The 62,090-nt window shown below is 44.7% G+C and overlaps 6 protein-coding genes and 1 long non-coding RNA gene across 8 annotated transcripts in view; 2 read left to right on the top strand and 5 right to left on the bottom strand.

The window, feature by feature from the left end:
* Window positions 1-4,687: 4,687 nt before the first annotated feature.
* Window positions 4,688-9,511, bottom strand: LOC133930326 (lipoxygenase 2.1, chloroplastic-like). The gene is made up of 9 exons (XM_062376963.1): window positions 8,987-9,511; window positions 8,451-8,731; window positions 8,123-8,360; window positions 6,963-7,322; window positions 6,787-6,872; window positions 6,537-6,647; window positions 6,128-6,435; window positions 5,736-6,002; window positions 4,688-5,626 (listed from the first exon to the last, which is right to left on the bottom strand). Exons 1-9 carry the CDS (start codon window positions 9,366-9,368, stop codon window positions 4,861-4,863), a joined length of 2,799 nt encoding a protein of 932 aa, XP_062232947.1. The 5' UTR covers window positions 9,369-9,511; the 3' UTR covers window positions 4,688-4,860.
* Window positions 9,512-11,970: 2,459 nt separating this feature from the next.
* Window positions 11,971-12,578, top strand: LOC133883547 (uncharacterized). Its single transcript, XR_009902912.1, has 2 exons — window positions 11,971-12,101; window positions 12,233-12,578. It is a non-coding gene; the product is annotated as an uncharacterized LOC133883547 (long non-coding RNA).
* Window positions 12,579-15,754: 3,176 nt separating this feature from the next.
* LOC133931123 (uncharacterized) lies at window positions 15,755-41,413 on the bottom strand. The gene is made up of 2 exons (XM_062377934.1): window positions 41,282-41,413; window positions 15,755-16,213 (listed from the first exon to the last, which is right to left on the bottom strand). The coding sequence occupies exons 1-2, from the start codon at window positions 41,411-41,413 to the stop codon at window positions 15,755-15,757; spliced, it is 591 nt and encodes a 196-aa protein (XP_062233918.1).
* On the bottom strand, window positions 16,893-22,333 carry LOC133931060 (uncharacterized). The gene is made up of 7 exons (XM_062377894.1): window positions 22,303-22,333; window positions 19,830-19,942; window positions 19,563-19,703; window positions 19,067-19,270; window positions 18,536-18,622; window positions 17,891-18,002; window positions 16,893-17,249 (listed from the first exon to the last, which is right to left on the bottom strand). The coding sequence occupies exons 1-7, from the start codon at window positions 22,331-22,333 to the stop codon at window positions 17,206-17,208; spliced, it is 732 nt and encodes a 243-aa protein (XP_062233878.1). The 3' UTR covers window positions 16,893-17,205.
* Window positions 25,082-29,887, bottom strand: LOC133930348 (lipoxygenase 2.1, chloroplastic-like). The gene is made up of 9 exons (XM_062376987.1): window positions 29,363-29,887; window positions 28,827-29,107; window positions 28,499-28,736; window positions 27,342-27,701; window positions 27,168-27,253; window positions 26,908-27,018; window positions 26,498-26,805; window positions 26,130-26,396; window positions 25,082-26,020 (listed from the first exon to the last, which is right to left on the bottom strand). Exons 1-9 carry the CDS (start codon window positions 29,742-29,744, stop codon window positions 25,255-25,257), a joined length of 2,799 nt encoding a protein of 932 aa, XP_062232971.1. The 5' UTR covers window positions 29,745-29,887; the 3' UTR covers window positions 25,082-25,254.
* A 177-nt stretch (window positions 41,414-41,590) lies between the features above and the next one.
* LOC133883290 (uncharacterized) lies at window positions 41,591-48,415 on the bottom strand. Its single transcript, XM_062322570.1, has 9 exons — window positions 47,736-48,415; window positions 45,929-46,069; window positions 44,699-45,103; window positions 44,414-44,518; window positions 44,147-44,287; window positions 43,640-43,843; window positions 43,109-43,195; window positions 42,480-42,591; window positions 41,591-41,835 (listed from the first exon to the last, which is right to left on the bottom strand). Exons 1-9 carry the CDS (start codon window positions 48,231-48,233, stop codon window positions 41,792-41,794), a joined length of 1,737 nt encoding a protein of 578 aa, XP_062178554.1. The 5' UTR covers window positions 48,234-48,415; the 3' UTR covers window positions 41,591-41,791.
* An 11,409-nt stretch (window positions 48,416-59,824) lies between these two features.
* LOC133883289 (FT-interacting protein 7) overlaps window positions 59,825-62,090 on the top strand; it is a 3,996-nt gene continuing 1,730 nt past the window's right edge. Inside the window, exons 1-3 of one of the 2 annotated variants that reach the window (XM_062322568.1) lie at window positions 59,825-60,084; window positions 60,920-61,033; window positions 61,127-62,090. The exon at window positions 61,127-62,090 is cut by the window's right edge and continues 1,730 nt beyond it. In XM_062322568.1, coding sequence (XP_062178552.1) covers window positions 61,209-62,090 — 882 coding nt within the window. In that variant the 5' untranslated portion in view covers window positions 59,825-60,084; window positions 60,920-61,033; window positions 61,127-61,208. Of the gene's footprint in view, window positions 60,085-60,140; window positions 60,648-60,919; window positions 61,034-61,126 lie in introns of those variants that run through there. The other variant, XM_062322569.1, reaches the window with a different exon arrangement.

Genomic DNA, 62,090 nt, shown 5'->3' with positions numbered 1-62,090 from the left:
GGTACTCCACTGCCCGCGACCGACGAAGTCCCTGCCACTTTGCGTGTCCAGCCAACCTACCTGTCTTCTCTGTCGGGCGGCCTCCCTCCTCCAGCTCCTATTCTAATCCCGGCAACAAAGGAAGCCTCCTCCTCTCCTAACCCCCACCGGCACGCCGTTCTTCGTTGGTTGAGAAACACCCGTCGCCTGAAGATTAGGAAGTATAACAAAATTTTGAATCATCTAGGTCCTGATTACGTGGCACAATTACAATTACAACAACGGTAACAACTGAACTATATACACGGTTCCTCTTCTTCCTCTCCCCTTCAAAAATGGATCTTGTCGTAATGGCTGAGTGGAATGGTCTCGCAGCAGTTCCCCCCACAAAATGGCGAGTGGCTAGGCTGCTGTTGCCAGAAGAACAACAACATTTACACTTTTGTCTTTGCGGACCGTCTTTGAGGAAATTGAGTCATAGCGAAGTATTCCATCCTGTTGTCTGAGCACAAATGCTTCCTTCAAATGATTGTCTCTTCAATGACAAAAACATTGTAGCGGAAACATGTTCTTCCTCATCGGTTTCGTGAAAAAAAAGGGGACAAAAAAGTCGATGTTCATTTTTTAGGAAGTCGGGGGGGGGGGGGGGGGAGGCCCCTAGCTATTTTCATTAGTAAAATTGAAGTTTTAGAAGTACATGCATATGCGAATGCAAAAGGAAAAAGAAAAGGAGGGAGTGGGGGGGGGGGGGGGTTGGAGACTTGTACTAGGCAGTGTAGCAGACGTAGGTGCAAAAGGCAACAGAATTGATGCTCGCAGGCACCCAAGAACTGAGGCCAAAATGTAAAAATAGATAATATATGTAGGCGTATTTGTCAAAATAGATAACATATCGACGTATTTGTAAATCTAGCACTTGTATTCAGCACATCAAAATCCGAAAATCCGATTTCGGTACCTTAAACACTGAAAACGGGCCGGTCCCACCTTTTTTCGGCAACTGATGTGCCGAATACGGAACTTTTCACCGTATTTGGCACCTCAGTTACCGAAATCTCCGTGTATTCGGTAACTGAGCTGCCGAATACGATGAATTTGGCAGCTTAGTTGCCTCTGCCGTATGCCACGCTAGCGAGAAGCTAGGAAGTTGAAGCGCATAAAAGTGCAAGTTTTTTATTTAATTAACGATTTATTTTGGGGGTACAAAAATACAAACTAGGTAGTGTTGGTTATGGTCGGTTTTTAGGTTGTTAGGGTTTTTAGGTTGTTAGGGTTGGCCAGTGTCCGTAAGCGTTGGTTAGCGCTTAGTTGTTGATTTTGTTCAATGTTTACTCGATGTTGGAATATGTGGAGTGCTAATAGGATGATATATGTTGTTTTGCAGTAATAGATAACGGATAGAGATATTGTGTGGAAGTACGGGGACAACTTGGCCCCATGGTTTAGGTGCAATTACAGTAGAAGAAAAAGAAAGGCGGTGGTGTCACAAGGTTGAAATAACATTTGGCAGGGCGCAGATTGAATGTTATAAGTTGCGATAGAGTGCCTCCAGATGTGTGTGATTACTTCAGGCATGAGCTTGATAGGGCAAGATATAAGAGGAAGGGAAGGTCCGAGCAGAGACTTCGGAGGCAAGAGGCAGCTGCCCACGTAGATTTGATAAGTGATAATGATGAGACGGAAGAGGAATATGTGCAGCGTGCCATGACTCAGTCTAGGGAGGAGGAAGAGTTCAGAAGGAGGGCAAGTGATTCCTACGAGCATGAAGGTGGTAGTGAAAATGCAAAAGGAGGCAATATTCTAAAGATGATACTTAGGAGGGCATCTTCGACTAGGGAGCTACCAAGTGTCAGGGATTACAATGTTACTGTAGCAAAAGCCCCTGTGCAGCAGAGGATTGACACCGGGTCATAGAGTGCGAAGGGAAATAATGCAAAGGCAGCTATTGGTTTGGCATGGTCCAAAGTTTTTCACACTTTAGGTATTCCTGGTAGAAGGGAGGATGATGCATTCTTTGTTACTGCAGTGAAAGAAACACAGAAATGGGGTGAGTGATAAAGTTTGTAATAAATTTTATTGTTGTTATATTTTTTTCTTTTTAACTTATGACCATTTGTTCTATAATAGGAGAGGGTGTCCAATTTTCAACTGGTCGAGATATAGATGGTAAGTAACTGGGCAAGAATGAGAATGTATTGAAGAAGATATTTGACAAGTGAAAGCTAAAATGACCAAAGTATGGTGTGACCATCATATGTGATTCTTGGACTGGACCAACACACATGAGTATTATTAATTTTCTTTTATATTGCAATGGTTGTATGCTTTTTCACAAGTCCATAGATGCGACAGGCTATAACCAAGATGACAAGTATTTGAACAAGGTACATTGTTTTGTTGAGTTGGTAGTGCAATTGTTGCATATTTATTTGGTTGATTCGTTTATCCAGGAGATAAGAGCAGTAGTCAATGATGTGGGACCTACACTAACGATTCGTCTGTACCTACACTAACGATGCTTGCCAACTCACATGGTGACAGATATAGTGAACTAACATAATTTTCAACGGCAGACTACAACAACGGGCTGCTAAAGTGGTAGGTGACACATGCATGAGAAAGAGGAAGAAGCAATTTGCGCATCCAAAGAAGAGTAAGAAGATTAAGGGTAAAGGCAAAAGGCAAGTGCAAAACGATGAGAGCATGGATAGTGCCTCAACGAGCTCAACTTACTAGGAGTCTAATGACAGCAACTCAAAGACAGATAGTGATGACGATGATGATCAAGGAGGCGGTGCTCCTCCATGTCCATCCTCTGCCGTTGCTCCCGTAATTCACTGGTGAGAGTCACACATATCATATAGGACGAGGACCATGGTGCCTTATTCTCTCAAAGACATGTCATACAGGGTGGCCATGATGGACCACAAGATAATGCGAGTTATTCCAACGACTATGGTATATAAAATAGTTCAGAATCATATCTGTACGACTATCCTATCCCCGACGAAAGTATCTTTCAACAAGGAGGCACAAGCTTATGATGAATTGAGAGCTGAAAGTAGAGTGAGAGAACAGAGTTGATGTATTGGGTGAAGAACCTCGAGTCCTCTTCCCCTGTCCTCTAAGACCTTATTTTATAGATATAAAAAATTCCCATCATACTTTTAAGATATTATGTTACAATTATGTGTATAAGAGGGTATTTTGAATATTTTACTTTTTACGTATGATATGATAATTGAGATACCGTAATCACTATAATAATACTATAATACATCGTTAGAATATCTCAGAGCTCAGACATTTTTCCCAACAGATTCGACAACCGAACAGGGACAAGGTGCCTTCTCTATATCGCACAAATGTAAGAAGAGGCTAGGCATTTCTGTAGCGTCGCTGCTATTGGAACATACTACTCACGAACCTATCACCATAAACAGTCTGTTCATGGCATCTACCTCCATTAGAACAGGACGGGCCAGCCGCCATCTACCTCCTAGAAAATGGAATAATTTATGGTTTGGCAGCGCTCAAACCTGTGGAACTAAATCAGCTCAATCTGGACAAATTCGGATGTGGAGGCACCTTCTTTTTTATTTTAAAAACTTAAATGCGGAGGTCGTGAACACTTTGGCCTAGCTATATTTCCGCCAAGCCTCCGTGTCCATCCCGGCATTGTCCAAATCCGCTAGTGTTAATCCAGTTCGGTGAACATACTACTTACGAACTGCATAACGGCTGCTGGACTTCGAACTGACTAACGATCAGTTTAATGGCAACTCATGAGCCAGTTAGCTACTGCCACGGACACATGTCACAAGCTAATTGGCCATGAACAGTACTGCCAACTAGAGCAGTAGAGCCCCAAACCCATAGCCAACAAAGATACACTGCATGGTTTACCGGTAAACGCCGCTTTCTGCGTGGATGAAGTTGGACAAACAGCGAAAAAACTCATCATAGAAGATGATGCTTTATAAAGAGATACCCTTCTCCCAAAAGTATGAAAGAAGAAAACAGAGGATGAGCCATAGCTCAGTTGGCAAGCCGTGCGGTTGTGCATGCCGTTCATTGCTGGTGCGTCACTCCTTCGTAAGAGTATGTCAGAAGAACTCTCTGACCTATTTCAGCCAAAAAAAAAAAAAAAAATTGAATGAAAAAATCTAAGAAGCATAACTTGATTTCCCGACGTCTCTCGTTCCCACGCCACCATATACTCACACCAACCTCCATCTCTGGTCCAAGTAGAATTTTACAGAAGAAAAGATGAGAATGGTTGTTTGCCTCGTGCATCTCCTTGCATTTTGACCTAGGCCTCTACGGTAATCCGTGGCCCAGGCGAAATACTTTATATTGCCCAGCCTAGTAGCAGAAGCGCAGCTCAGCGGGGAGGCGACCCAGGAGGAGAAACTGAGATCACGCGGCTCGCGAGACCTCGTGCAGTGGAAGAAGAGGAGGGAGCTAGCCAGGCCGGCCGGCGCGTGAGCCGCGATCGCGGCATTGCTCCCATGAGGCCATGATCCCATCTCGCAGTTTGCCGAATTGCGATGTGGCGCCGGACGAGGAATCGGAGAGGAGCCGCCTGGCTCGAGCTCGACCCAGCGTGTTGGTTCGACGGAAGTTGCGAGTCGTGGGAACTGGGAACAAGGGTGATCACCCGACTCCCCAGTGAGTGAGACGTGCTTTCTAAAAGTTGGAGCCGAAGTTCAAAGGAAGCAGTGGCAGAACGACGCCGACCGGGTTCTTTTATTTTCTGATGGCAGGTTGAGCACACTGCACAGCACCCGATCATCGATTTTTGCAGAATTATGGACACAACAAGCATATATAAACGGTCGACAAGACATCACCATCACCGATTTTGGGGCAGAGCTGAGCTCACATGGAGATGCTGCTCGGGATGCCCATCTCCATCACCGATTTCTTGTCCTTGGGGTCACCGTCGGACGGCTTGAGCAGCACATACGGCACCACGCCGGCGCCGTGCCGGTTCTTCCGGTTCGGGTCCTTGTTCCACTCGTCGATCTGCCCTGCGATGTCCATCATGCTCCCTTTGAACTTGTCGAACGCCGACTTGATCTGTCCCTCCGCGAGCCACGCCGGCTCGGCGTGCGTGCCCAGGTACTCCTCTCCCGGCGAGTGCGACGACAGGACGTTCAGTATCGTCAAGACCGTGACGCTCTGGTACTGGGACGGGAATGTGTCCAGTAGCACCTTCTCCGGATCCTCCAGGAACGCGCGCATGTCCTCGCCGCCCATCTCCGAAGGCATGTTCCTCCGGGTGATGGTCGAGCGGTTCGGGAAGTACCCGGAGAAGGGGTACTGGCCGAAGTTCACCGCTGCGTGGTGGCACGACGTGATCCACATGATGGTGGTCAGGACCTGGACCAGGCTCTCGTGGCTGTCCAGCTTCGGCCACCACGGCTCGTCCTTCTTGTCTTCGTGGCCTTTCGTGCGCACCTCCGTCCACCAGCTCTGGAGCTCCTCGTCGCAGATGATGTCCGCCGCGCACGGGTAGTAGTGCTTCACGTAGTCTGACGCCCACTCCTTGATGGCATCCCACACCAGCAGGCCGTCATTGGCGTACGGGTAGTCCTCTATGCTCAGCTCCAGCTTGCCATCCTTCCCTTGGACCGCCATGCCCCTTGAATTCCATCAAAGCATCAGATGACGATGTCTAATGAGCATTTAGGTGGAACGTTTCCCAACTGAGATCAGTTGGACTCGGTTCGTCATCATGTTAATTCCGTTACCTTCGGATCAGGTCGGCCGGCAGCGCCTCCATGTCGAACCGCCACAACTTGTCGTAAAACGCTGAGCTGAGCTCCATGCAGTACTTCCCCGGCGAGAAGGTGCTCTCGATGACTCCATTCGCACTGATGAGTAAATCGCGCCCCAGGACGTTCAACTCCATCGTGAACCGGAAGTGCGGGTGCAGCAACCGGTAGATGGGGTGCATCTGGCTCAGCTGCCGGTTCGCCGCGATGATGTACGGCTCAACGCAGCAGTGTGTCCTCAGCCTGACGAACACAGACGCATGCAATCAAACAACCGTTCGACGCATGCATGGATGAGCTATATTAATTATAGAAGCTAGCCTATGTGATGTGATCACTGCAGGCAATGCAACTTAGTCGTTAATTACCAGTGGCTAACAAGCTGGTGGTAGCCGGTGTCGTGAGCCAGGACATGGGTCTTGGCGAGCTGCCACAGCCAGGATCCTGTGACGCTGGCGTCCGACCCCGGCGTGAAGACCTGGCGCCACTGCGGCTTGGTCGGGGACTTGGGCCTCGTCAGCTCGATGGCGATCGGCTGGAGTGTTCCGTCCTTGGTCAGGAAAAAGAGCGTGCGCGAGCCGTACAGCGTCCTGTGATCCAGCTCGCGCACCGCGTGCACGTAAGGCAGGAGCATGTCGTGGTAGTCCAGCATGAACAGCTTCTTGTTCTTAACGGCCTGTACAATTATTACAGTGTCACAGTTGCCCCAATTAGTAATCATGCTTGTTCGTTATTTTGTGTTTTTGAGAAAAAAAATCATGCTTGTTCGTTGATCACCTCCTCAGCTGTCATGATCCCGTTTATCTGCTCTTCAATCAGCTTTTTGGTGATAAGAGACTCCCTCGAGCCGTAGGTTTCCTCGTCGAGCTTGCTGACAATAGGGAACTCCTGCAAATTTTCATGGTAACACGTACGCCGGTGACGATGGTGTTGAGAACAATGACGAAATATTCTTTTGGAGAAAAAGATAAACCAGTGGAGTAACGAATCCAATTTGAATCTAGTGTGTACGGTGACAAGAACGTGCCGTGACTAGTTGGATGCTCATTGGGTTCATCCCTGCAAGGGTTTCTCGCGCGAATTCCTCGTCTCTGAACCATGCAAACTTGTCCTCTGCAATCAATTTCAACACGCACTCGTGAGTCTGCAATTTTAACCAACGGGCACTCTCCTCCGCAATGAAGCATGGCGATCTCTACGTACTGTCGTGAATCTCCGGCGTTTCGAACTTGAAGACTCTGCGTATCTCCTCGACAACTTCCGCCGCTTCACCCTTGAGGAGGTGGTGCAGCTCCTTGTCGATCAGGGAGATGAAGAAGCTCGCCAGGTCCCCCTCTTTCTCCGGCGGCTGGTTCCTGAAGCCGTCCTCGAACAGCGCGTCGATCGCCGCCAAGGAGGGGAAGCTCAGGTTCTGGTGCTCCGACGTCTTGGTACTCGTGCAAAACGCGTGCAGCCCCGACAAGGTCAGCTTGGTGTTGAACGCCCGGTCCTTGCGCTCCGAGAACGCCTCGTCCCGGGGCAGGTAGATTTCCCCCTTGGCGGTCCGCACCTCCGACAACGGATCTGCATAAGCACGAAGAAGAAAATCCATGTATATAAATTCTATCCTGCGTCTAAGTATAGAACAGACTTACATTAAGTCACTACGACCGATTGAGCTAGTTGAATCTTCCGTGAGTTAACAAACTAAGAGAATCAATCTGTTGATGCTAAGTACACATCAAACTTCACTCACCAGAGCATGCAACAAAGATTTTTTTTTATTCGAATCGTTAAAATGCAATATGTCTAGAATCACATATCCGACTTTTGATCCGTTTGAAGCATATTATTGAAAAAAAATACGCTTAATAAAATAAGATTTATAAATATTATATTTTAATGAAGTTTTAGAATCGTTATACAGTTACAACATCGTGTTGCTTTTGTAATAACTGACATATCTCGTGGATCGTAATAATACTGGTTTTGGAATCGTAACTGGATCAGTTGCGATCCAAAAATAGTATAGTTACGACTATATATTTGTAATAATTTGTATGTCTTGTAGATCATAACTATACTGCTTTTGAGATCGTAATTGAGAGTGGGCACAGAAGTGAGCAAATTATAATCACATGACAAAAATCATATAATTACGACTATAAAAAAATACCCAAGTTACGTTCATATATATTTATTTATAATAAATAACGTAATAGTAAACTACAGTGCGTCTAGACACATAATAAATATACAATATATATATATATATTTTAGAAAGTAGTATATAATGCAGTTATAACATATCAATTATACATCAAGTCAGAAGTATGTACTCCAAGAGCACAAACTAGGATATCTTAGCTCGCTCGCGTACGTACCTGTCTTGCTGCGATGGCGGCCCGTGCGGCAGCGTCGCGGGTAGGGGTGCTCCTTTCCGCCGAGCACCGGCCGCTTGGTGTCGAGGTCATGGTCGGGGTCGCCGAGGTCGTTGTACACGTCGTAGTCGTAGATGCGCTCGGATTTCCTGCGCTCGCCGTAGCCATTCCCGCGGATGGCCTGGAGCTCGCTCTTGCGCAGCCTCTCCACGCCCCTGGGCGTCTGCGACGGGAGGTAGGACTGCACCGCCGCACGCGCAAAATGAACGAACCACATGTCAAACTCGATCATCTAAGCAATTTGACAAGTGTTTCGTTTGCCAAGGTTGACCTTGAGAGGGAAGAAGGTGCGCTTGTCGGCGGGGTTGTCGTTCTTGTAGACGATCCATGAGTTGCAGTGGAAGGTGACGGCGCTCGACTCGTAGCCGTCGCGGAAGACCTTGATGTCCCTGATAAACATGTCGCGGTGGTGGTCGTTCTCGACGTGCACGGCGCCGACGGTGCCGAACGAAGCCGGCACGGTGAAGGTGGCCTCGTATATGAAAAAATCGGTGCCTTCCCGGCGCAAGTACGTGGCGGAGCTGGAGACTGTGTCCCTCTCCTGCTCCGTTTCTGCAGAGAAGAGATATTCGAGTCAGAGGCCATATGCCGCTGCCTTTGTTTGAAATTAAAATGAATTCCAAGTGTTGCACTCATTAGCCATATGTTGCATGCTTTCCTACCTGGTTTGACCTCGCTTTTAATTTGAATCTGTTGTGGTCTACCGGCTAGTTCGGAATTGTATGCATGAGGGCCGTTCTTCTTAATTCAATTTAAGGGGTCAGGAAAGTGAACGCAGTAGGTAGAAAAGGGGCCGGAGCTTCTCACCTGGATCCAACTCGGCGCTGACAAGCTCAAGGAGTAGCCATTTTCGATGAATCAGATGTTCCCACGCATCGAAAGCATCTCCGGACAAGCTGATATCCTTCAAGTGCACCGTCACCGTGGCCTTCATCGTGATCTTCTCCTCGTGCAGCCCGTGCAGGGGGGTGATCAGTTCCGGGAGGGTGACCGTGCCTACGGCTTGCCCGTTGACCTCGGCCAAGCTGGTGCTGCTGCAGCTCACTTTGGAGACGGTGCGGCGAGTGCTGCTCCGTCTCCGGCGAGGCGCCGGCGCCGCCCACCGCCCTGACGAGACTGTGCTGGTGAAGGAAGAAGGGCCATGGCTCGGGGTGAGCACCGCACCTAGAGGTTGCGTTGCCGTTAGCATATTATGGCAAACTGTGTTATTACTACTTCGCTATACAACTTAGGCAAGGAAGGGTGGTGGATGATTGGATGGATGTTTGAAAGAGCGTGCACTGGGCGTCCAATTTATAGAGAAGACGGGGTAGGGTCCTGTAGATGGAACTCTACGCGTGCTAGTGTATTTCTATGTTTCCACGTACGCATGACGCATGTATATATACGTGTGCACACTAGTCACGGTCTCTTAGTAAATTGTCGCGTTACTAAGAGAAAATATTTGTTTTTAAGAAACAGTAGTCTTGTCCCTTACTGATTAAATATATATTAAAAAAGAGCCGAAATAGGTCACATAAACTCAAAGAAAATATGTGGTCTGTATTAGATCAATTAATCACACGGAAAGAATTGTAGACAAAACTAAAACAACGACATATAGTTGTGTGTAACAACATTTCTCTTTATTATAGTTAGATAACTACCCGTGCATTGCAACGCAAATAAATATTGAGCTTCATATGAGTTTTTTTTACTGCAACTGTAGTAATCTTTGATATATCAATCTTCCATCAAGCAATAACAAGCACTCTAGATATTCTCATGTTAATAAGAGAAGAAAATGACTTAGCCATGTATCATGGGATTAATCATCATTACTGCCTACAAAGATAAAGTCGATAGAACGCTGGTATATCGTCTTAGAGAACTATTATGTGGATTGATTTGCACGTACATATGGATGTGCGACGGAGGATACTCTACAGAGGATGGAATTGTCCACGCGCATACAGTTATGTTATTATCGATTGAAAAAAGTCCATCTACTCTAAAGTTTAATGATGCAGCCACATAACCCTATGGAGGAATAAAAGGTCTATTTAACACCCTAACATTGCGAAACCGGCTCAAGACACCATATATGGTGGCTTTAGATGTGGTTTCTTTACAGTGACAGCTGATGTGGCCGCCACATGGTGATGAAAAAATAAACAGTTGGAAATTTGTTTTTATTTTTTACCTACCATTTTCTTCTCCTATTCTATTTTCACCTTCCTTTTTATAATAGGTGATGCCACATGGTGGCTGCCACTTTTTTGTTTATTCTTAAATAGTGGGAGTCATTTTATGTTAACGACTAAGGGAAAAATAGAAAGGTGAAAAAAGTAATGAATATATACATATTTTTGACTATTTAAAACTTTTTTAATCATCGTCACTTGACATCCATGTTAACTGCTATGGTGACGAAACCACTTTCAAAACCACCATGTAGAGTTTATTGACCTAGTTTTGTAAGGTGGTGGGATTAAAATGATATTTTCTTTCTTCAGGTGTTACGTGGCCGCAAAATCAAACTTAGGGTTAGATGACTTTTTTCCTTACGGATTCGTTGACACCTTCTCCCAACGGTGAGGAGAGGACTCACTCCTGTGCTTTCTTGCTCCTTCACGGCCCGGGGACTTCATTTGCCGCGCGCTTCTGTTGCACATGGGCCGCGTAAAATGGCATGTGTGATCTGTGGATGAGGCCTGTGTGGATGTTGGCAGAGGCTGCAACGGCCAGAGGTTGGTTTGGCTGTATGTAACACGTCCTACGTACGTGCGTGTATCGAGGCGTGGAACACGTTACATGCGCCGCGCCACACAGCGATGTCGCAGCCGCCGGGCCAGCCCACCGGCGACGTACGTGCCCATATCGAGGCGTGGAACACGTACTTTGCGCCGCGCCACACAGCGATGTCGCAGCCACCGGCGACGTACGTGCCCATATCGAGGCGTGGAACACGTACTTGCGCCGCGCCACACAGCGATGTCGCAGCCGCCGGGCCAGGCCACCGGCGACGAATCGAATAAGGCATGCATGCACGGTGTGTAGTCATCGCTACCTACGTCGGGCCAGCGTACGTGGGACGGTGACGTCAGCCCGGATGACGAAGCTAGTCGGTCGGCCGTGCGTGTCAAATTCTTACACTCGACGTAACTTTCAGATTTTCACGAAAGTATATCATGTCATCTGCATAGAATTCTAACTAACATCGAGAACTTGGAACTTGGGTTCTGCAGCCGCCTGCTGGTGCTTCGTGTACCCCGTGCACGTACGCATGCACTCTCGCTCCGAGTGCTGGCTGGTGAGTGGATCGGAGTCAGTGTCACGCGACGCGGCGAGGTCATCGGTCGCCTCGTCGTTTCGTGGCGGGGGACCATGCCGGGTGGCGCCGGCAGTTAGGCGAGGGCATGCATGCAAATGCAACCCCATCGCGCGTCGATGGCGATGGACTTCACGCCTCACCGGCCGGCCGTACTATCGAAGATATCAAAATAGCGTTTGTCAGTATCAATTTAATAAAAATCGTGACTAAAAATGTATATGCGCCGGTTTTTAACTCTGCACGTGAACTACAGTGTAATCTAAAAAACAGTACTAATATACGACTATCAGTACCGGTTTGAGTTACAACCACCACTGATATAAACGGACATAAATTTTTATTTTATTTCACTTTTGGCTCATGTCCATCCCTGACTGATATTTTCTAGCCGCTCCTCACTCGTCCGCTCATCTCTTATCCGCTCAAACGCCCCCCCCCCCTCTCTCCCTTATCTCTCTCTCCACAGGCGCCATGGTAAGTGTCCGAGTCCCCTCATCCCCGCCTCACGAGTGGAAGCGCACGCACCATGGGCGGTTGCCGGATTACGAGGAGCGGAAGCACGAGCGCGAGGCGTGCCAGATGCACAAGCGCTCGCAGCAGGCCCGGGAGGTGGGTAGCGGGTGGCCCCTAATTGGAGAAATTGTGCCCCCTCCTTTGTCATTCTTGTGGTGTTCTATATGGTACTAGGATAGTGAGGTTAATGTTTGCAAGTGTGTTTGTTTGATTTTGTGGCGGTGCAGCTGCTCGGTGCTAAGGGCAAGAGGTTTGCCAAGAAGCGGTATGCTGAAAAGGCGCAGATAAAGAACATGTAAGTGATTCTCCTCGGTGAAGGCATCTACGCCTATGAGTCCTTCTCTAGGACCTGGCAGTGGTGCGTCGCCAGCGGGATCAGCACCGTCGTACATGTGGTGTCCTCCTCTGGGGTCGAGCAGTGTTAAAATGTTCAAAATAACATGAAATTGATTTGTTCTTGAGTTGATTTATTCATATGGATTAGATAAGAAGATTTGAGGCTGAGATAGAGTTGATTTGAGCCTAAGATGTGTACTAAAATATTTAAAATAATATGAAGTTGATTTGTTCTTGTGTTGTGTTCTTTGTGTTGATTTGTTTGTATAGATGAGATGAAAAGATTTGAGCATGGGTTGATTTGATTGTAAGATGTATTTGTATAGATGAGATAAGTCGATTTGAGCATACAGTGGTGATGATGATAGGAACATGGCGACGGTAGGAGCGAAAGTCGAGCTGGCTCATTTATTTTTGTTGGTTTGAGAATTTTTTGATTGTCAGGTGGAGTTACGAACCGGTACTAAAAATTCTTTTTTAGTGCCAGACTCAGACCCAACACTAATAATATATGACTACTAATGCTAACTAAAGAATGCTGAATGAAAAATTGATAATAACATTATTATTCAACCGATACTGTTATGCGGTTCTGCTGTACTGCTTGCCAGTTGCCACTCTGGTGGCCTCGTCTCGAGAGGACCATCAAGCTAGATCGGTCCCTTCGCATGCGTGCCAAATTTATTAATTTCAGCGAGTGCAACGTGCCAGTCACGCAACGTTCCAAACGTCCCCGGAACGATACATGCATAGTACCTACTACCTAGTGCATTCATGTTACACGACGGCGAGCTAGTTCGTATCACTATATTATCAGTCGATCACCTTTTTTGAACGGTATACTATCGATCACATGAGCTGTTGAGATTTCGGATCGGAGATGGCTCGGCCATGGTCTTTCCGACGATCCAATTAAGACGCACGCAGTCGGTGTTGAATGGTGCATCAAGGCATATTGTTTTCGAGAATTAGTATACGTACGCTCGTGCCTTGTGAGCACCAAGTACCGCCATAACATACGTGCCCATTATACCCAAATACATACTGCGTACGCAACGTACCAACTGGAGTCAAGGACCATGCATTCAAAGGTTGTAGAAAATATTGGAAGCGTAGCGTGCAACCTCCAGTAGAAGGCCGCGTGTACTTATATTGCAAAGCAAAAAAGATTACATCCTAATCTTCAAGTTTAAACGCTACAACTTGATCTCCAAGGAAGCTATACAAGTTATCTACTCCTGGAGATAGAAGAGGTTTAACACTTGGAGATAACAACAATACAAACTGAAGATACTAACTATTTCAACAACCTCTCTCAATCACAAAGTTCCAAGTTGAAATTACGCCTAAAACCTTCTAGTTGCCGAACAGTTAATGGTTTCCGAGATGAAAACAATATAAACCGAAGATACTAACTATTTCAACAGTCTCTCTCAATCACAACTTTCCAAGTTGAGATTCACATATATAGAACCTTCTAGTTGCTAAACAGTTAATGGTTTCGTGAAACCATCTGAAACCTGATCTTCATAGGGTATAAACCGTATATCCATAGGCTTACTTGACTTGTTCTTGTACATAATGATAATCAACCTCGGTATGCTTCGTTATTGTATGAAATATGGTATTGGCTGACAAATACTTCGCTTCAAGATTTTCACACCAGAGACAAAGTAGTACTTGACTGGGATATACCAAGTTCTCATAGCATAGTTTAAACCCAAATCATTTATGCCATCGCATTAGCAAGAGATTTATATTAGGCCTCTGTATTGGACTTTGATACAATAGCTTGTTTACGAGCATTCCATGATACTAGATTTGATCCTAGGAAGACTGCAAACTCTTCTATAAATCCAATTGTCGAAGACACCAATTTCTTGAGACTATAATAGAAAACCCAATTCGCATGTGTAGCACTCCGGGGCCACTACAAGCCTGAATGCTACAAAACTAACCTACAAGCATGCTGAACAAGAAAAAAATCTAGCAACACCTTCTCTGTATTTTGAAGTTTAACTGACAACATCATCACAGCTGGATAGATAGATAGATAAAAATATCATACTGTCATTATATCAAGCATTCTAGTAACTAGTACAAAACCAATCATATATGTCAGCCTATCACTGTTGGTTCCTAATGAGCCGACAGTGATAATGCTTTACTGTCGGTCCATACACCTCGTGAGAAAAATCAGTCAATATGACTTACCAACCAACAGTGACAAGGGGACTCCCTGTTGGCTGATAAATTAAGCGCAATGATGCCCTTCACTGCCGGTTTATAGTACCAATCGGTAGTGAAGAAGTGCCTGGACCTGAAATTTCATTCCACTCAGCTTTTGGCTCGCAAATCACATCCAGCTCTCTCTCTGCTTTATCTTCACGTCCAGCTCTTTCTTTGCCTTATCCACACACATCCAGCTCTCTCTCTCTCTCTTTGGGATATATATAGGACGATAGGGCGACAGTGATCTCCGATACGATCACGTACATCTAGGAGCATGTTGATGCTGCAACACTCGAGATTTTTTAGAGAAATTATGTCTTTTTCATGTTTGCGTGTTGCCTTCTGTATATGTATTGATAATGCATGATTTTTGTGTTTGATGTGAACAAAAGGGGAAAATGGGTTCATCTGTTCAAGGTGTTGATTTTTCTTTTTCGAGTTGTCACGACAACGGCAGAGCTCGCACGACGATGGCACGAAGGCTTGAAAACGCAGCAATGGCGGCAACAGTCGCAGCGGCAGCCGTGCCAGCTCGATTTCGAGCCGATTTGGTTTCTTTTTTTTTTTTTTTGCTCCTGGAACCACCTTCACTACCGGTTGTACAATTGGCAGTGAAAGAGGTGTGACTTTCACTGCCCCTTATATACTGTCGGTTCTAAAACCAGCAATGAAAACCAGTTTGGAACCGACAGTACATGGGTGTTCTGTAGTAGGATAAGATTCCGAACAACACAATCATACAACATTACGACTAAAGATTGTTAATCTGATATCACACATAGCTAATCGAAAGATAGAGGTGAATATGCAAAAGACGTGATGATACCTCTTCCGTGTGCTCGTCGTCACCTCAAAGCACACCTAGAAAGATAGCAAGAGCGAGATTAAAATAATCTCAACAAGTGAACTGCTTTAACAAGTTATTTAGCTACGATTAATTAGGTATTTATCTTTAACAAAGATAAGAAACTTAAACAGTTTAACGACATCTAAACTCTTAACTAAACATGACAATACGGCGACAGCAACAAGATATCATCCATGCACTGGCTTGATTCATCATATAACGGTTATCATCCAAACGACATTAATATACTTGCAATACGAAAAAATATCTATATAATTAAATTAAATATTGTCATATAAATACGTATGTATATATTCACATGTTATACTCTTTCTCACCCTTGCAGTGGGGTCGGCCTCCCGTGGCTCGGCGCGCGCCCGCCCACCACCCCTGACGTGAACCGTAAAAGAGGCCAGCACCTGAAGTCCGCCAGCTTCCCGGTGACCCTCGACGAGCCAGTGAGCGCGGAGGTGATGCGGCCGGGAAAGCGGCGGAGCCGGCAGGAGGTGGAGGAGGTGCTGGTGGTCGAGGGCATCGAAGCGGACGGCGCGGACTTCGTCAGGTTCGATGTGTACCTCAACGCCGTGGAGCACGAGAAGGTCGGGCCACCGGGCGGGCGGGAGATGGCCGGGAGCTTCGTGTCCCTGAAGCACCCCGGCATGGAGGGCAAGGTGGTGGAGACCAGCATGAGGGTGGCGCAGAGCGAGCTCTTCAGGACCTGGGCGCCGAGGGGAGACGACAGTGTGACCGTGACGTTGGTGCCCGTGGGAGGGAAGGCGTGAGAATCGGAAGCCTGCGAATAGTGTTCATGGCGGAGTGAGATTACAGCGTAAACAAACAGCATGTTGCGTTGATGATTTTCGGAGGATTCTCGTTTGCTTTGCACGCTTAGGTACCGTGAGAAGCCTAGTGAGTATAATGTGCTTTAAAAAGCCTGGTGAATATACTACATACGTTATGGATTGTGAGCGATGAATAAGCCCATTTGAGTTCGCCTCGAGTTCTACATTAGATGCTTCACACACCGCAAACTTAAAACAACTTTGCAAATTTCCAATCGCCTGAAAACTCATCGCCTAAAACAACAACGTAGCTTAAAATCACAACAATATACAAGTTGTTAGATGTTGATCTAATGGTAAAAAAAGTGACGCAAAGTAACAAATTCAATCCCAATGGAACTTTGACACGCCTGTTGGTGCTTTATAAGGCAAGACATCATATTTACAAGACACGTTCCATGCATTGCCGAAGCTAGGTCAGGTTAGAAACATACCGCACTGTAGTACATGCAAAAAATGCACGCACGCACATCGTGTATTTCTGGGCTTAGTTTGACTGCGATCGCCCTAGCAAACGGATCTGAATAAAGAGAATGCAGATACAGTATAGGTGTAAATGGCCCCATCTGACGAGCAAAAAATACATACTATTTTCCCCAAGAGAGTTTTTTTTTTTTTTGCAAACCCCCAAGACAGAATTGAGTAACCACTATTAGTAAATCTTATGAAGGAAATAAATATGAAGCCAACAAAATCGAAGATGAGTGCCTTTTGCACCAATCGTACAACCAACGAAAAGGGGAAGTGATAAAAAATAATTAGAAAAAAATAGGCGGTACATTTTTTACATTCTTCCTTCGACAAACACTACAGGCTGAAAGACCATGTGGAACCAGCACAGTCAACGTAAAGTCAGCTTGAATTTAGCGTTTCGACTTTGAAGGAAAGGAATTGAACCGCTGAAGGAACTTGGGTGAAGGATACACAATCTTGCAGATGCACATTATTCAATTTGCAAAGAGTAAAGCTGGCGGATATTGCCTGAAGCTGAAACAAGATTCGGAATCGTTAATAGTCACTCAAACATCTCATTCAAGCTCAAGTGAATAAACATTAATAATAGACAAGAATCCAACGGTGTAAAGTGGAAAGTGAAAAGAACCAATTGAAATTGTCACTCGTACTAAACTACTAATCACTGGGCTGAGTTTACAACTTCTGAAGTAGTCAATGAAGATCATACGAACCGACCTTGACACTTGTGAATTAATGTATTTAATATTTGAATGTATAATTCAGAAATGATGAAACAACAATCAAGCCTCTAACCATCTTAAGGATGTCCCCACAGTAGTCCTGCCCCAGTTTCACAAATCCAGAACTCGACAAGTCCTGAATCCAGTATATTTTCTGGGTGGTAGGTACTAGTGATAGCCGCATAATTTGTAAGCAATCAACTGCACAGGATAGGAAAAAATTCTAGCACGGAGCCACAACAGGCCTACCAACCAACCTTGACCCAATGTTACATGGTGAACCAACTAAAGAAAAACAACAAAACCTCAAAACAACTAGATAGTGAGATGTAGGGGACACAACAAAACTGGAAGGACACAGATAAGTAAAAATGAAAAACCGTACAAACACTAATCTATCATTGCAGTTACATGGATATATGAATAACTTACCATATAACCAGTCCTTGAATTGAGCATGAAGGGCACATGCCAATTCTTTCTTCCGGTTATCATCGATCTCCAGTTCCCGAATATTCTTTTGAATATCTTCCAGAGAAGCATGCTGAAAATGTACAGTAAGTTAAATTTCAGAAAGACACAAATAGTTTTTTCTACATGATATTGCTCAGGGATATGTTACTAGAAAGTACTAGACAATAAAATGGAGAGAACTCTAATCACGCTGTTGATGATAACATTGGGGTCATTGAATCCATCGATCCAACCTTATGTGTCCCACCTCTGGCGGGATTTATATATTTATTTCGTTTTAAATCATAATGCTGCTTAAATTAGAGTAGTCAAATAAGAGTAGTGAATAAGGAAAAAAAACTCAAACAAATAAGATAAATTTACCGACACGATCCTTGTATTAGATTGAACTTACATTCATAACTTGCATCTTTCTAGATCCTTAAGCGTATGAATATTTTATTCTATGAATATCGTTAAATATATAAACAACATATGCTTGTTTTAATCAAATCCCTCAATCTCACATAGTTACGTCAAAGATAACTGTCTTATATAATGACGCAATAGTCTCCCACACCAGAATAAGCCTGTCCTGACCTAAATATCGCTAGACATATATACCTTTTTCCTTTGGGATGCCCAATAAACTTCAGGTAATGCAAATGGATTGTATTTGGTAGGCCCTTGTGCCTCAAACCAACTAGGAATCTGCAGAGAAAATAGCTAGACTGTCACTTTTTTGTTGAAAGAAAAAAACACACAGCCATTTAAAATGTATCAAATGTTGGATTTTTATAAGCGCAACACAACCTATAATGATCCAGATTCAGCTGGGGGGATTTGTGGAAAGTAAAATGCTGTCAATTTATTAACCAACTAGTGACAACTAAGTATGCTAAAATGACTTCTTAATTCTTACTACAGCTGCTATAGACACAATGAATACTACAAGAAAAATGAGTAGTAACCTTATTAATGCAGATGCATCACATGCAATTGCCACACACCAACAAATTTAAACAAGACATCCGCTCAGAATAAGCAAGACATCACATGCAATTGCCACACACCAACAAATTGAATTCATGGAGTTTTATTCAATTCTCTTGCCAGGCTGCAATGATCTAGGAAAGTAACATACAGCTGGCGTACCAAAAAGTTTGTGAATAGATCTGGGTCTAGACAAGTGGCAGACTCGGACTGGACATCAGAAACCCCAGCAGGATGAGATAATGAATCATGTGGATCCACAACTCCCAATACAAAAGGTTGGTCCCACTTGTTGACATTAGGATCCACACCAGCTTGTGCCAAATGCTCCCCCAGTTGAGGATAATAAGTATTAAATGGAGCAACCTGTTACAATACAAAGTAAGTATTCAAGCTGTTGGAACTTAAAGTGCATTTGTTGCCATGTTGAAGCAGAGAACTTCTTCAAATCAAAATCAAACTTGGGTTCAATAACAAAAAGGCTCTGTTGATGTTGTTATTGTATACAGTTAGCTTCTTCCTGAGTATCTATATGACTATATCCTGCTAACTTTTCCCTTACAACTGTCCATAATGTTATTTATCCTAGTGGCATACACCGATAGTCCGATACAAATCATCTGATGAGGAAAGTTCACAGATGAAGAGCAAAACTCACTTGTAATTTATGGTTGTCCCCCACAATTAGTGGTGGGTGATTTACTCCCAAGTAAAAGATACATTCACGACAATTGGCAATACAAATTCGTTTCGAAGCTGCAATAATTTGCACTCGTTCACAATGCTCCACTTTTACCACCTGACAACACGGAACTCTTATAAAAAAATGCATTGGAATATAAAGTTATCCAAGAATCGCATACTCTTACATACTGTATACAATATCAAACAGAAATATATTGTGGATTGTAAAATATATACATACCTTACCAACAGCACCAAGAACAATGGTAGTGTCAGAACATCCATAGACAGTAGCATACTTAAGTGGGCCTAAAATGTAGACAACAGAGTTGCCGAATACGATGAATTTGGCAGCTTAGTTGCCTCTGCCGTATGCCACGCTAGCGAGAAGCTAGGAAGTTGAAGCGTATAAAAGTGCAAGTTTTTTATTTAATTAACGATTTATTTTGGGGGTACAAAAATACAAACTAGGTAGTGTTGGTTATGGTCGGTTTTTAGGTTGTAGGGTTTTTAGGTTGTTAGGGTTGGCCAGTGTCCGTAAGCGTTGGTTAGCGCCTAGTTGTTGATTTTGGTCAATGTTTACTCGATGTTGGAATATGTGGAGTGCTAATAGGATGATATATGTTGTTTTGTAGTAATAGATAACAGATAGAGATATTGTGTGGAAGTACGGGGACAACTTGGCCCCATAGTTTAGGTGCAATTACAGTAGAAGAAAAAGAAAGGCGGTGGTGTCACAAGGTTGAAATAACATTTGGCAGGGCGCAGATTGAATGTTATAAGTTGTGATAGAGTGCCTCCAGATGTGTGTGATTACTTCAGGCATGAGCTTGATAGGGCAAGATATAAGAGGAAGGGAAGGTCCGAGCAGAGGCTTCGGAGGCAAGAGGCAGCTGCCCACGTAGATTTGATAAGTGATAATGATGAGACGGAAGAGGAATATGTGTAGCGTGCCATGACTCAGTCTAGGGAGGAGGAAGAGTTCAGAAGGAGGGCAAGTGATTCCTACGAGCATGAAGGTGGTAGTGAAAATGCCAAAGGAGGCAATATTCTAAAGATGATACTTAGGAGGGCATCTTCGACTAGGGAGCTACCAAGTGTCAGGGATTACAATGTTGCTGTAGCAAAAGCCCCTGTGCAGCAGAGGATTGACACCGGGTCATAGAGTGCGAAGGGAAATAATGCAAAGGCAGCTATTGGTTTGGCATGGTCCAAAGTTTTTCACACTTTAGGTATTCCTGGTAGAAGGGAGGGTGATGCATTCTTTGTTACTGCAGTGAAAGAAACACAGAAATGGGGTGAGTGATAAAGTTTGTAATAAATTTTATTGTTGTTATATTTCTTTCTTTTTAACTTATGACCATTTGTTCTATAATAGGAGAGGGTGTCCAATTTTCAACTGGTCGAGATATAGATGGTAAGTAACTGGGCAAGAATGAGAATGCATTGAAGAAGATATTTGACAAGTGAAAGCTAAAATGACCAAAGTATGGTGTGACCATCATATGTGATTCTTGGACTGGACCAACACACATGAGTATTATTAATTTTCTTTTATATTGCAATGGTTGTATGCTTTTTCACAAGTCCATAGATGTGACAGGCTACAACCAAGATGACAAGTATTTGAACAAGGTACATTGTTTTGTTGAGTTGGTAGTGCAATTGTTGCATATTTATTTGGTTGATTCGTTTATCCAGGAGATAAGAGCAGTAGTCAATGATGTGGGACCTACACTAACGATTCGTCTGTACCTACACTAACGATGCTTGCCAACTCACATGGTGACAGATATAGTGAACTAACATAATTTTCAACGGCAGACTACAACAACGGGCTGCTAAAGTGGTAGGTGACACATGCATGAGAAAGAGGAAGAAGCAATTTGCGCATCCAAAGAAGAGTAAAAAGATTAAGGGTAAAGGCAAAAGGCAAGTGCAAAACGATAAGAGCATGGATAGTGCCTCAACGAGCCCAACTTACTAGGAGTCTAATGACAGCAACTCAAAGACAGATAGTGATGACGATGATGATCAAGGAGGCGGTGCTCCTCCATGTCCATCCTCTGCCGTTGCTCCCTCGTAATTCACTGGTGAGAGTCACACATATCATATAGGACGAGGACCATGGTGCCTTATTCTCACAAAGACATGTCATACAGGGTGGCCATGATGGACCACAAGATAATGCGAGTTATTCCAACGACTATGGTATATAAAATAGTTCAAAATCATATCTGTACGACTATCCTATCCCCGACGAGAGTATCTTTCAACAAGGAGGCACAAGGTTATGATGAATTGAGAGCTGAAAGTAGAGTGAGAGAACAGAGTTGATGTAATGGGTGAAGAACCTCGAGTCCTCTTCCCCTGTCCTCTAAGACCTTATTTTATAGATATAAAAAATTTCCATCATACTTTTAAGATATTATGTTACAATTATGTGTATAAGAGGGTATTTTGAATATTTCACTTTTTACCTATGATATGATAATTGAGATACCGTAATCGCTATAATAATACTATAATACATCGTTTGAATATCTCAGAGCTCAGACATTTTTCCCAACAGATTCGACAACCGAACAGGGACAAGGTGCCTTCTCTATATCGCACAAATGTAAGAAGAGGCTAGGCATTTCTGTAGCGTCGCTGCTATTGGAACATACTACTCACGAACCTATCACCATAAACAGTCTGTTCATGGCATCTACCTCCATTAGAACAGGACGGGCCAGCCGCCATCTACCTCCTAGAAAATGGAATAATTTATGGTTTGGCAGCACTCAAACCTGTGGAACTAAATCAGCTCAATCTGGACAAATTCGGATGTGGAGGCACCTTCTTTTTTATTTTAAAAAGTTAAATGCGGAGGTCGTGAACACTTTGGCCTAGCTATATTTCCGCCAAGCCTCCGTGTCCATCCCGGCATTGTCCAAATCCGCTAGTGTTAATCCAGTTCGGTGAACATACTACTTACGAACTGCATAACGGCTGCTGGACTTCGAACTGACTAACGATCAGTTTAATGGCAACTCATGAGCCAGTTAGCTACTGCCACGGACACATGTCACAAGCTAATTGGCCATGAACAGTACTGCTTACAAACTAGGAGCTTGCATCTGAGATTTTTTGAAATAATATTAGTTTAATAAAATTACATAAATAATACCTAAATTAGGAAAATTATAAAAATAGATGTTAATCGATACTCCATAACCGAGTAAAGAGTATACTGCCAACTAAAGCATGTTGACTTTTGGTATCTAGAGAACATGTTGTTTGTCGGTGTGCATGTAGCACCTTTCGGCCTTTCCATAGTGAAAAAGAGGCCATGTAGCATAGTCGGCTTTCGAAGTGTCGAAAGATTTTCTTTATAATAGGAGTGCCGATTATCTAATATTACACTGTAAGTTGAGAAGTGGTCTAATACGTCTTGCATTTACGTTCTGTACTAACTGATCTGTAAGTTGGAATACGTGGTGTCTAGAACGTATCTAGGATCCGTTAACCAAGAGGATCTAGTAAACACAATGCATGTTCTTGTGCATTACAGGGCATCGATCACCAGAGGCTAGAGCAGTAGAGCCCCAAACCCATAGCCAACAAAGATACACTGCATGGTTTACCGGTAAACGCCGCTTTCTGCGTGGATGAAGTTGGACAAACAGCGAAAAAACTCATCATAGAAGATGATGCTTTATAAAGAGATACCCTTCTCCCAAAAGTATGAAAGAAGAAAACAGAGGATGAGCCATAGCTCAGTTGGCAAGCCGTGCGGTTGTGCATGCTGTTCATTGCTGGTGCGTCACTCCTTCGTAAGAGTATGTCAGAAGAACTCTCTGATCTATTTCAGCAAAAAAAAAAAAAAAAAATGAATGAAAAAAGCTAAGAAGCATAACTTGATTTCCCGACGTCTCTCGTTCCCACGCCACCATATACTCACACCAACCTCCATCTCTGGTCCAAGTAGAATTTTACAGAAGAAAAGATGAGAATGGTTGTTTGCCCTATCTTGCGTGCCACTTCACTATCAAGGGAACCCTATCTTGCCATTTCGGCGTAGCCAAGCGCAGATGCTCGATATATATTGGTGTCGGTATATGTCATGAGTCGTGACCATATTTTGCTGTATGTCTGGCGGCAGGTTACTGTGTTCATTGGTGATTACACAATATAAATGCCACCAACCAGATGAAGTATCTAAAGATGACTTCAAGAAAGATAGGCACATGATTTTTTTTCTTTCAAACCAAGCATTTTTTTTTTCATTTCAAACCAAGAATGATTGATCCCTTGTCTCTCCTTTAATTTGGACCCCCAAAACAGGCCTAATTATCAATGTTGGCATAGGCCCCTGCGGTATTTTATAGCCCAATCGTAATATGTCCCGTTGCCTAGCCTTGTAATTTTCTAAACCCTATAATCAAGTACATTCCCATCCCATATCCATTGTCTTTTGTTGGTTCAGAAGGAAGATTCAACTATTGTTGGCTGTTGCAGGACACCCAAATCATGCATCCTTGGGTGCCACCAAGGCAGCCAGTAGTGGTTTTCGCCCAAGGCAGCGTCCACGGTTGCAGTATAACTACTCTCTGAAATAAGACACAAGTCCACATCCATTGCCATCACCGGTATACTGCGTAGTTACCAACTTCCGCCGCTTGCTAGCTATTGGAGAAAAGCTTGTGGTATACAACAAGTAAGGCCATCCTTCACCCAGAAGAATGAAGGGCAAAGAAAACCGGCGCAACTTGGATTCCTGGTGTCTCCCTTTCCCACATTGTTGTCTAGTCCTCATGAAATCTTCAGTCTTAGAAGTTCATAGGAAATGATAATTGTTGTTGCTCTATCAAGGCACTTTATTTCCGAAACCGCCCAATTTTGCCACTTGGGCACATGGTCGAGAGTTTGCTAGTATTTATCATGTATTTGTGTTGTTATGTGTGGTGACCGGGACCGGTGATTGTGCGAATTGGTGACTACACACAACATGAATACCACCAACCATCTTGAGGCTGACTTCAAGAACGGCAGCTGGCGCATGCTTTTCTCTTGAGGTGATCTCCTGCATCTCCTTGCATTTTGACCTAGGCCTCTACGGTAATCCGTGGCCCAGGCGAAATACTTTATATTGCCCAGCCTAGTAGCAGAAGCGCAGCTCAGCGGGGAGGCGACCCAGGAGGAGAAACTGAGATCACGCGGCTCGCGAGGGCACGAGACCTCGTCCAGTGGAAGAAGAGGAGGGAGCTAGCCAGGCCGGCCGGCGCGTGAGCCGCGATCGCGGCATTGCTGCCATGAGGCCATGATCCCATCTCGCAGTTTGCTGAATTGCGCTGTGGCGCCGGACGAGGAATCGGAGAGGAGCCGGCTGGCTCGAGCTCGACCCAGCGTGTTGATTCGACGGAGTTGCGAGTCGTGGGAACTGGGAACAAGCGTGATCACCCGACTCCCCAGTGAGTGAGACGTGCTTTCTAAAAGTTGGAGCCGAGGTTCAAAGGAAGCAGTGGCAGAAAGACGCCGACCGGGTTCTTTTATTTTCTGATGGCAGGTTGAGCACACTGCACAGCACCAGATCATCGATTTTTGCAGAATTATGGACACAACAAGTATATATAAACGGTCGACAAGACATCACCATCACCGATTTTGGGGCAGACCTCAGCTCACATGGAGATGCTGCTCGGGATGCCCATCTCCATCACCGATTTCTTGTCCTTGGGGTCACCGTCGGACGGCTTGAGCAGCACATACGGCACCACGCCGGCGCCGTGCCGGTTCTTCCGGTTCGGGTCCTTGTTCCACTCGTCGATCTGCCCTGCGATATCCATCATGCTCCCTTTGAACTTCTCGAACGCCGACTTGATCTGTCCCTCCGCGAGCCACGCCGGCTCGGCGTGCGTGCCCAGGTACTCCTCTCCCGGCGAGTGCGACGACAGGACGTTCAGTATCGTCAAGACCGTGACGCTCTGGTACTGGGACGGGAATGTGTCCAGTAGCACCTTCTCCGGATCCTCCAGGAACGCGCGCATGTCCTCGCCGCCCATCTCCGAAGGCATGTTCCTCCGGGTGATGGTCGAGCGGTTCGGGAAGTACCCGGAGAAGGGGTACTGGCCGAAGTTCACCGCTGCGTGGTGGCACGACGTGATCCACATGATGGTGGTCAGGACCTGGACCAGGCTCTCGCGGCTGTCCAGCTTCGGCCACCACGGCTCGTCCTTCTTGTCTTCGTGGCCTTTCGTGCGCACCTCCGTCCACCAGCTCTGGAGCTCCTCGTCGCAGATGATGTCCGCCGCGCACGGGTAGTAGTGCTTCACGTAGTCTGACGCCCACTCCTTGATGGCGTCCCACACCAGCAGGCCGTCATTGGCGTACGGGTAGTCCTCTATGCTCAGCTCCAGCTTGCCATCCTTCCCTTGGACCGCCATGCCCCTTGAATTCCATCAAAGCATCAGATGACGATGTCTAATGAGCATTTAGGTGGAACGTTTCCCAACTGAGATCAGTTGGACTCGGTTCGTCATCATGTTAATTCCGTTACCTTCGGATCAGATCGGCCGGCAGCGCCTCCATGTCGAACCGCCACAACTTGTCGTAAAACGCTGAGCTGAGCTCCATGCAGTACTTCCCCGGCGAGAAGGTGCTCTCGATGACTCCATTCGCACTGATGAGTAAATCGCGCCCCAGGACGTTCAACTCCATCGTGAACCGGAAGTGCGGGTGCAGCAACCGGTAGATAGGGTGCATCTGGCTCAGCTGCCGGTTCGCCGCGATGATGTACGGCTCAACGCAGCAGTGTGTCCTCAGCCTGACGAACAACCGTTCGACGCATGCATGGATGAGCTATATTAATTATAGAAGCCTATGTGATGTGATTACTGCAGGAAATTCAACTTAGTCGTTAACTACCAGTGGCTAACAAGCTGGTGGTAGCCGGTGTCGTGAGCCAGGACATGGGTCTTGGCGAGCTGCCACAGCCAGGATCCTGTAACGCTGGCGTCCGACCCCGGCGTGAAGACCTGGCGCCACTGCGGCTTGGTCGGGGACTTGGGCCTCGTCAGCTCGATGGCGATCGGCTGGAGTGTTCCGTCCTTGGTCAGGAAAAAGAGCGTGCGCGAGCCGTACAGCGTCCTGTGATCCAGCTCGCGCACCGCATGCACGTAAGGCAGGAGCATGTCGTGGTAGTCCAGCATGAACAGCTTCTTGTTCTTAACGGCCTGTACAATTATTACAGTGTCACAGTTGCCCCAATTAGTAATCATGCTTGTTCGTTATTTTGTGTTTTTGAGAAAAAAAAATCATGCTTGTTCGTTGATCACCTCCTCAGCTGTCATGATCCCGTTTATCTGCTCTTCGATCAGCTTTTTGGTGATAAGAGACTCCCTCGAGCCGTAGGTTTCCTCGTCGAGCTTGCTGACAATAGGGAACTCCTGCAAATTTTCATGGTAACACGTACGCCGGTGACGATGGTGTTGAGAACAATGACGAAATATTTTTTTTGGAGAAAAAGATAAACCAGTGGACTGAGTGGAGTAACGAATCCAATTTGAATCTAGTGTGTACGGTGACAAGAACGTGCCGTGACTAGTTGGATGCTCATTGGGTTCATCCCTGCAAGGGTTTCTCGCGCGAATTCCTCGTCTCTGAACCATGCAAACTTGTCCTCTGCAATCAATTTCAACACGCACTCGTGAGTCTGCAATTTCAACCAACGGGCACTACTCCGCAATGAAGCATGGCGATCTCTACGTACTGTCGTGAATCTCCGGCGTTTCGAACTTGAAGACTCTGCGTATCTCCTCGACAACTTCCGCCGCTTCACCCTTGAGGAGGTGGTGCAGCTCCTTGTCGATCAGGGAGATGAAGAAGCTCGCCAGGTCCCCCTCTTTCTCCGGCGGCTGGTTCCTGAAGCCGTCCTCGAACAGCGCGTCGATCGCCGCCAAGGAGGGGAAGCTCAGGTTCTGGTGCTCCGACGTCTTGGTACTCGTGCAAATCGCGTGCACCCCCGACAAGGTCAGCTTGGTGTTGAACGCCCGGTCCTTGCGCTCCGAGAACGCCTCGTCCCGGGGCAGGTAGATTTCCCCCTTGGCGGTCCGCACCTCCGACAACGGATCTGCATAAGCACGAAGAAGAAAATCCATGTATATAAATTCTATCATGCGTCTAAGTATAGAACAGACTTACGTTGTGTCACTACGACCGTTGAGCTAGTGGAATCTTCTGTGAGTTAACAAACCAAGAGAACCAATCCATTGATGCTATGTACATATCAAACTTCACAAACCAGAGCATGCAATAAAGATTCTTTTGATTGATTCGAATCGTTAAAATGCAATATGTCTATAATCATATATCCGATTTTCGATTCGTTTGAAGTATATTGTTGAAAAAAAATACGCTTAATAAAATAAGATTTATAAATATTATATTTTGATGAAGTTTTAGAATCGTTATACAGTTACAATATTGTATTGCTTTTGTAATAACTGACATATCTCGTGGATCGCAACAATATTGGTTTTGGAATCGTAATTGGATCAGTTGCGATCCAAAAACAGTATAGTTACGACTATATATTTGTAATAACTGGTATATCTTGTAGATCATAACTATACTGCTTTTAGGATCGTAATTGAGAGTGGGCACAAAGATGAGCAAATTATAATCACATAACAAAAATCATATAATTACGACTATAAAAGATACCCAGGTTACGTTCATATATATTATTTATAATAACTAACATAAGAATAAACTACAGTACATCTAGACATATAATAAATATATAATATATATATATCTCAGAAAGTAATACATACTTCAGTTATAACGTATCAATTATACATAGTCAGAAGTATGTACTATGAGAGCACAAACTAGTAGTACATCTTAGCTCGCTCGCGTACGTACCTGTCTTGCTGCGATGGCGGCCCGTGCGGCAGCGTCGCGGGTAGGGGTGCTCCTTTCCGCCGAGCACCGGCCGCTTGGTGTCGAGGTCATGGTCGGGGTCGCCGAGGTCGTTGTACACGTCGTAGTCGTAGATGCGCTCGGATTTCCTGCGCTCGCCGTAGCCATTCCCGCGGATGGCCTGGAGCTCGCTCTTGCGCAGCCTCTCCACGCCCTTGGGCGTCTGCGACGGGAGGTAGGACTGCACCGCCGCACGCGCGAAATGAACGAACCACATGTCAAACTCGATCATCTAAGCAATTTGACAAGTGTTTCGTTTGCCAAGGTTGACCTTGAGAGGGAAGAAGGTGCGCTTGTCGGCGGGGTTGTCGTTCTTGTAGACGATCCATGAGTTGCAGTGGAAGGTGACGGCGCTCGACTCGTAGCCGTCGCGGAAGACCTTGATGTCCCTGATAAACATGTCGCGGTGGTGGTCGTTCTCGACGTGCACGGCGCCGACGGTGCCGAACGAGGCCGGCACGGTGAAGGTGGCCTCGTATATGAAAAAATCGGTGCCTTCCCGGCGCAAGTACGTGGCGGAGCTGGAGACTGTGTCCCTCTCCTGCTCCGTTTCTGCAGAGAAGAGATATTCGAGTCAGAGGCCATATGCCGCTGCCTTTGTTTGAAATTAAAATGAATTCCAAGTGTTGCACTCATTAGCCATATGTTGCATGCTTTCCTACCTGGTTTGACCTCGCTTTTAATTTGAATCTGTTGTGGTCTACCGGCTAGTTCGGAATTGTATGCATGAGGGCCGTTCTTCTTAATTCAATTTAAGGGGTCAGGAAAGTGAACGCAGTAGGTAGAAAAGGGGCCGGAGCTTCTCACCTGGATCCAACTCGGCGCTGACAAGCTCAAGGAGTAGCCATTTTCGATGAATCAGATGTTCCCACGCATCGAAAGCATCTCCGGACAAGCTGATATCCTTCAAGTGCACCGTCACCGTGGCCTTCATCGTGATCTTCTCCTCGTGCAGCCCGTGCAGGGGGGTGATCAGTTCCGGGAGGGTGACCGTGCCTACGGCTTGCCCGTTGACCTCGGCCAAGCTGGTGCTGCTGCAGCTCACTTTGGAGACGGTGCGGCGAGTGCTGCTCCGTCTCCGGCGAGGCGCCGGCGCCGCCCACCGCCCTGACGAGACTGTGCTGGTGAAGGAAGAAGGGCCATGGCTCGGGGTGAGCACCGCACCTAGAGGTTGCGTTGCCGTTAGCATATTATGGCAAACTGTGTTATTACTACTTCGCTATACAACTTAGGCAAGGAAGGGTGGTGGATGATTGGATGGATGTTTGAAAGAGCGTGCACTGGGCGTCCAATTTATAGAGAAGACTGGGTAGGGTCCTGTAGATGGAACTCTACGCGTGCTAGTGTATTTCTATGTTTCCACGTACGCATGACGCATGTATATATACGTGTGCACACTAGTCACGGTCTCTTAGTAAATTGTCGCGTTACTAAGAGAAAATATTTGTTTTTAAGAAACAGTAGTCTTGTCCCTTACTGATTAAATATATATTAAAAAAGAGCCGAAATAGGTCACATAAACTCAAAGAAAATATGTGGTCTGTATTAGATCAATTAATCACACGGAAAGAATTGTAGACAAAACTAAAACAACGACATATAGTTGTGTGTAACAACATTTCTCTTTATTATAGTTAGATAACTACCCGTGCATTGCAACGCAAATAAATATTGAGCTTCATATGAGTTTTTTTACTGCAACTGTAGTAATCTTTGATATATCAATCTTCCATCAAGCAATAACAAGCACTCTAGATATTCTCATGTTAATAAGAGAAGAAAATGACTTAGCCATGTATCATGGGATTAATCATCATTACTGCCTACAAAGATAAAGTCGATAGAACGCTGGTATATCGTCTTAGAGAACTATTATGTGGATTGATTTGCACGTACATATGGATGTGCGACGGAGGATACTCTACAGAGGATGGAATTGTCCACGCGCATACAGTTATGTTATTATCGATTGAAAAAAGTCCATCTACTCTAAAGTTTAATGGTGCAGCCACATAACCCTATGGAGGAATAAAAGGTCTATTTAACACCCTAACATTGCGAAACCGGCTCAAGACACCATATATGGTGGCTTTAGATGTGGTTTCTTTACAGTGACAACTGATGTGGCCGCCACATGGTGATGAAAAAATAAACAGTTGGAAATTTGTTTTTGTTTTTTACCTACCATTTTCTTCTCCTATTCTATTTTCACCTTCCTTTTTATAATAGGTGATGCCACATGGTGGCTGCCACTTTTTTGTTTATTCTTAAATAGTGGGAGTCATTTTATGTTAACGACTAAGGGAAAAATAGAAAGGTGAAAAAAGTAATGAATATATACATATTTTTGACTATTTAAAACTTTTTTAATCATCGTCACTTGACATCCATGTTAACTGCTATGGTGACGAAACCACTTTCAAAACCACCATGTAGAGTTGATTGACCTAGTTTTGTAAGGTGGTGGGATTAAAATGATATTTTCTTTCTTCAGGTGTTACGTGGCCGCAAAATCAAACTTAGGGTTAGATGACTTTTTTCCTTACGGATTCGTTGACACCTTCTCCCAACGGTGAGGAGAGGACTCACTCCTGTGCTTTCTTGCTCCTTCACGGCCCGGGGACTTCATTTGCCGCGCGCTTCTGTTGCACATGGGCCGCGTAAAATGGCATGTGTGATCTGTGGATGAGGCCTGTGTGGATGTTGGCAGAGGCTGCAACGGCCAGAGGTTGGTTTGGCTGTATGTAACACGTCCTACGTACGTGCGTGTATCGAGGCGTGGAACACGTTACATGCGCCGCGCCACACAGCGATGTCGCAGCCGCCGGGCCAGCCCACCGGCGACGTACGTGCCCATATCGAGGCGTGGAACACGTACTTTGCGCCGCGCCACACAGCGATGTCGCAGCCACCGGCGACGTACGTGCCCATATCGAGGCGTGGAACACGTACTTGCGCCGCGCCACACAGCGATGTCGCAGCCGCCGGGCCAGGCCACCGGCGACGAATCGAATAAGGCATGCATGCACGGTGTGTAGTCATCGCTACCTACGTCGGGCCAGCGTACGTGGGACGGTGACGTCAGCCCGGATGACGAAGCTAGTCGGTCGGCCGTGCGTGTCAAATTCTTACACTCGACGTAACTTTCAGATTTTCACGAAAGTATATCATGTCATCTGCATAGAATTCTAACTAACATCGAGAACTTGGAACTTGGGTTCTGCAGCCGCCTGCTGGTGCTTCGTGTACCCCGTGCACGTACGCATGCACTCTCGCTCCGAGTGCTGGCTGGTGAGTGGATCGGAGTCAGTGTCACGCGACGCGGCGAGGTCATCGGTCGCCTCGTCGTTTCGTGGCGGGGGACCATGCCGGGTGGCGCCGGCAGTTAGGCGAGGGCATGCATGCAAATGCAACCCCATCGCGCGTCGATGGCGATGGACTTCACGCCTCACCGGCCGGCCGTACTATCGAAGATATCAAAATAGCGTTTGTCAGTATCAATTTAATAAAAATCGTGACTAAAAATGTATATGCGCCGGTTTTTAACTCTGCACGTGAACTACAGTGTAATTAAAAAACAGTACTAATATACGACTATCAGTACCGGTTTGAGTTACAACCACCACTGATATAAACGGACATAAATTTTTATTTTATTTCACTTTTGGCTCATGTCCATCCCTGACTGATATTTTCTAGCCGCTCCTCCCTCGTCCGCTCATCTCTTATCCGCTCAAACGCCCCCCCCCCCTCTCTCCCTTATCTCTCTCTCCATAGGCGCCATGGTAAGTGTCCGAGTCCCCTCATCCCCGCCTCACGAGTGGAAGCGCACGCACCATGGGCGGTTGCTGGATTACGAGGAGCGGAAGCACGAGCGCGAGGTGTGCCAGATGCACAAGCGCTCGCAGCAGGCCCGGGAGGTGGGTAGCGGGTGGCCCCTAATTGGAGAAATTGTGCCCCCTCCTTTGTCATTCTTGTGGTGTTCTATATGGTACTAGGATAGTGAGGTTAATGTTTGCAAGTGTGTTTGTTTGATTTTGTGGCGGTGCAGCTGCTCGGTGCTAAGGGCAAGAGGTTTGCCAAGAAGCGGTATGCTGAAAAGGCGCAGATAAAGAACATGTAAGTGATTCTCCTCGGTGAAGGCATCTACGCCTATGAGTCCTCCTCTAGGACCTGGCAGTGGTGCGTCGCCAGCGGGATCAGCACCGTCGTACATGTGGTGTCCTCCTCTGGGGTCGAGCAGTGTTAAAATGTTCAAAATAACATGAAATTGATTTGTTCTTGAGTTGATTTATTCATATGGATTAGATAAGAAGATTTGAGGCTGAGATAGAGTTGATTTGAGCCTAAGATGTGTACTAAAATATTTAAAATAATATGAAGTTGATTTGTTCTTGTGTTGTGTTCTTTGTGTTGATTTGTTTGTATAGATGAGATGAAAAGATTTGAGCATGGGTTGATTTGATTGTAAGATGTATTTGTATAGATGAGATAAGTCGATTTGAGCATACAGTGGTGATGATGATAGGAACATGGCGACGGTAGGAGCGAAAGTCGAGCTGGCTCATTTATTTTTGTTGGTTTGAGAATTTTTTGATTGTCAGGTGGAGTTACGAACCGGTACTAAAAATTCTTTTTTAGTGCCAGACTCAGACCCAACACTAATAATATATGACTACTAATGCTAACTAAAGAATGCTGAATGAAAAATTGATAATAACATTATTATTCAACCGATACTGTTATGCGGTTCTGCTGTACTGCTTGCCAGTTGCCACTCTGGTGGCCTCGTCTCGAGAGGACCATCAAGCTAGATCGGTCCCTTCGCATGCGTGCCAAATTTATTAATTTCAGCGAGTGCAACGTGCCAGTCACGCAACGTTCCAAACGTCCCCGGAACGATACATGCATAGTACCTACTACCTAGTGCATTCATGTTACACGACGGCGAGCTAGTTCGTATCACTATATTATCAGTCGATCACCTTTTTTGAACGGTATACTATCGATCACATGAGCTGTTGAGATTTCGGATCGGAGATGGCTCGGCCATGGTCTTTCCGACGATCCAATTAAGACGCACGCAGTCGGTGTTGAATGGTGCATCAAGGCATATTGTTTTCGAGAATTAGTATACGTACGCTCGTGCCTTGTGAGCACCAAGTACCGCCATAACATACGTGCCCATTATACCCAAATACATACTGCGTACGCAACGTACCAACTGGAGTCAAGGACCATGCATTCAAAGGTTGCAGAAAAATATTGGAAGCGTACGCGTGCAACCTCCAGTAGAAGGCCGCGTGTACTTCTATTGCAAAGCAAAAAAGATTACATCCTAATCTTCAAGTTTAAACGCTACAACTTGATCTCCAAGGAAGCTATACAAGTTATCTACTCCTGGAGATAGAAGAGGTTTAACACTTGGAGATAACAACAATACAAACTGAAGATACTAACTATTTCAACAACCTCTCTCAATCACAAAGTTCCAAGTTGAAATTACGCCTAAAACCTTTTAGTTGCCGAACAGTTAATGGTTTCCGAGATGAAAACAATATAAACTGAAGATACTAACTATTTCAACAGCCTCTCTCAATCACAATTTTCCAAGTTGAGATTGCACATATATAGAACCTTCTAGTTGCTAAACAGTTAATGGTTTCGTGAAACCATCTGAAACCTGATCTTCATAGGGTATAAACCGTATATTCAGAGGCTTACTTGACTCGTTCATGTACATAATGATAATCAACCTCGGTATGCTTCGTTATGCATGAAATATGGTATTGGCTGACAAATACTTCGCTTCAAGATTTTCACACTAGAGACAAAGTAGAACTTGACTGGGATATACCAAGTTCTCGTAGCACAGTTTAAACCCAAATCATTTATGTCGTCGCATTAGCAAGAGATTTGTATTAGGCCTCTGTATTGGACCTTGATACAATAGCTTGTTTACGAGCATTCCATGATACTAGATTTGATCCTAGAAAGACTGTAAACCCTCCTGTAAATCTTCGATCATTCGAACAACTTGCCCCGTGTGCATCAGAAAACACGTTTACCAAAGTAGAGTTAGACCTAATCTTGATTCAAGACTTAAAGTATCCTTAAGATATCTCAATATCTTTTTACAACTGCCCAATGCAAGGATGTTGGTGCATGTAAAAACTAACCAACCTTATTGACATAGAAGGCAATATCAGGATGAATCAACGTTAAATATAGTAAAGCTCCAACAATACTTCTATATCTTGTTAAATCATCACTGCCCAAAGGTGCTCCTTTAGTAACAGAATTTTTTTTAAAAGTTAATAATGGAGTACTGACCGATTTGCAGTGTTCCATAGCAACCCAACTCAATAAGTCAAATGCATATTTTTCCAGAGATAGGACTACGCCATCCTGAGTCTTCTTTACTTCAATGCCTAAGAAATAATGGAGTTGTCCCGGATCCTTCAGGGCAAAGTCATTTATCAGATCCTGAAGTAGTGCTTCAATTGCATAATCTGAGGAACTAACAATGATGATAAATGAACAGTGAAGTATCTGGTTTTGATGCTGAAAATCCAAGTTGTTGCAACTTCAAACTTAGTCAAGAATGTCATGCATGTGGCGCTTGCTTTAACCCATACACTACCTTATCAAGCCTACACATCTGATCAGGTCAAGAGGGATCCTCATATTCTGATGGCTGCCTCCTACAAACTTTCTCTTCCAAAACACTATGATGAAGCACGTTCTGCATATCTAATTGTCGAAGACACCAATTCCTTGAGATTACAATAGAAAACCCAATTCGCATGTGTAGCACTTCGGGGCCACTACAAGCCTGAAGTGCTAAAAAACTAACCTACAAGCATGCTGAGCAAGAAAAAAATACAGCAACACCTTTTCTGTATTTTGAAGTTTAACTGACACATCATCAGAGCTAGATAGATAGATAAAATATCATACTATCATTATATCAAGCATCCTAGTAACTACTACAAAACCGGCTATATATGGCAGCCTATCATTATCGGTTACTAATGAGCCGACAATGATAATGCTTACTGTCGGTCCATACACCTCGTGAGAAAAATCAGTCAATATGGCTTACCAACTAACAGTGACAAGGAGATTCACTGTCGGTTGATAAATTAAGCACAATGATGCCCTTCACTGCCGGTTTATAGTACCAATCGGTAGTGAAGAAGTGCCTGGACCTGAAATTTCATTCCACTCGGCTTTTGGCTCGCAAATCACATCCAGCTCTCTCTGCTTTATCTTCACATCCAGCTCTTTCTTTGCCTTATCCACCCACATCCAGCTCTCTCTCTCTGGGATATATATAGGACGATAGGGCGACAGTGATCTCCGACACGATCACGTACATCCAGGAGCATGTTGATGCTGCAACACTCGAGATTTTTTAGAGAAATTGTGTCTTTTTCATGTTTGCGTGTTGCCTTCTGTATATGTATCGATAATGCATGATTTTTGTGTTCGATGTGAACAAAAGGGGAAAATGGGTTCATCTGTTCGAGGTGTTGATTTTTCTTTTTTGAGTTGTCATGACAGTGGCAGAGCTCACACAACGGTGGTACGAAGTCTTGAAAACGCAGCAATGGCGGCAACAGCCGCGGCGGCAGCCGTGTCGGCTCGATTTCGAGCTGACTTGGTTTCTTTTTTTTCTCTCCTGGAACCACCTTTACTACCGGTTGTACAATTGACAGTGAAAGAGGTGTGACTTTCACTGCTCCTTATACACTGCCGGTTTTAAAACCAGCAGTGAAAGACAGTTTAGAACCGACAATACATGGGTGTTCTATAGTAGGATAAGGTTCCGAACAACACAATCATACAACATTACAACTAAAGGTTGTTAATCTGACATCACACATAGCTAATCGAAAGATAGAGGTGAACATGCAAAAAACGTGCTGATACCCCTCCCGCGTGCTTGTCGTCATCTCAAAGCGTACCTGGAAAGATAGCAAGAGCGCGATTGAAATAATCTCAACAAGTGAACTGCTTTAACAAGTTATTTAGCTACGATTAATTAGGTATTTATCTTTAACAAATATAAGAAGCTTAACAGTTTAACAACATCTAAACTCTTAACTAAACATGACAATACGGCAACAGCAACAAGATATCATCCATGCACTGCCTTGATCCATCATATAACGGTTATCATCCAAACGACATTAATATACTTACTTGCAATACGAAAAATATCTATATAATTAAATTAAATATTGTCATATAAATACGTATGTATATATTCACATGTTATACTCTTTCTCACCCTTGCGGTGGGGTCGGCCTCCCGTGGCTCGGCGCGCGCCCGCCCACCACCCCTGACGTGAACCGTAAAAGAGGCCAGCACCTGAAGTCCGCGAGCTTCCCGGTGACCCTCGACGAGCCAGTGAGCGCGGAGGTGATGCGGCCGGGAAAGCGGCGGAGCCGGCAGGAGGTGGAGGAGGTGCTGGTGGTCGAGGGCATCGAAGCGGACGGCGCGGACTTCGTCAGGTTCGATGTGTACCTGAACGCCGTGGAGCACGAGAAGGTCGGGCCGCCGGGAGATGGCCGGGAGAAGGTTCGATGTCATCACCTGCCTCCACTGATTCGGCACTGGTCGCATCCGCTTCCTCTCCGGCACCGGTCGACCCTGGTGCGTACCGCACCGAGCCTGGTGATCGCCAGTCGTCCCACTTCCACAGCAACCGCAGTCGCAGCCGTAATGGCTATCGGGGCCGGGGTCGTGGACGCGGACGCGGTCAGTCACCCTACCTCAATCGTGGTTGCGTCCTGGTTGGCACATGGTGCATGGCGCGCGCCGTGGACCGGCGCAACTGGCCCTGGCGTTCTAGGCACTCGTCCTCCTCACGCCGGCTAGGCTTACCCAGCCCTCTACCAGCCAACCACGACTTTAGCACCGATGGCCCCTCCGTCTTTGGACACCAGTGGACTTCTTCAAGCTCTTCACGCTGCATCTCTTCACCAACCCTCCAACAATGGTGAATGGCTGCTAGACTCAGGCGCAAGTTCTCACAAGACCGGAGAACAAGGTAACATACCCAGCTATTGTCCTTCCTCAAAGCATAATTCTTCGCATATTATTGTTGGCAATGGGTCTTCTCTTCCGATTCTAGGCACTGGCACCGCTTCTCTGCACACACCTACTCGCCAATTCACCCTTGCTAATGTCTTGCACACACCTCATTTGATTAAAAATCTCATCTCCGTTCGCAAGTTTACAAAAGATAATTTATGTTCTATTGAATTTGATCTGTTTGGTTTCTCTATCAACGATCTGCTAACCAGGAGAGAAATCATGAGGTCCAGTAGCGAGGGTGATCTCTATCCTTTTAGTTCTCAACAGTGCAACTCCGAGGCAGCTCTTTCTGCGAGTTCCACTTCATCTTCGGTGTGGCACAGGCGCCTGGGTCACCCTAGCTCGCAGTCCTTGGGGCATCTTTTGTCACAATCTTCCATTTCTTGTACCAATAAAATACCACAGACTTCGCTTTGTGATGCCTGCCAGAAGGGGCACCATGTGCGGCTGCCCTTCTCTACTTCTAATTCATGTACCTACTTTCCATTCCAAATAATGCACTGTGACTTATGGACCTCCCCTGTTGCAAGTTTTACTGGCTACAAGTATTACCTTGTGTTCCTTGATGACTACTCCCATTACATGTGGACATTCCCGTTGCGAAACAAATCTGACTCCACATTAACTATACAAAACTTCTATCAGCTCATTCTAAACCAATTTCACTCTAGCATACAGTCTCTCCAATGTGACAATGGTTGTGAATTTGACAATGCAACTTTGCAAACTTTTCTCACCAACCGTGGCACCACCTATCGCTTCTCCTGTCCCTATACTTCCTCTCAAAATGGCAAGGCTGAGCACTCTATTCGCACTATCAATGATGTGCTCCGTACTCTTCTTTTTCAGGCTAATCTACCACCTCAGTTTTGGGTTGAGGCCCTCCACACCGCCACGTACCTCATCAATCGCCGGCCCTGCAAACCCCTGTGTCTTTATACACCATATCACGCTCTCTATGGCCAACCACCAAATTATTCGCATCTCCGAACCTTTGACTGCTTATGCTACCCAAACATCTCTTCCACCACCCCACACAAACTTTCTCCACGATCAACTCCCTGTCTATTCCTCGGATATCCACCTGAGCACAAGGGTTACAAATGTTTGGATTTGACCACTCAGAAAATTATACTCAGTCGCCATGTCGTTTTTGATGAAGCGACTTTTCCCTATGCCACACCGCGCTTCACACAGCACGCAGCCTCAGCTAATCCAATGAGATCATCCTCAGCTATGTTGCCCGGACCCCCCCCCCCCCTGCGGTTCTGCATTCCCGGAATCAGTGCCGATTCACCTCCATCCACTCGCACGTCGCCACAACACCAGTCACGTATCACAGGCACAAGCGCTGATTCCAATATTGACTTGGTCGGCCACCCTGATTCCCGCACCCTTTCGCCCATCACCACTTCCTCCTCTCCCATGCCGCCACGTGCCCCGCCACCATGCCCACCCCTGCCACCGCGCTATGCGCACACACCAGTTCCTCCTCCTCATCACATGCAAACAAGAGCAAAAACGGGCATTTTTGTACCCAAAAAGCACTTTAATCTTGCTGCCTCACACAATACTTCTCACATTCCCACCTCATACTGTCACGCCCTTAAGGACCCCCAATGGCACAATGCGATGCTTGAAGAATATAATGCTTTGTTGTCGAACAATACTTGGTGTCTTGTTCCTAGGCCTGCAAGTGTGAACGTGGTGACGGGCAAATGGATTTTTCGGCGAAAATTGAATCCTGATGGTACATTGGCGCGCTACAAAGCCAGATGGGTGGTTCGTGGCTTCACTCAAGAACACGACATTGATTATACAGAGACCTTTAGTCCTGTTGTCAAGCCCGCAACTGTGCGCATCATCCTGAGCATTGCAACCTCGGCATCATGGCCCATTCACCAGCTCGACGTCAAGAATGCCTTTCTTCACGGTAACCTCTCCGAAACCGTCTATTGCGAACAACCTTCTGGCTTTGTTGATTCCACTAGGCCGTCCTTTGTTTGCAAGCTCAATAAATCTTTATACGGTCTAAAGCAAGCACCACGTACCTGGTTTCTTCGGTTCACCACATTCCTCACATCCCTCGGCTTCAAGGCTTCTAAGGCTGACACTTCATTATTTATCATGCATAGCAACCACCATACCGCATATCTTCTACTTTATGTAGATGATATTATCCTCACAGCCAACACCACTACACTACTTCACTCCATCATTAACAAACTCCAAACCGAGTTTTCCATGTCAGACTTGGGTCCACTAGAGCACTTCCTCGGCATTCATGTTACACGTCACATTGATGGCCTCTTTCTTAACCAAGAACAGTATGCCCAGGAAATACTTGCCCATGCCAACATGTCCCATTGCAATGCTTGCACCACCCCTATAGACACAAAGTCCAAACTATCTGCAAATGATGGTGACCCACTTGAAAATCCAACCAAATACAGACAACTAGCTGGAGCTCTTCAATATCTCACTCTCACACGTCCTGACATTACATATGCCGTTCAGCAAATGTCTTTTCATGCATAATCCCCGGGAACCACACCTTCAACTTCTTAAGCGTGTCCTTCGCTACATTCGTGGAACACTTAGCTTTGGCTTGCATCTAGTTCGTTCCTCCTCTAACGATCTCGTCGCTTACTCGGACGCTGATTGGGCCGGGTGCTCTGACACCCGACGCTCAACATCTGGTTATTGTGTGTACCTTGGAGATAACCTTATATCCTGGTCCTCTAAGCGACAATTGACAGTCTCAAGGTCCAGTGCCGAGGCAGAATACAGGGGCATTGCAAATGCAGTTTCAGAAACCTGTTGGATCCGGCAACTCCTTGCAGAACTACATCATCCTCTCCGACGTGCAACTATTGTATACTGCGATAATGTGAGTGCCATGTACCTCTCTACAAACCCCGTACAACACCAGCGAACTAAACATGTGGAGATCGATTTGCATTTTGTACGGGACAAGGTCGCACTTGGGGATGTCACGGTATTGCATGTGCCCTCCTCTTCTCAATATGCTGACATTTTCACCAAAGGGCTTCCATTTGTGCTGTTTAAAGACTTCAGAGACAACCTACACGTCGTCCCTCGTCCAGGCTGAGGGGGGTTGTTAGCAACGGTCTACACCAAGTCTTCAGGCTATCTCCACGTCTTCACGATCTCTACTGTGATCCGGTTTAACCGTGTGTAGTTGGCGTGAGTTTCTCCTGACCATTTGTGTGCCACTCATGTACATGCATGCTGCCTATTAATAGGCTTGTAAAATCAATACGAATGTGAGCCAAACTTACAGATTGTGAGCGATGAATAAGCCCATTTGAGTTCGCCTCGAGTACTACATTAGATGCTTCACACACTGCAAACTTAAAACAACTTTGCAAATTTCCAATCGCCTGAAAACTCATCGCCTAAAACAACAACGTAGCTTAAAATCACAACAATATACAAGTTGTTAGATATGATCTAATGATAAAAAAAAGTGACACAAAGTAACAACTTCAATCCCATGGAACTTTGACACGCCTGTTGATTCTTTATAAGGCAAGACACATCATATTCACAAGACACGTGCCATGCATTGCCGAAGCTAGATCAGGTTAGAAACATACCGCACTGTAGTACATGCAAAATATGCACGCACGCACATCTGTGTATTCTGGGCTTTGTTTGACTGCGATCGCCCTAGCAAACGGATCTGAATAAAGAGAATGCAGATACAGTATAGGTGTAAATGGCCCCATCTGACGAGCAAGAAATATATACTATTTTCCCCAAGAGATTTTTTTTTTTTTTTGCGAATCCCCAAGAGAAAGAATTGAGTAACCACTATTAGTAAACCTTATGAAGGAAATAAATATGAAGCCAACAAAATCGAAGATGAGTGCCTTTTGCACCAATCGTACAACCAACGAAAAGGGGAAGTGATAAAAAATAATTAGAAAAAAATAGGCGGTACATTTTTTACATTCTTCCTTCGACAAACACTACAGGCTGAAAGACCATGTGGAACCAGCACAGTCAACGTAAAGTCAGCTTGAATTTAGCGTTTCGACTTTGAAGGAAAGGAATTGAACCGCTAAGGAACTTGGGTGAAGGATACACAATCTTGCAGATGCACATTATTCAATTTGCAAAGAGTAAAGCTGGCGGATATTGCCTGAAGCTGAAACAAGATTCGGAATCGTTAATAGTCACTCAAACATCTCATTCAAGCTCAAGTGAATAAACATTAATAATAGACAAGAATCCAACGGTGTAAAGTGGAAAGTGAAAAGAACCAATTGAAATTGTCACTCGTACTAAACTACTAATCACTGGGCTGAGTTTACAACTTCTGAAGTAGTCAATGAAGATCATACGAACCGACCTTGACACTTGTGAATTAATGTATTTAATATTTGAATGTATAATTCAGAAATGATGAAACAACAATCAAGCCTCTAACCATCTTAAGGATGTCCCCACAGTAGTCCTGCCCCAGTTTCACAAATCCAGAAGTCAACAAGTCCTGAATCCAGTATATTTTCTGGGTGGTAGATACTAGTGATAGCCGCATAATTTGTAAGCAATCAACTGCACAGGATTGGAAAAAATTCTAGCATGGAGCCACAACAGGCCTACCAACCAACCAACTTGACCCAATGTTACATGATGAACCAACTAAAGAAAAACAACAAAACCTCAAAACAACTAGATAGTGAGATGTAGGGGACACAACAAAACTGGAAGGACACAGATAAGTAAAAATGAAAAACCGTACAAACACTAATCTATCATTGCAGTTACATGGATATATGAATAACTTACCATATAACCAGTCCTTGAATTGAGCATGAAGGGCACATGCCAATTCTTTCTTCCGGTTATCATCGATCTCCAGTTCCCGAATATTCTTTTGAATATCTTCCAGAGAAGCATGCTGAAAATGTACAGTAAGGAAGTTAAATTTCAGAAAGACGCAAATATTTTTTTCTACATGATATTGCTCAGGGATATGTTACTAGAAAGTACTAGACAATAAAATGGAGAGAACTCTAATCACGCTGTTGATGATAACATTGGGGTCATTGAATCCATCGATCCAACCTTATGTGTCCCACCTCTGGCGGGATTTATATATTTATTTCGTTTTAAATCATAATGCTGCTTAAATTAGAGTAGTCAAATAAGAGTAGTGAATAAGGGGAAAAAAAATCAAACAAATAAGATAAATTTACCGACACGATCCTTGTATTAGATTAAACTTACATTCATAACTTGCATCTTTCTAGATCCTTAAGCGTATGAATATTTTATTCTATGAATATTGTTAAATATATAAACAACATATGCTTGTTTTAATCAAATCCCTAGTTACGTCAAAGATAACTGTCTTATATAATGACGCAATAGTCCCCCGCACCAGAATATATATATATATCGCAAGACATATATACCTTTTTCCTTTGGGATGCCCAATAAACTTCAGGTAATGCAAATGGATTGTATTTGGTAGGCCCTTGTGCCTCAAACCAACTAGGAATCTGCAGAGAAAATAGCTAGACTGTCACTTTTTTGTTGAAAGAAAAAAACACACAGCCATTTAAAATGTATCAAATGTTGGATTTTTATAAGCGCAACACAACCTATTATGATCCAGATATAGCTGGGGGGATTTGTGGAAAGTAAAATGCTGTCAATTTATTAACCAACTAGTGACAACTAAGTATGCTAAAATGACTTCTTAATTCTTACTACAGCTGCTACAGACACAATGAATACTACAAGAAAAATGAGTAGTAACCTTATTAATGCAGATGCATCACATGCAATTGCCACACACCAACAAATTTAAACAAGACATCCGCTCAGAATAAGCAAGACATCACATGCAATTGCCACACACCAACAAATTGAATTCATGGAGTTTTATTCAATTCTCTTGCCAGTCTGCAATGATCTAGGAAACTAACATACAGCTGGCGTACCAAAAAGTTTGTGAATAGATCTGGGTCTAGACAAGTGGCAGACTCGGACTGGACATCAGAAACCCCAGCAGGATGAGATAATGAATCATGTGGATCCACAACTCCCAATACAAAAGGTTGGTCCCACTTGTTGACATTAGGATCCACACCAGCTTGTGCCAAATGCTCCCCCAGTTGAGGATAATAAGTATTAAATGGAGCAACCTGTTACAATACAAAGTAAGTATTCAAGCTGTTGGAACTTAAAGTGCATTTGTTGCCATGTTGAAGCAGAGAACTTCTTCAAATCAAAATCAAACTTGGGTTCAATAACAAAAAGGCTCGCTTGGGACAAAAAGGCTCTGTTGATGTTGTTATTGTATACACTTAGCTTCTTCCTGAGTATCTATATCCTGCTAACTTTTCCCTTACAACTGTCCATAATGTTATTTATCCTAGTGGCATACACCGATAGTCCGATACAAATCATCTGATGAGGAAAGTTCACAGATGAAGAGCAAAACTCACTTGTAATTTATGGTTGTCCCCCACAATTAGTGGTGGGTGATTTACTCCCAAGTAAAAGATACATTCACGACAATTGGCAATACAAATTCGTTTCGAAGCTGCAATAATTTGCACTCGTTCACAATGCTCCACTTTTACCACCTGACAACACGGAACTCTTATAAAAAAATGCATTGGAATATAAAGTTATCCAAGAATCGCATACTCTTACATACTGTATACAATATCAAACAGAAATATATTATGGATTGTAAAATATATACATACCTTACCAACAGCACCAAGAACAATGGTAGTGTCAGAACATCCATAGACAGTAGCATACTTAAGTGGGCCTAAAATGTAGACAACAGAATCATGACAATTCAAAACCTACAAAAAGCATTTTGTATGTTATTAATCACTCTCAATCTCAGCTTCATAATTCCAGTCTTGAACCTACAGTCTCTGTTTCTTGAAGCTACAGCATAGAAATACGTAGGGCAGAGGGCAAACATCTTCAGTCCCTTTTCATTATATATTGTCCACTACAAAAACAAAACACATACATACCTTAATTGAATGCCCTTTCATATCACATGCTTGTTTTACAACAGAAGTTTTAGAGAAACCCTCCACAAATGTTGTATTTCGGTAGTATCCAGGATTGTTTGGCACAGAAGTGCCAGTTGGTGAGCTAATATGAATTCTTGTATTTGTGACAGCATCAGCCATTGTGACATCAGGGTCAGATGCAGTATGTTGGCTGTTTTCTTTTGCTGTGGATTTTTCTGCCGTAAATTCCAAAGTAGAAGCTATATGCTGCAAAATCCAATCATGGACCAGAGCAGCAGGTACAGGAGCAGCGGGCATGTCTGGATCAGAATTTGCAAAAAAGCTAGCTGCTTGGCTTAAAGGAGTACCCCCAGAGAACTGCAATAAAAATCCAAGGTGCTCGAAAGTCTCCATTGTCAATACCTGCAAATAAGGCAATTCTAATGACAGTTAGCGTCTGGGGAGTAAGCATATCCCATAGCAATGAATGCATGGTATTTTTCATCAGAGAAATAGTCCTATATGACAGAGATGAAGATTATTATGTTCAGCAATAGTACACAACCATGGATCATGTACACTAAGATCATTGTTCAGTGTTTCATATATTTTTAGATTAACTAGCCATATTTTTCAATCTAAAGTTATTAATAATTTGTCGAGAAATTTCATTTGACAAGGCAGTCTACATATTTATTACATTCTTTATGCTTCCTAGACCTAGTCATGTGAAGTCACATCATCCTCAGCACTCAACAGCACACATGAGTATCTTATCTGATTCATCCTTGTTCATCTTGATAACAAAATAGTGATCCTTGTCATTCCATTCTCTGTATATCATGTTATGCATAAGTTGCAATGAGTACTGGGCAGAAGTTGCTCCAGGTAGTTTATACCCTTTTTAGCTCAACTATAAGTATACATGACCAGAATTTATAACTAAGAATCATTTACAATAGCATAGGATTGCCAGAAATGTGTAAATCACGCATTATGTGTTATTTATAATCATGCTTCGCTACAGAACCAGCTGCAGTACACAGTCCCATTTTTTATACTCGAAACTACAATCAAACTCTTCTATGTTCTTGAACTTTAGGTCTAACAGTGACATCCTAGCATTACTTTCTGCATACAGCTCTGACTTTACTGAATACTGATATTAATCAACTTTTTCAAATAAACAACTATATCAGCGTAGAGAAACAAACACTGATAGAAGAATAGACAACGTGAAAAACTAACCATAGACTCATCACCCTCTCCATCAACAGAATCTGCCAAAACAGTTAGAATATTGGCCATATGCTTTTGCAAATAAGATAACTGATGAGCTTCTTCATCTGCTTGTGAAGGCATAAACCGGCGACTATTGCTGCGTACAAGCTGCAAAATAAACACATACAAAGCAATTACTAAGATTTCTTGGAGAAAAAAAAGCTTGGCAAATAAAAATTAGAAGTTATGTGTCTCTGCACTGGCAAAAGAAACAAATGTTGCAATTAGCAAGAAATGGCAAAAAAAAGTGTAGTAGCAATCGCGAAAAGTTGCACAGTAGAGCGCTCCCATGTTCACAGAGATCACATTTCATGAAAAAGAGTGCCTTCAAGAATTCGGCATTGTATAATCAGCAAATTTTTCATATTTCGATTGGAGGACACACTAATACATGACAGCATTTGGAAGGAAAATATTAACAATAGGCAACACCTTTCCGAAAGCAGATACGATTACAGAATAGATACTAGAACCTATATTACAAATAGAAAAGGAATGCGTCAATGGTCAGGCAACAGTATTTTGTGCTGCAGTATTTTTCTTAACTCAGACCTTGTAAACAACCCTCTGAATAAGTTGGTAAACAAAATCAGACCTTGTTATTTAGTGCAACAAAATGTTGTGTTAGTTTGTAAACAAGCTGCAGTACTTTCTCGACTTTTACAATGAACTTCTAATGCAAGAAGCATCACATCAATCTTTGGTGATCTATCCAATCTAAGTCTGTTGGCTGTAAAGTTGAGTGAAGAAAGAGCACATTTAGAAATGCAACAGTCCAATCAGCTACATCAACATTGGGAATCAACAACTGGGAAAAGCTTCAATATTTTACAAGGTCATTTCCACCTCTGTCATGGCAGCCAGCCGGCCGCTCGCGTGGGCCCAAGGATCACCACGACAACAACAGGAGATAAATCTTACCTTTTAATTAGGAGTAAGTTTGGTATGATAGGATTCGAGTTGATTTGTTTATAGATAAGTTTGGTAGGAGATAAGTTAGGAATCGAATTGAATTAGGACGGCTTAGAGATAAGTTTGGTAGGAGATAAGTTAGGAGTTGGAGTTTATTTAAGATTGTAATTTCCCCTCTCTATATAAAGGGGCAGCTGCACATCATTGTAACGAAGCAAAAGAAGAATTAATCTAAGTCTCCCCCAATATTATGTCTCCCCAATCTATGGTCTAATCCCTCCCCTAGCTGCCGACGCCACCCGTTTATCCTCTCGGCGGATGTTTATTCCCATCATGATCCTAGGATCATAACAACCTCCCTATAATGAGTTCTCTTACAATCAAACATTTTGATCATTTATCAAACCATTTCCTACAAAACTGCAGAGGTCATAAACTGTGACAGCCTGTAAAATGCACCAAAATTACCAAAGAAAATACAGCGCAAAAATGCATCTGCGATACATTCCAAATAAACAGAATGGTAAGAAATAGGGAAAAAAGCAAAGCCTTTTTAACATCTCGTAAGGCAGAAATCATATTGTAAATTTGCCACCTTTATCATCAACTGCTTCAAATGCACTTCATACAAAATTGAAGTTACAAAAGGCTATTAAGCCTCATTTGAAATATGGACAACTACAGTATTATCGTTTCTTATTCTTATATAGATATCAAATCCATGTCCCAGACCCATAGCCTTGAATCACTCAATTGCTCTCCAATCCAACACACAGTAATCATAACAGATGCGGGATACCACAAGCCGTTGTGCACGGGAGCTATCAAACCAACACCCGGGATGGTGCGATCGGGGCCTAACCTGGATCGGAGATAGCGCCGAGAGGTACCCGTCGAAGGCGGAGGTGGACGGCCACACGTCCGCGACGGCGGGCGAGTCCTTGTGGGCGCGCGGCACGAGGCGCTTGTAGGACTGGATGTAGAGGAAGAGGAGCAGGTCGCGGAGGTCGGCCTCCCCCGCGCCGTCCTCACCGAGCGCGGGGTCCTCGGTCGGGAGCACCGCGGCGAGCGTCCCGAGCGCCAGCGCCGCCTGTTCGGCGGGGATCTGCAGCGCCTCAGCGAGAGCGGCGGCGCCCACGCGGGGACCCCCCAGCGCGAGCCTCTCCTTCAGCTGGGATAGGGTTTGCGTCAGCGTCCCCTCTGGGAAGACCAGCTTGGGGATCGGCAGGAGCCCGTGCTCGAACGCCTCCCGCCGCGGCCGGAGCGCCGGGGCGGCGGGGAAGGGGGCGGCTGCAGCTCCTCCTGCGCCTGCCGCGGCGGTGATCGCCGCCGGTGACGCGTCCAGGAGCTCGTTGGCCATTGCAGGGGAGAGAGAGAGAAAGAGGGAAAGGTGGAAACGGTGGAAGAAATGGGGTCGTGCAAATTGTAAATTGACTCTTGCTTTCCCTATTTCGCGTAATTTTGGGTTGCAGCCTGCAGGTGGAAGAATCTCTTATCCATTTGCCACGTAAAAAATGACTCTGGACTCTTGCTACACCGCAATTTTGCAACCAATTCCAAAACATAACATTTCAAATAGTTCGATTCCTAAAATGCTTCGGCTAGCGCTTTAGTAATAAATTCTTCTCTAGCGAGCTCCCTTCTTTGTAGGACCTTTTGCAGCAGCATCCGAAGAACGTCTCCCAGTGGTTGACTATAAGATATGTAGACAACACTCAATGATCTAGCTTTTGAATATTCTTCAATTTTTTTTTTGAGGTTCCCATGTTAGAAATGCTTTATTAGCTCCTCTCCCCTACTTTCTTTGTCTCTTCTCCCAACAGGCCATCACCTTCTCCAGCTCATCTCTCCCTACTGCCCTTCTCTGTCAGGCTAACTTCCGCCCATCTGTGTTTACCTTATCTCCCCACAGTCGCACTCCGCCCCAATTGTCATCGGTCAATCCAACGTGATTCAAGCCACCAACGGTCGGATCTAACGCGCCGCTGGTCAGATCCGGCAAGGTCCGAGCCGTCAGCAGCCCACTTCCCCTACCCCGCCCTTTCACACCTCACTCGTCGTCGCAGGTGTCTTCGTCCATCGCCACTACCGCATCCTCCGATAGCATGACGTGCTCTGAGCTTTCTTGGTGGCTTGGTGCTATCTGCTTGTCAACACCAATAGGAAGAATCGTCGAAGGTGGAGAGAGAAGGGCATATGGGAGTTGGTGGACCCCACGAGCATCGATTGTCGCGCTATTGATCAGCGACTGATCAACCGCTAGCGCTTCTTTCTCTCTTTCTCTCCTCCACGAGTGAAAAAGCCGAGCTAGACTTGATGGTAGCTAGATGATGCTAGACTCTTGGAGACGCCCTAAAGCTTTGGTCAAAGATTTTGATTCCTCCTCCATTTCCATAAGTCCCTATCTGCCTAGACCTTTGTGTCTTCAACCCTCCTATTATCTCTTCAACATGCCTCAAAAGGTCGTGTTGTCGTGTAACCCACCTAAGATCTCACTACCCTCACAGCCCCCGACGTTCCATTTTGACAACCTCCTCAACGTTCCCTATGTTAGCCACAACCAGCCACTCCCTTTCGACCTTAACAGGATTAAATTTGTGTGCTAAACCGAATTTGTCATTAATAGATCCCAGGGAGTGACACCAGAGTTGGAGGAGAAAGGATGTTGAATTAGTCACCATCTATCCAACCCACCTATATTGGTCCTCGAACCTAGTCCCTCTTGTAACCTACAAAACCCACCTCCATTGAGCCTTAAACACAATCTCTCTCGCTCCTCGGCCCCATCCACCCACTTGCTCGAATTTCATGATGAGAGGAGAGAGGGGCTTGGGCTTAGAGTTTGAATTGGTGTAGACAAGTCGACGATGAGAGTAGAAGGTGGGGGATTGTGGGACCATTCTAGTGGGGTAGAAGAGTTAGAAGTCTAAGGACAATGACGAGGGAAAAATCCCTGACAATGATTTCGAGGTGTATCGGACGTTGGGTGCGTGATCTTTGTTCGGAGAGTGCCTACTGAATTTGTTTGTGTATGTGCAACTCAAAAACACCGAGGATTATCCAGGTTCAGACCCCCCCCTTAGGGTAATAGCCCTACATCCTGTATATTCTTTTCTTATGATCTTAGTTGGTTACAGATGATCTTCTAGCTACTTCTCAGAGCCCTCTCCTCTCCTCCCTTTATAGCCCAGGGGGAAAGATCCTTACAAGTGGACCCATCCAATGACCCATCCCTATCTAGACGGTCAACAATAGGCTATCATTACGAAGCACGCATGCGTCGTGCCAGCTCCAAAGCGCTGTGAGGTCTGTCCCATCCGTCAGCTCCTTCTGTACTTATCCGTCCGGGTCGCCCGACCTGCTCCGTCCCATCACCAGCTGCCCACGCGCGTCTGTCACGCCCTTAGTGACGTTCGCGAACCTATCATGTAACAATTAATGTCGTGGGAGGGAACACGGAAGCCCCGCATTCGCCCCAGTCACCTCAGCCGGTGGGGTGCGCCTAGGAAAAGAAAATTGCACGGGCATTAGCATTAAATGAGAGTGGTTTGATTTGGACAAGTACTTGCCCCGCAACTAGTAGGGACTGGTCGCGGGAAATCCAGCGGGGGTCGAGAGTGTGGTCATGCGATGTCGAGTGGTCGCGCGATGGACCCTATTTAGAGAAAAAAGAACTAGTCCCACAAAAACCAGTCGGGGCAGGGGACCCCCATATACCTTACACCGACAGTAGCCCCTAAGCTCCCCCGCGGGTATGGTGGCCTGAACTGATCCTTACACGGACGCGGCTGGGTCTGGTCGTGCCATTCGAGCCCTGGACGAACTCAAGCCATGCCTGAGGAGTGGTCGGCGATGCAACCCATTTTAGCGATGGGTTCAGAAAACCACACCCCGAGGGGAGATTAAGTGTCCATAGAAAAAGGATAGTGGGAGAGAGAAAATAGGGGAGCGTGCGCAAGGGAGAGAATGGTGGGAGAGAGAAACCTTAATGGACGCTGGACTTCGAGGGAATTTTGGTTCCCCAGATGGATCCTCGGGAGCCGAGGCGACGAAACCGAGTCGATCCTATAAATGAAAGGACAGAAGGTCCCAGAAATCTCTCCACCTTCCGAGCCCTTGCACTAGAGACCATCGCCTCCAATCCCCACTAGAGTCTTTCAAAGAACCACCACTGCATTCCCATGGCGCCGCGCACCGGAAAGGAGGCCGATTTTCCCAAATCCAAATGCACCGCCGCCCTAGGGGAGAAGTTCCTGCTCCCCGCCCTAGCCGAGAATCGGCTGCTTCCACATCGTCTGTCCTCCGAATACCGCCCTAGGGGAGAAGTTCCTGCTCCCCGCCAGGGGGAGATTGTAATCTTTACCTTGTTTTCTCTTGGCGGGTCTTATCCCCTCCTTCTCCGAGTTCTTTTGTACCATCATTTCCTTTTATGATATTTTTCATCTTCATGTAAACCTCAATTCCATTATCATGCTGAGCGTCTTCGCTCAAGGATGCGAAAACTTCATCGGGGTCAAGCCATGTCTCGATCTCTTCAGGTTTTTCTATGTGGCCCGGCTGGAGCCAGGGCCAGCCACCGGGAGCTACAATTTCTATCTCCTAGATGGTGTCGCCAGCTCCTACCTGGAGATGAATCTTAAATCGTCGTGGTTGGGCTGGAGGGAGGAGTGGTTCTACCTTATGACCGACGACTCCTTCGACAACCTTTGTGTGCCGGAAGTGCCGACGCGCCTTGCAGAGAGTTGGGCAAGCTCTCCCACGCTGACCGCCGAACTACTATCCCTTGCCGACCGGGTCAGGGCGCTTGCGAAAGCCAGTCTGTCGGGGTCGCATGTCGTCCACAACTTCATCAAGCGCCGGTTGTGCCCCTTACGGCGAAGGGTGCGCCCGGCCTACCTGTAAGTTAAAATGGGTTGCACATAAATTTTAATTTCACACAAAATTTGTCCCATAATTTTTAGACCGCGGGAAGATTTTTCTTTTGGGTTGGAGAAAAAGTTGGGATATTTTCCTTTGGCCGACTACTATTCATCGCCCATCCCTCCGCTCTCTGGTCGGCTGCTGTTGTTGACCAACGAAGCCGGCAAACTAGCCACGCTGTCAAGTCACGCCATGGAGCCCCTTCGTAGGAATTCGGCGACCATCTTTATCCCCCTTCCCGCTCTCCTTTTTCTCCCTCACTTGCTCCCTCCCAACCACCCCCATCGCAGAGCGAACACACAAGCAGCAGTGTCGCCATGCCACCCTCTGCTCACGGCGTGCTGTTGCCGTACGCACGTCTCCTGCATGTAGCTATCGCCGTGTGCGCTATCGCCGTTGCTGGTGCATTGCCGTGTAGCTCCGCTGCGCAGCTCCAGCGCGTCGCGGCTCGCCAGTCACGCCCGTGCGTCCTCCGCAGCTCCTCTACGCCGCTCGCACCGCACGCTCCCCAACCGACCTTCACCGACGCCCACATGTCTCCCGCGCCACAGCGCGCGCTCGCGTGCCATCCACCCGCGAGCCGTGCCACGCTCAGGCCCGTTCCACTGTGCCTCTGTCCTCCGCGCCGCCCAGCGCCGAAGTCCATCCTCCGGCGTGCTCGACCAAGGAGTCCGTTGCCGCCAAAATTTTTGTCGGTCGGCCGTCTCCTCCCCGTCTCAGCTCGGCCTTAAGCCGAGCACGCTGCCGCCACGTCGCGTTGTCGTTATCTGTCCACGGTGAGCCCCCTCTCCTCCTTGCTCCCTGCCGAGCAATCGTTGTGTCGTGCTATCCTGCCCGCATGCCGTGCCATCGTGCACACAGCAGCGCTGCCGCTGGCCCGTCTTCTCTCCTTGTGCACTGCCATTCTCCCTCCATCGGCTCTCCTCTCTCCTTTCAGTCTTCTCTCTCTTCGAGCCCCACACACACGCCTGGAGACCACCGTGAAATCACCTGGCCTTATCCCTTTGAGCCCCCTCACTGCCAGTGGGCCCTACCGGCTGGTCTAGCCTTGGTCCACTGGCTTGTCTGTGTGGACCATCCACCTGAGCCCACCCTCTGATCCACACCCATGAGCCGAGTCCACCAGGCCTGGTCCCACCAACCGTGGGTGTGGCTAGCTGGGGCTGGGTACAAAAAGTTTTTGAGGCATTTTAGATATTTTTGTTAGTTTAGTTTAGGAAATTTGCGAAATAGAATATTTTTTCAACTATTAAATCGGCAGAAACTGGTAAAATGCATAGGAAATTAAATATTGCTCTGAAAATTGTGAAACTAATTTTGTTAGCTTTTTATTATCATACGCTATACATAAAAATACTAGGAGCTGTAAAATATGTAATGGAATTTCTATGACTAATGAAATATGTGTAAACCCTCGTTAATTCATAAATAAATATTGGGAACTCCAAAATTGATGAAATCAATTTTGTTAGCTTATTAATTTTTTCCTGCTCATTAAAAATAATCACCCTCATGGTAAGTATAAATTAATTTTTTTTATTAAGTTTAAGCTTTGTGTTAAGCTTAATTAATCGAGTAAATGATGAGATGCTTAACAATAATCCAAGTTTAAGAAGTTTTGATGCTTTAAAACTCATATCATGATACATCGCATCTCCGCTATTGTCATACACTATGAAGCATCTTTCTCTGCACATCATTCATGCTCATTATTGCATGCGTTCTTTTAGTGAACGAAGAACCGGAAAGTAGTGCGGGAGTGATTGAAGGGCGACACCGAGGCACCCCACTTATGTGAATTCTGTGTGGGTAGCATCAGGCAGCCGGTAGAGCAGCAAAGTAAGCATCTAAGCATATTGAACCCTTGTGTTGAATTGAATGAAGTCAAAATTTGATAAATTATGCTTATGTATATTTGCATGAGTAGCGAGTCGATGTCGGGCAAAAATAGGTAGAACCTATGTTGTATTGCATATCCTCTACCTTGAATTGTTGATTATCGTCATCCTTGTCACCTCAATAATATTATTGATGTCTAGCCTAAGAGTTATTCGATATGCTTAGCAATGCATAGGTCCTAGGTAGAAGTAGAGCAACGGTGATACCGTTGTTTGTGAGCTTAGGGCTTACTTAATGTTTCACACTATTGATTATGTTGTTGAGATGGTTGAAATGTGAGAATGAGACGAGATGTGGGTGGTGTTAGGGGTATCATCTGCCCTGGAGGAGGTTCCCAGGGTAGTTCAGGGGGAGAGCTCGGATACCGTAGAGCGCTTTGCATTGGTTAAACACCGATCATTGGCTGCCCTTGGCTTTAGCACTTACCATTCTCACCACATGCTGATCTAATGGTAAGGTAAACCGAATACTTCTGCAGCTGTGATCAGTTGGGCCTGAACATCGATGGTGTGAGCAGGCGAGCTTGTAGAGGTATCTAGTTTGCTCTGGGAGTAGTTCTAAATACCTCCGTACCGAGCGATGCATGTATCAAATGGTTATGGCTTATTAGGAAAGGTTGTCACGAGTACCCCCTTGTATGGACCTATATGGTCATGCAAGCCGAATGATCCTCGTGTCGTGTGAGTAAAGGAGTATCCCCCTACAGGGTGTAAAAATAGTTAGAACTGTCGTGCTCTTGGTCATGAGCATGTGTTTTGTCCATGTGTACCATCGTAAAGTCACGAGTTATGGTTTGTGGTTGGATATGTTGGCCATAAGGAAGATGGTTCGTGTTACATACATGTTCATGATGGTTCTAGTTACATTTATGTCCATCGTAGAGTCAAGGTATAATGATTTTGTTGTTAATTAATTTTAGGTGCTCACACATATATCTAGGTTGCTTAAGCATATTAATGTACTTAACCTTGAGATCTTTCCTTGCTAACAGCTTAATGCGTAATCCTTGGAGTTGAGCTATTTATATATGCTCTATATGGATTAAGTTTTGCTAGTACATTCGTACTCAGTTGCTCTACAGGTTTTGCAGGTGAGGAGGAAGCGATGATTGGCTATTTCACGCCTGCCAAGAGTGGTGGTGGACATGAGTAGTGCATCCTACTCAGTTAACGTGCTTTTGTGATGGAGCCTAAACGCATATGGCTCCATCCTCCTTTTGTCGTTTATAGCTTTATCTTCTATTGCGTAGTTTCTTTTGCTGGTTAGGAGTTGAGCAAGTTTTAGTCTCATCCTAGCTCTCTTTTGCTGTAAATTGTAATGACTTGGTAGTGCTTGAGAACTTGTCATATAATGTTAATTACTTACTCTTTTTTAAGCTGTGTTGTGATGCTATATGTTGTAAATGTATGCGTTCCAATCTTAAGCACAAAATACATGCCGAGACTATCAGGATGAGATTCTGGTTAATCATAGAGGTTGTGATTATAAATAATAATCCTCCTAATGATTAATTAGAATATTATTTAGACGGTTCCCCTACAAGACGTAGACGCTAGGATCCCCCAGTGCACTGCTCCCAACAGCGCCCCCCCATGCGCTTCTCCCAAGAGCAAAGCATCACACCTCCAAGAAACACGCCTCAGGTAACTTCCAAGCTCCAATTGCCAACCGCTGATCCATGACGCCCCCCTTGTGACCGTGTGTGGCTACCGTAGCACGAGTGACGAAGATTCAAGAGGCACGAACTGCTTTACAAGTCAGATCTACAGGAAAAACGCCTCCACCTAGCACCCCCTCCCAGCAGCGGCACCCCTCCCCATGGTTTGCCCCCTGCTCCTCCATGGACCATCCTCCTCCCCCGTGCCAGATTTCAGTTTGGGGTGGCAGCTCGACTACGCGGCCAACCACCCACTTCTATCCGTTCATTTCGTGAGGTAATTCCACGGCCTACTCGATTCCACCGCCCTTGCATCTCCCCCTCTCATTGACTGATTTGGGTGTGCTGTGTAGCGGTTACTGTCAGGGGCATTCGCTAAGGTCTCTCACCGCCGTCCCGTCGCCACCGACAATCCTTTTTTCTTTGGGGGAGCTAGGGTTTTTCCTACCAGTTTCCAGTTGGATTTTGATGCAAGAGAGGTGTTTTTTGGGGGGAATTTTTTGGGAAGTTTCACATATAACATGGTTAGAGCCCTTTTTGTGCCTAATGATGCTCTTGGTCTACAAATTTTAATGAATGATATGCTAATGAGGGGTCCTTATAAATTAATGGAGATGAGATCTTGATTCGGTACTTATACCAAAATTGTTTTTTTTAGTGGAAAAATTGCATTGGATATGCACACCCCCCTTAGAGAAGTAAATTAGAGTTTATCTACTATTGTATTCATTCATGTTTGGTCGTGTGTTTTTAGCTAGGTTTTTCTACTGCATAGTGACTAGTTTTTTTAGTTAATGATGTCTCATGTGTCCCAAATACCCCATTTGACAGGATGATTCTCACTTCCACATTGATCATATATAAAGGACTGATGCTCGTAACAGGGATTGAGTCGTCGGTTGTGGTGGTTCTATCTAAAAGTATGGGTCCTGGATTTCAAAGGGTTCGTTACTCTACCCGCAATATAACAACCAGCGTTCCTGTGAAAGGTAAAGAATTTGTAAGTGCAAATGTGACCGCTAAAGTCAACTATCAAGGGAGCATTAGTTTGAGAAAGGTGAAGAATTTGTTAGTGTTAGTCCTGTCGGATCTGAAGAAATCTAGAAACAACATGGACGAATCTCATAGGTAAGGAAGAAAATATGTGTGTCAGTACAAAGTAAGAAGTGTATATCTAAACTTTTCTTGTTTGTTGTCTTTGTTTTCTTTCATGCAGGATATTGGACCTTTAGTATGTCATGTACATAAGTATTTATGTATCAAGGCCAGGATTCGAGTTGTGCAGCAGCTTCTGAAGTCAAACTACTGCATATGCATCTGCATGTTATTATTATTAATCAAATTCAATGGATTCTTATAGATAATGCAGCAAGCAAACTTTCTCTTATCTTTGGGCTGTAATTTTTAAACTTTGCTTTGTCTTTTGTAAATGGAACCAATATCTTCTAATGTTTTCTTGTAAATATATTTCTACTATGGTCTCAAGTTGTAACAAAATGTTCTTAATCTGACATGCAGATTTTTGGACAGGTCACTCACTTGATCTTCAGCTCGCCTCTTCTAATGGTTTCGTGGAAATATATTTCTACTCCGGTTTATAACAAAATGTTTCTTAATCTGATATGGGGATTTTTAGCAAGGTGAAGTTTGTATTGATCTTTAGTTTGATCATGTGCTTTTGGTCATTTACATAGCAATTAGTGATGAGAATCATGATTGTTATGTTGCAGCAGGACCAAGTTTTTGTCTGAGATCCTTTGTAGGTATACATTTTGCTCCATCATATGAGTTCATATTTTTTCATTTTAGGAAATCGTCATCTACGAGGCTACAAAGTAGGCATCTTGATCCACCTTTCCTTTGCATTATCTACTTGTAAGACTATAAAGGATTTTAGGTATTGAAGGTAGTATTTAGAACGATAAAATGTATATTGTGTATAATATCTCCTTAGTTATGGGATTTCAATAGAACTGATCATCGTTAATTACTTGTTAATTATTGTATTAATAGAAGTGATACTATGATATATGTTTTTTTATGATTACTATGATATTGTTCAAAGCGTATAGATCCAGCATTCACTCCTTAAATCCAAGTAATTTAAATGCTATATCATTTGTCACCGATTGCAGCCTTTGAACTTACTAATCAGATAGGCTAACAAGTTTTGATTGGATTAAGCGATCAATTTATTGGTCTCGGAAATTGAATGCTATTTTGTATGTCTCTCACCTAGACAACTTATATTATCTCGTGAAATTATTTGGCTCTCGTTGTAATGCACGGATATTTAATTAGCACCAAATCGCTCATGATCTAAAGTGCATGCTTCATCCCTAGCATAAACATGCTTTTATAAACACCCCCACTTGAAGTACCATTTTCTATAAAATATCCTTTATATTGTCACCCTTCGTTATCTCTTTCATAAAATGGACCTGTTGAGGCGTTAATCTATCTTGGATCAAGAAAAGTTATGCATAGACTAAGATTTTGAGGAAACCATCACTCCCCCCACCATACATCGCCACTTGATCTTATGGCCGTCCTTCATTAACGCTCGTCAAACAACCTCGTACCTCTCCTCCTCTTGCCTTGTAATTCTCAACTGCAGCGGTACAAACTTGTGAAGGAGCATTTGTAGTATGATCTATATGAGTTGTTATGATTTTATCTTCAAGGCAATTAAATTAACAGCAATGTATACTGTATCATAAAAAATATTTAGTTTCTGTTGTAAGGCACCAATATGTAAGTAAAAATAAAAAGTGCGCACGTCCCCGACCGGAGTCCACAGCTCGGTTCCGCGCCGCGCACGACCGTCCTTGCTCGCATGGGCGCACGCCGATCGACAAAAGGAGGAGAGAGAGGGGAAGGAGAAAGGAAAAAAAAGACGCGGACGCGAGTCGGTCGGTACCCACCACCACGTGAATATGCAAAGCGCGCCACGGGCCCACCTTGTCTGTGAGGGGGCCCGAGATGCATCGAGTGCTCCGGAGTCGGCGGTTGCTAGATGCATCACCATCCTTCTATTGTCGGTGAACTTGTTTGCGACTTCTTTTTATCGGTGTGATATTCAAATGCTCTTTTTACTAACTTGTGTCTTATATATAGCTTAGCTGTTACTCAGGATTAATATTTACGAATGATGTATTCCAACTACTGTCACTATATACCCCATCTATCGATATGGTACTAAACCAATGACTAGCGTAGTAAAGTCATAAAAGAGGCTGATCTTACTTCTCCATCTCATCTCCCACTCTTATCCTTTTATCTCTTGCAAAAGCATAGCAAAAGCATAGAAGAGAGACTTAAAGGGAGCTATATGCATGGTTAGACTCACGTTAACGTACGGATGTATAGGAAGGGAGCTATATGCATGGACAGACCCACGTTAAGGTACGGATGTATAGGATGAGGTAATTTTTTGTTTTTTAATAATATATCATATGTATTAGTCCTATAGAATACTCTTTAATCTAACAAGTGGAACACATAAACTTCTAATCTAATAAGTAGGACAACGATCGTTTTTATTTTAAATCCACCAGTAACTATAAGAAATGACAATCGGTACGGTGCTTAGCCCCTCCGGCCTTCCCGCCTCCGAAGATCCACCGATGCGGATCATGTATCTAAAGATGAGTTGCTTTTTAATTAGACATGTAAACAGTGGTGTAGAATTAGTCAAAATTTCGTTCATTATTCTAAATCTCATAGAACCATTCAGTCAGGAATTGAAGAAAAAGCACCATACTGATGAATTCATAATACCTCTGTTTTCACAAATGAATGGTCACATATTCAGATCAATGAGCCACAAACTCTAGAAAATTCTGTCCTCCTAAATGGTACAATTTAACCGTTTGTCCTCCTTCACATTATTGAGGTAAATATGATGAGTGAAAAATATTGTAATTACACTCGTGTCGTTTTCTATGGGCAAACATCCGTAAACTGTGACTTTAAAGGATTTTTTTTTAACAACAGAAGGATAAATATTATGGAAGGGATGCCCAAAAGAAAAGTTAGAAGTACATATACTTGTAGGGGTAAAAATTCAAAATTAGATAATATATTTAATTATATTTACTGAAATAAATAATATATCATCGTATTTATAAATTTAATATTTATATTTGATACTTTATTTACCGAGGACAGGAGCCTAGCTATATTCGACATCTGAGTTGCTGAATATAACACTGTTCGTTATTTTCGGTAAACAAGGTACCGAGTACGGATATTAAAATTATAAATATAATAATATATTATCTATTTTAATAAATATGATTGAATATATTATCTACTTTTGAATTTTTATCACTTGTAGGGAGCATCGTATTTGGAAGGGTACAGACGAATTTTACACGAAACTGGTGGAAACGACAGTGCATATAGAGCTGGCACAAACACCTAGGTGCACGACAAGTCCTGCCTTAGCAAATCCTACGGAGTCTGAGGGTCTACATGCAAAATCAGAGACCAAGGGAGGGGGCTTTTGCGCTCAGAAAAACCTCCCCACTCCGGCCGGACTCCACTTCGTTTCCGCCGAGCACTCCACGCCGTTCTAGGACTCTCTGCGGCCTCCCTCCCTCCCTCCCTCTCTCTCCTCCATTTTGTTTTTGCTCGCAAGAAAAACCCTACGCAAATCCGTCGTCCCCTCCACCGGCGAAGCTTCTGTGTCCTCATAGCCTCCTCTCCGCCGAAGATCAGCCCGCCGGCGTTGGTAAGCCGCCCAAAGATCCTGTTTTTTCCAGCGTTTTCCCATCCTTCCAATCTCTCTTTCTTGGCGGTTGGTTTCCTGTGGAGAAAAATGGTAATGCAGGCCGCTGTCCCCGCCGTTGCTCGATCTGTTCTCGTTTCCTGGGTAGTTGCAGGGTGTGCGCTCGTTCTGACGGCGTACGGCGGCGCGGTTGGGGCGGTTAGGCCCCTGGTTTCGGTGTGGCTTGATTTGTTTAGGTTGTCAATGGCAAGGGATCTGAGGATTTGGTTGCTCTCTAGTTGGTCGTTGAGATGAGGCCGTGAGTGAAAAAGAATCTGAAATCTGAAAAAAAAACCAAAGTGAAGTGGGTTGGAAAAGAGACGTGAGTAAAGTAGCGTAATTATTGGTGCCCATTTGTAGCTCCTTGGCTTCTTGCAATGCTGAGGAAGATGGTGCCTTTTGGTTGCCTCTGTTTGTAGATCTGCTAGTTTTGTTCTCCTATGTCCTGAGTTCTTTTTACTCCTCTTTCCTCGCTCAGAAATAAATATGGATCGCATAATCTCTTGGTTTCTCTCTGTAGTAGTTATGTAAGTGTACTAGTCTAGTTACTTTACTTCATTGTTTCTGTTTTTAGGATGGATTAAATTCATTTTTCCTATTCTTCTTGGATTGTTCGGTAGGTATTAAAGATGGTTACTTACTTTTCAATTTATTCAGTACTGCGCTTAGCAGAGACCACGCGCTTTCAATGTTTTCTGGAGTCTGGTAGCCGCAGTGTTCATGCCAGTTCTAGACTGAGTGAAATGCAGCTCCTTTTCACTACTTGGTTGGTTCATTCCAGTTCTCATGCTTGCTGCAGGTGTTTTTCCAAGATTGGTGACTCAGAGTTCTTTCTCTTCTGAACTCAAATGCCTTTTCTCCCACGGAGCAAGATGGGGAAATGCTCTTCGATCTTGACAAGTTAATTGTAGAGGTACCACTTTGCTCTTCATTTCATATTGTTATTCGTGAATTTGTGTTGCCTGTAACAGCTATCTAAAGCTTGTGCTTACTTCTGACGTTGCAGCTGTTCTAGAACACCAAACTGCTATTTCTTGATCTTTTTTTTAATCCATGAGTTGAAGTTGTGTGGGATATCTTCATTCAAGATGATGCAGAGGCCACCATTCCGTCCGGAGGAGTACTCCTTGAAGGAGACCTCTCCTCACCTGGGCGGTGCAGCTGCAGGTGACAAGCTCACAACCACCTATGACCTGGTTGAGCAGATGCAGTACCTTTATGTCCGAGTGGTAAAGGCTAAGGAACTTCCAAACAAGGACATCACTGGGAGCTGTGACCCATATGTTGAGGTGAAGCTAGGGAATTATAAGGGCACAACTCGGCACTTCGAGAAGAAGAACAACCCTGAGTGGAACCAGGTCTTTGCTTTTTCAAAGGAGCGCATTCAATCATCAGTTGTGGAGATTGTAGTCAAAGACAAGGATCTTGTTAAGGATGACTTCATTGGGCGTGTTGTATTTGACCTGAATGAGGTCCCAAAGCGAGTACCACCTGATAGCCCATTGGCTCCACAGTGGTATCGGTTGGAAGACCGAAACGGGCACAAGGGGAAGGGAGAGTTGATGTTAGCTGTTTGGATGGGTACTCAAGCTGATGAAGCATTCCCTGAAGCATGGCACTCTGATGCAGCTTCAGTCCCTGGTGATGGCCTTGCAAGCATTAGATCAAAAGTTTATCTTACTCCAAAGCTTTGGTATCTGCGCGTCAATGTCATCGAAGCACAAGATCTTATACCAAATGATAAGACCAGGTTCCCTGAAGTTTATGTCAAAGCCATGTTAGGCAACCAAGCTCTTAGAACCCGGGTATCAGCAAGCAGAACTCTGAATCCAATGTGGAATGAGGACTTGATGTTTGTTGCAGCTGAGCCATTTGAGGAGCACCTGATTTTGAGCGTAGAGGACAGGGTGGCCCCAGGGAAGGATGAAGTAGTTGGAAGGACGATCATTTCACTACAGCATGTACCCCGG

This window comes from Phragmites australis, chromosome 10 (assembly GCF_958298935.1).
Source record: "Phragmites australis chromosome 10, lpPhrAust1.1, whole genome shotgun sequence".
In the NCBI taxonomy this organism is placed as follows: Eukaryota; Viridiplantae; Streptophyta; class Magnoliopsida; order Poales; family Poaceae; genus Phragmites; species Phragmites australis.
The sequence above is the reverse complement of the archived record's forward strand: the minus strand, read 5'-3'. Positions and strand labels throughout refer to the sequence as shown.

What these genes read in the sequence shown, in the direction of transcription:
- LOC133883290 (XM_062322570.1), bottom strand. Translation starts at nt 48,233, where the DNA reads ATGGCCAACGAGCTCCTGGACGCGTCACCGGCGGCGATCACCGCCGCG. An exon ending in TTCTTGGTGCTGTTGGTAAG is followed by an intron (nt 44,288 to 44,413) that starts GTATGTATATAT and finishes CCGTGTTGTCAG; the next exon opens with GTGGTAAAAGTGGAGCATTG. An exon ending in GGGACAACCATAAATTACAA is followed by an intron (nt 43,844 to 44,146) that starts GTGAGTTTTGCT and finishes GTATTGTAACAG; the next exon opens with GTTGCTCCATTTAATACTTA.
- LOC133931060 (XM_062377894.1), bottom strand. Translation starts at nt 22,333, where the DNA reads ATGGCGGCTGGCCCGTCCTGTTCTAATGGAG. An exon ending in ATCTATTCACAAACTTTTTG is followed by an intron (nt 18,623 to 19,066) that starts GTACGCCAGCTG and finishes TTTTCTCTGCAG; the next exon opens with ATTCCTAGTTGGTTTGAGGC. An exon ending in GGGCATCCCAAAGGAAAAAG is followed by an intron (nt 18,003 to 18,535) that starts GTATATATGTCT and finishes GTACATTTTCAG; the next exon opens with CATGCTTCTCTGGAAGATAT.
- LOC133930348 (XM_062376987.1), bottom strand. Translation starts at nt 29,744, where the DNA reads ATGCTAACGGCAACGCAACCTCTAGGTGCGGTGCTCACCCCGAGCCAT. An exon ending in GCACCTTCTTCCCTCTCAAG is followed by an intron (nt 28,737 to 28,826) that starts GTCAACCTTGGC and finishes GCGGCGGTGCAG; the next exon opens with TCCTACCTCCCGTCGCAGAC. An exon ending in CCGGCCGATCTGATCCGAAG is followed by an intron (nt 26,021 to 26,129) that starts GTAACGGAATTA and finishes ATGGAATTCAAG; the next exon opens with GGGCATGGCGGTCCAAGGGA.
- LOC133930326 (XM_062376963.1), bottom strand. Translation starts at nt 9,368, where the DNA reads ATGCTAACGGCAACGCAACCTCTAGGTGCGGTGCTCACCCCGAGCCAT. An exon ending in CCGCCATCGCAGCAAGACAG is followed by an intron (nt 7,323 to 8,122) that starts GTACGTACGCGA and finishes GTGCTTATGCAG; the next exon opens with ATCCGTTGTCGGAGGTGCGG. An exon ending in CACCAGCTTGTTAGCCACTG is followed by an intron (nt 6,003 to 6,127) that starts GTAATTAACGAC and finishes TGTGTTCGTCAG; the next exon opens with GCTGAGGACACACTGCTGCG.
- LOC133931123 (XM_062377934.1), bottom strand. Translation starts at nt 41,413, where the DNA reads ATGGGGCCATTTACACCTATACTGTATCTGCATTCTCTTTATTCAGAT. An exon ending in TTTGCATGTACTACAGTGCG is followed by an intron (nt 16,214 to 41,281) that starts GTATGTTTCTAA and finishes CACTATTCGCAG; the next exon opens with GCTTCCGATTCTCACGCCTT.